Here is a 72,089-nt window from a genome sequence, read left to right as displayed (position 1 = left end):
AATTGACTTTATATTTTGTAAGTTCATTGATAATGACCCAAGTGTTTCTTCCCACGACTAGATTCATCAAACCTAGGCCTCTTTCCCTCTTGTCTAATCTTCCTAGCTTTGGACTCCTAAATTTGTTGTGCATACACCATGAATCTATATATATCCATGTAATTGAAACCAATGCCTTAAGACACTCCTTTACCATCAATCTGGACACTCCCATCACAAATTTATTGATCCTAGCCCTAGGGTTGGCTACAATAGTCGGGGCATACGGTAAGACTTTGAAATGTTTAATATGTGTTCTAGGACCTATGTGATTTGGCAAGAAGCTGCCAAAAGGCAATGTGCACAAACTACTGCAACCTTCAGACCGTGATCCAATTGACAGGGTGTAGATTGACTCCTTTGATGGAAATATATAATATTTGGCAAAATCCTATTTTTCAAGTCTCTGAACTCAACGACGTACCAACAGGATGATTAGTCCCTTGGCCATCATTTGACAAACGGGGTATCGGTTCGGAGTCGTGTGTGAGTGAACTATTTCACTGCACGTTTTAAGCTTGATGAATTTAATTAATTAAGTTGTTAATTAATTAAGGTTTTAATTTTGTTCTAATAAAGTTAATTAACAACCTATATATAGACCCTACGATAAATACACTAACCTAAGTCCTCATAATTAATAAACCCAAACTCTCTTCCTTCTCTCTTTTTTCTCTCTCTCAAGTTGAAGAACACCAGAGAAGACAAGGTCTAGGTGTGTTATAGGTCTTCAATTATCAAGGTTTATCCATCTATATTTATCAAACAATACGGTATGTGATTCCATTCACCTTTGGAACTTCTTTCCCCAAAAAGTTCCATCAAATTGATTTCAAAAGCATGAAATTCAAGTAGGTCTTTTCCAATCTCGAAATTGATATTTTAAATCGATTTGTTTATAATTTATTTGGATTGTATTGAGTATACTATGATGAATTATTACTTTATTACAGTACTTATTTATGGATTTGTATAGTTTGTAGAAGATTACCTATTCCCCTTAACACTAGGTTATGATCTTAATATGAATGGTGTAATGTTGGTTCAGTTGAATTCGTAATTAGTTGAATTATGACAACATGATGTAATTGTATCAATTATGAATAGATTAGGATGAATTATATTCCTATCATGCTAGTTCTTTAGTAATAGATCTAGATTATGACTTTGACCTAAGTCCCTTATCTTAAGCTATGAACTAGTGATGGATGGTGATATAGTGATTCAAATTGACATTTTTGTCATGATAAATATTGATTAGTAATGATATCAAACCCTTATTTGGATGAGTTAAGGGTCAATGGAAATAACATGATGATGGATTATGAAGGAGGCTTGGTAAGTCTTGTGATGTCAATTCTTTACTTCAATTGTGGTTGAAGTATATCTTGCATTATAATTATGTTGTATTGAAATGTATTTATTATGGATTGTGAGTTGTTGGCTAAGATGTAAATGTTATAAAGATGTTTATAACTTATTAATATACCTTATCATGATGTGATTGTGTAAATGTGCTTAGCTTAGCACCTAGTGAACTTAACAATGGGAGGTGTTGACTTTCCATAGAGAAAGATTCAACCTATAGTTCCACATGAGGTTTTGACTCCCCAATAAGGGATATTCATCGTATGGATTCCCATGTGATAAAGTTCAAATTTCCAAGTGGCATGAAGAGGGTTCATACCTATCTCGTAGTTCTTGAACTATGATTCCCCCATAAGAAGACTAGCTAATGGATCTACCTAGAAAGCTACGTTTGTGTTTGGCTTTGCATTGGCCAGTAGACCATCATCCGTCGGTGCAAGGTTTTACAACACCGGTAATTTTCTTGATTTGGTTATGTTGTAATAAACTCATATTCATGCTTGTGGCTATTATAACTTGATTATAGAGTTTCCTTGATTATGTTTTCAATTACGTGATATGTATGTTGACTAGAGAAAGTATTGTTGGTTATGTGATGTACATGCTTTTGACACGATGAATATGTCTTGTTGCTTGGAATGATATTCTTGAATGTGCACAAGGCTTTCTAAATTTAAATTAGCATGTTTTAACGAAATGTCCCTTTTTAGCATGATTTTATGATATGTGTGCATATGGTCTCATACTTAGTATAAGCGATCTAATAACCTCATTTTCTACCATTTCCCCAACATTTTAGGTTCCGGTCGTTGAGGGCTTTGAGACAACTTTGAAGGAAAACTTTGAATTCTCATTCATTCAAGTTGGGTAGGTCCTCACTTTTCGAGGGCAATGCCACTATCAAGCTTATTATGTTGTTCTAGTTTTAAGACTTCCATGTTCTTTCCTTTCATTTGAGTACTAAACATTCTATGGATATATGTGGCTCTATTACATTGATGTATGGTCTAGGCCCAAATTGTTATACTCTTCTTAGATGGTTTTGAGATGAGACATCGATTTGAGATTATGTTATATCTTATATATCTATGTGCCATAAAACTAGAATACTATGCAATCTTTTTATACGAAGGATCTATGTATACTCAATATGAATATTATCTATATGTAGAGGTCTATGTAAATCTCAATGCAAAATTAATGAAAAAGTGTTTAAAATTTCAGTATTTTGACCTATGCATGTAATGATGTAAACTAAGAGGCAAGTCTTAGTCCTCAAAGAGGACGACGACGCCGGTTACATCTAGTGAGTGGTTCCCTGATGTGACAAACAAGGTTTCAGAACATGAGTTTGAATATCTCCGAGTCGATGTCTCTCTCAACCACGTCTATGTATATTCTTACTCATAATTTTGAGGCGCGCCACACTTATGGATAAGAACCCAAGTGATGCTTAGGAAACTCTCACTTTCTTGGAAGTCCAATATCATGCCTCTAGAGAATTGACTATATGTGATTTTAGCATCTCATCCTTTTTTGTGATTATAGGCAATAAATACTTGAAGGAACGCGACACTAAGACTTGAAGAAGATATTGCTAATTTGGGAGTTCCTCCCCATGGTGATCAAATCCCTCCTTTCGAAGAGGATAATAATGATGACCAAGCCCCGGTCAATACTCCTCTTTTGGCGGATGGTGACATAAGGTCTGCCCTTCTCCACATTACCCAAGGTGTTACTACTAAAGCCATGACGGACCAACCTAATCAAGAGGTTGTACCCCGAGCAAACCAACATGTTGGTACCACGGCCTCCCATTTGAGGGACTTCACTAGGACGAATCCCTCTACTTTATAGGGGTCCAAGGATGTTGAAGACCCCCCAAGAGTTCATTGATGAAATCTACAAGATACTCTATGCTATGGTGCTGGCTACTAGTGAGAAGGATGAGTTAGCCACTTATCAACTCAAGGATGTGGCCCAAACTTGGTACGTCCAATGGAGAGACAATAGGCCTTTAAGGGGTGGACAGGTGACATGGGAGATTTTCAAGAAGGTTGTTCTTGATATATTCTTTCCTAGGGAGAAGCGCAAAGCCAAAGTAGTGAAGCTTATCAACCCTCGTCAAGGAGGTATGAGTCTACTTGAATACTCCTTGAAATTCACTTAATTGTCAAAGTATGCTCCTTCTTTGGTTTCCGATCCTAGAGATTAAATGAAGCGCTTTGTGACGGGAGTGTCAGATGACTTGCAAGAAGAATATCATTCGGCTATAGTACATGAAAATATGAAAATTTCTCATGTCATAGGTCATGCTCAACAAGTATAGGAGGCAAGGGGTAAAAGGAAGAGTAGAGATGCCAAGAGGGCAAGGTATTTTGATTTTTGTTCTTCAAAGCGTAGGCTTGATATCCAAGAAAAGCCTTGGTTAAAGAAGAGGTCTTCTAATCAATTTCCTAGAAAATTTCCCAAGGCTCATGATGATAGGGTAGCTAACCCTAAGCCTAAAAAGGGAACGGATACCAGTTCACCATACAAGAAGCTTATTTTAGCTAAGTGTTGAAAAGGTCATCGTGGTGAATTCTTAGTTTGAACGGGCAATTGTTTTGGTTCTGGTAAAAGCTGGCATAAAGTTAGAGATTTCCCAAATTTTTTAAGGGGCAAGACAAGGGTAGTGGTCAAGCTAAAGAAAGTGGTTATAATGATGTTCCGAAGAAGAATCGCTTTTATGCTCTCTGCTCTATGGGTGAGCAAGAGACATCCCCCGACGTGGTGATTGGTATTTTAAAAGTCTTTTATATTTATGTATATGCTTTACTTGATCCCAGTGCTACCTTGTAATTTTTTACCCCCTAGTAGCTAAAAGTTTGACATTTTTCCCGATATCTTGAATGAACCTTTTATGGTGTCTACCCCGGAGTGAGCCGATTGTTGCCAAAAGTGTGTATAGAAATTGTCCTATAATGATGCCCAATAGAGTCACTCTTGTTGAACTAGTAGAACATGATATGTTTGATTTCGATGTCATATTGGGTATGGATTGGTTGCATGCTTTCTTTGCCTCTATAGAGTGTAGAACAAGAGTGGTGAAGTTTAATTTTCCAAACGAGCCCGTTTTGTAGTGGAAGGGGAGAAATTCTATTCCTAGAGTTCGTTTCATTTCTTGTTAGAAAGCTTGTAGGATGATCTCTAACGGGATTTTATACCATATACTAAGAGTCCAAGATTTATACTCTGAAATTTATCCCAATGAGTCATTCTCCGTAGTGAGGGAATTGCCAGAGGTCTTTCCTAATGATATTCCCGGAATTCCTCCCGAATAGGAAATTAATTTAAGTATCGCCTTGTTACCAGATACAAATCGCATTTCAATTTCTCCTTATTGCGTGGCTCCTGCTGAATTAGAAGTGTTGAAGGCTCAACTTAAAGATTTACTATACAAAAGCTTCATTATACCTAGTATTTCTCCGTGGGGTGCTCCACTTTTGTTTGTGAAGAAGAAGGAAGGGTCACTTAAAATGTGCATTGATTATCACAAACTAAATAAAAGTCACTATCAAGAACACGTATCCTCCCTTCGGATTAACGACTTGTTTAATCAACTTCCAGGGGCATGCTACTTTTCTAATATTCACTTGAGATCGGGATATCACCAACTTAGTGTGAGAGGTGAGAATATACCAAAAGTTACATTTGGTACTAGATATTGTTAGTATGAGTTCTTAGTTATGTCCTTTGGTCTCACTAATGGCTCCGCGGTATTTACGGATCTTATGAGTAGGGTGTTTCAAAGTTACCTAGATTCATTTGTTATTGTCATCAATGATGACATCTTAGTGTATTTGAAAAGTTAGGGTGAAGATATGGACCATTTTAGGGTGGTGTTACAAGCGCTTAAGAAACACCAATTATTTGCCAAGTATAGCAAATGTGATTTGGTTGAGGTCGGTGGTGTTTCATGGTCATATAATCTCTAGTGAGGGGGCTGAGGCTGATCAAAGGAAAATCGAGGTGGTGAAAAATTAGCCTAGAAAATTTACTCCAACCGACATTAGGAGTTTCTTGGGTCTAGAGTGTTATTATCGGAGGTTTGTGGATTGTTTTTTATCCATTATATCTCCCTTGACTACTTTCACCCAAAAGAGTATGAAATTTGAGTGGTTAGAGGCATGTGAAAGAAGCTTCCAAATCTTGAAAGATAAGCTTACTTCCGCTTTGGTGTTGACTTTAACAGAGGGTACCAAGGGTTTCGTTGAGTATTGTGATGCATCCTGAGTGGTTGTAGGGTTTGTTCTTATGCAACATAGGAAGGTAATAGACTATTCCTCTAGACAACTTAAGGTGCATGAGAGGAAGTATCCAACTCATGATCTTGATTTATCGACCGTGGTATTTTCCTTGAAAATATGGAGATATTACTTGTATGGTGTTTATTTTTATGTGTATATCAACTATAAGAGTCTCCAATATGTGTTAAGTCAAAAGGAGTTGAATCTCCAACAAAGAAAGTGGTTGGAATTATTGAAATATATGACATGAGTGTTCTCAATCACCTTGGCAAGGCCAATGTGGTTGCGGATGCTCTAAGTCGTATGACCATGGGTAGTGTGTCTAATGTAGAGGAAGCTAAGAAAGATCTACAGAAAGATGGTCATAGGTTTTCTAGATTGGGTGTTAGGTTGGAAGATTCTCCAAATGGTGGTTATATAGTCTATCGTAACTCCGAGTCATCATTGGTGGTTGAGGTGAAGTCCAAACAACACCTTGATCAACCATTGAGGGAATTGAAGGAATCAGTTCTTTGCAAGCTTAATGAGTCATTCTCCTTAGGGGTGGGGGATGGTGTATTGAGGTATCAAGGAAGGTTGTGTGTTCCCAATGTAGATGGTTTGAGGAATTGGATTCTTGAGGAATCTCATGGGTCCCGTTGCTCCATTCATCTGGCTTTGAGAAAGATGTACCATGACATTAGGGAAGTGTTTTGGTGGGAAGGTTTGAAGAAGGACATAGCGAAATTAGCAAAGTGTCTAAATTTCCAACAAGTGAAAGCCGAACACAAAAAACCGAGTAGTTTACTTCCAGAAATCCATGTTCCTACTTGGAAGTGGGGAGACAACAAAATGGATTTTGTGGTAAGTTTTCCTCGGACACAAAAACATCATGACTCTATATAGGTGGCTATGGATAGGTTGACAAAATATGCTCAATTTATTCCCGTCAAGTCTACATACTCGGTGGAGGATTATTCAAGGATCTTGATAGATGAGATTTTGTGTCGCTATGGTATTCAATTATTCATCATATAGGATAGGGGTGCACAATTCATGTCTAGGTTTTGGAGGTCATTCTAAGAAAGGTTGGGTACCAAGGTAAGGTTAAGCACCACTTTTCATCCCCAAATAGATGATCGAGCGGAGAGTACAATTAAGACCCTTGAGGATATGCTTACAACTTGTATAATTGATTTCAAGGGAAATTGGGATAAACATTTGGCTTTGGTGGAGTTTGCTCACAATAGTAACTACCATTAATCTATATCTACGACTCCTTATGAAACTATGCATGGTAGGAGATGTAGATATCCAATTGGATTGTTTGAAGTGGATGAGTCTTCACTTTTGGGTCCCGTTTTTATTTATAAGACTTTGGAGAAGGTTAGTATCATAAGGGATCGCTTGACACGACCTATAGCCTGCAAAGTCTAATGGCAATCATAGAAGAAGGGATTTAGAGTTTGAAGAAGGTGATAAGGTGTATTTAAAGATTTTGCCTATGAAAGGGGTGGTTAGATTTGGCAAGAAAGGTTAGTTGAGTCCTCGTTATGTGGGTCCTTATGAAATCTTGCAAAAGATTGGCAAGGTGGCATATGAGTCAAATTTGCCTAGTGAATTGGCTTTGATTCATCCGGTGTTCCATGTTTCTATACTTAAGAAGTGTATCAGTGATCTAGAGTCTATTCTTCCTACTAAGGGTCTTGGTGTGAAGGACAACCTCTCTTATGAGCAGGTCCTAGTAGCAATCCTTGATCCACAAGTGAAGAGGTTGAGGAACAAATAGGTGGCTTCCATAAAACTGTTATGGAGAAACCACCTATATGAGGGGGCACCATGGAGGCCGAGGCCGACATAAAGTCCTGTTATGCTCATCTCTTTCCGAATGAAGGCTTGTTTTTCTTAATTATAATAAAAATAATCATTACATTGGAAATTGCTATGATTTTTAGTGATGTTTTGAAAAATGTGCATTTTTTGGGGGTCAATACATTGAAATTTCATTGAATTATGCATATTGACTTGAAAATAAGAATTTCTTCATTTTTGAGTTATGTTGTGCATTTTTATATGGTGAATCATTAAAAAATTATATGGAGCATGTAAGTAAGTTGAACTTTGGAATAAATTACTCATATATGGTTTGTTGAGCTCATGTTGTTATTGTGAGAAGGAAATTCCTCATGATGTGATTTTTGAGCCTTATGTGTAGTAATCGAAGTTTTTGAATAGCTATGTCTAAATTTCATGATTGATGTTGTAAATCATGTTTTCATGTATTGTTTATTGGTTGGGCTTGTAATTTTGAGTATATTTCTTCCTTTCAAAAGATTTTAGTTTCATTGAGGGACGAACGTTCCTAGGGAAGGATAATGTAACACTTTGAAATGTCTAAGACTTGTTCTAGATCATAAGATAGGTGTAAAAAGGTTTTGCTTTAATGTATTTTTTAATTCATATAAGTCATTTAGGATGTTTACAAATCAAAACGTCAGGGAATGTTCATGACGTCTGCAAACTAGTTCAATGAGGTACTAGTGTACCTTAGCCTATTCGAATAAGTTTTAGGGGTCGAAAAATAATAAAAATTGGTGGAAGGGTGTCTAAGATGTGTTAGAGTTAGTTCATAGTCAAAACATCCGGGTATGACCCCCTAAGGATCAACTGAGGGCCTTTGAGGAGGACCCTTGTGATTTGTCAAGAAGCTGCCAAAAGGTAGTGTGCACAAATGAGTGCAATCAATAGTCCTTGTTCCAATCGATGGGGCATTGATTTTATACCTCGATGGAAGCTCAGAATATTTAGACAAATCCTATTTTGACAAGTCTCTGAACTCAACAACGGACCAACAGGACGGTTAGTCCCTTGGCCGTCGTTTGACAAACAGGGCATTGATCAGGGAGTCGTCAGTGAGTGAACTGTTTCACTACATGTTTAAGCTTGGTGAATTTCTTTAATTAAATAGTTAGTTAATTAATTAGGGGTTAATGGTGGTGTAATTAAGTTAGTGAAAAACCTACGTAAAGACCCCAAATTAATTTGATTAACCTTAGTCCTCATAATTCAGAAACCCAAAGTCTCTTCCTTCTCTGTTTTTTTTCTCTCACAAGTTGAAGAAAACCATAGAAGACAAGGTATAGATGGGTTCTAGGTCTTCAATAACCAAGGTTTATCTATCAATCATCATCAAACAATAATTTATGGGATTCCTTTCACCTTAGGGACTTCTTTCCCCAAAGAGTTCCATCAAAAAAATTTCAAAAGTATGAAATTGAAGTGGGTCTTTTCCAATCTCAAAATTGATCTTTTTAATTGATTTTCATGGGTTATATGGATTTAATTGAGTAAATTATGATGAATTATTACTATTATACACTACTTATTGATGGATTGGTCTATGTTTTAGAACATGACCTATTCCGCTTAACTCTAGGTTGTGATCTTAATATGAATAGTGTAATATTTGTTCGATCGAATTGGTTATTTGTCTAATTACTACTAGACGATGTTATTGTATCAATTATGAATATATTATGATGAATTATAGTCCTATCATGCTATTTATTGAGTAATTGATCTAGATTATGATTTTGACCTAAGTCTCTTATCTTAAGCTATAAACTAGTGATGGATGGTAATGTAGTGATTCAATTGTCTTTTTTGTCATGTTGGTTATTGATGTGTAATGATATTAAACCTTTATTGTGATTACTTAAGGGTAAATGGAAATAACTTGATGATGGATTATGAAGGAGGCTTGGTAAGTCTTGTGATGTCAACTCTTTATTTCAATTGTGGTTAAATGTGATTAAGTGATGATGTTTCATTGAAGTATACCTTTCATTATGATTGATAGGGTTGGTATGATGTTGAATTGAGATGATTGAATATGGTTTGTGAGTTGTTGTCTAAGATGTAAATGTTATAAAGATTTTTATAACTTATTAATGTGTTTTATCATGATGTGATTGTGTAAATGTTCTAACCTCACTTATATGAATTGTAATAAAAAGACTTTACTCATGCAATTGTTGTTAAGCTATGATTATGATTATACAAGGTATAGACCCGATGATTTACATTAGGCAATGATTATTAATAAAGACATTAAAGACATTTCAGAAAGGAACTTAGTGTAGCACCGAGTGAACTTGACAATAAGAGGTGTTGACATTCCATATAGGAAGATTCACCCTATAGTTCCACATGAAGTGTTGACTCCCAAATGAGGGATACTCATCCTATGGATTCCCATGAGATGAAGCTCCAATTTCTAAGTAGCATGTAGAGGGTTCATACCTATCTCTTAGTTCTTGAACATTGTTGCCCTCTTAGTAAGACTAGCTAGTGGATCCACCTAGAAAGCAGCGTTCATCTATGGTTTTACATTGGCTGGTACACCCCATCCATCGGTGTAATGTTGTATAAAACTAGATTCCACACTTAGCTCTTGTTGTCTATGTCGGTTAAGGCAAGTATTCCCAGAAATAAAATTATGTAATGAAGTACAAACCAACTAGGTTAACTTAAGAGGTTTGTCTTAGCTTAGGTAGACGTGTGAGACTCTACTTATGCCTTGCACTAGTTTGACTTGAAGGGTGATTTAGAAGGATATTATTATATATTAATATTCATAAAATTGTACATGTTATGTATATGATGATCTTGGACATTGAAGTTACTACATGATGATTGGTTTCACTTATGAACATGTGTTGGTCTCTATTGTAAAAGTATGATGATAAGTACCCTTAATGATATACTATGTGAAGTTAGACATTGATTATGAGTCTTGTTGAGTTTACTTGATTCACTAAGGTTATGGGACTTTGCTTTGTCATTGCACTTGTTGACTTTTTGAGGGCTCATGGATAATTGTCTTATTTTTGTTATTTTGTAATGAACTCGCATTCTTGCTTCTTGCTATTATAACTTGATGACAGAGTTGCTTTGACTATGTGTTTAATTATGTGATATGCATGTTGACTAGACTTAGTTTTGTTGGTCTTGTAATGTACATGCTCTTGACTTAATGAATATGTTTTGTTGATTGGTATGGTCTTCTTGAATGCGCATAAGTCTTTCTAAATGTAAATTAGCATGTTTTAAAGAAATGTACCTTTTTAGCATGATTCTATGATATGTGTGCCTATTGTCTTATACTTAGTACAAGTGGTGCACTAACCCCATTTTCTTCCTTTTCCCCAATATTTTAGGTTTCGGTCGTTGAAGGGCTTCGAGACGACTTCAAAGGAAGACATGCAATTCTTATTCATCAATTTGGGTAGGTCCTCAACTCCACATTAGTCATATCCCCTTAAACAAATAGAGACGGAGAAGCTTGAGGCATCAGGGGCATTTGAGGTACTTGGGGTCCTTGAGGTTCTGGAGGGGGAACCGTCTCATCCATATTCTCTAGGCCACCTATAGGAACTCAATCAACCCAGGGAGGGATCATCTCATTAGCTACATGTTCCTCCTTCCTCCTAGTGGTTTCTTTCCTCGTATTCATGTCCTATAAACACAAAGATAAGAGGTTGAGAAAAGGCATGTCATAGAACTCAAATCTAAGGCACAACGTTAGAATAATGAAGAAAGTGAAACTTCTATCATCTTATAGCCTCTTATCCATGGATGTGTAGCGACTCACACCAATAAACAATACTCTACTACACGTGGCTTTTGAGGACTTTAGATCCTAAATTATTTTGCATAGATTTATGCTCTGATATCAAGTTTGTAATGCTCGAATGTACCCTTAGAAGAAGAGAGCACCCATAGGTCAGAATAATTTAGTACTTGACCTTTCGGAGGTCTTGTACAAGCCTTAGCTATGATTAATTACATAAGACATCAAAGAAGTGAAAAATTGAAACATTTTAAGAATAAATTAATAAAGAAAACATCTTTCATAAAAGCTAAGGATTGATCTCATCTTCACAAGCCAACTTAAGACACAACACAAATATCTTAGGGACACCACCCTTTACATTTAATGAAAATACATAATAAGTCTTAACGATAGAAACTAAGAAATAGAACAATGTCCTTAAATATAAGAGGACATACTTAGTATTGACAGGATAAATTCCCAAGATTTGCCTTCTAAACTTCTTCCTTGCCTCCAACCTATACCTATAAAGTATAGAAAAGTATCTATAATGTATGGCATATGCAAAAACATGCGAAAAGAGACATATTAGTAAAATAGGCTTTCATGTCAAATAAGTAAAACCTTCATGAATATAAAATTAATATACTTTAAGAATCATCATTTAACACATAACAAAAATAGTTCCATAATTTTAGCACAAGGAGTCACTTAACAGTGAACTCGAAAAACCTTACAGTGAAACAGTGACATCTTACAGTGAACAATTCATCCCAAGAAATTTGAACTGGTTTCCTTTGAAGTTTTCCTAACCAAGTTATTCTAAAACTCTCTAAGGTAAGACAAGAAGGGACCTCCCATACACACCCTTCAAGACACACCAAAGAGATCCTTAAGACTACCAACTAAAGGCTTACCTCGTCCGAGAAACAAGTCCACACTCTTGGTTAGATATTTGAAAGGCATTCATCCATTAAGGACTTCATGTAAGTACCCTTCTCCAATAGACTTTTATGTTACACTAATTTCAATGTGAGAGTAGGATCCCATACTACTACTCCCACTTAGTGCTCCTTGAGGATTCCCTTGGAGTAAGAAATCTACATTAGTCATTCATAACTTCATTACACAAAACTTAACTTTATCTTCCTTCATTAATATTAGACCTTAACTCATCTAACTTCATTTACAACACATGAAAGAACACACAAACACTCCCCTTTTAGAAGGTCTACTTAGTGCAATGGATAGATAGCGTTACATATAACCAGCTCCCCTAAGTAGTACATTCCTTTTGGAGACTTAGTTCGTTCATTCTTTTGTGGGGGAATAGATTTAACCGACATAGACCATGAGAGCTAGACATGGAATCCCGATCTTAGGTTTATCGGATGAGGGTTCCCTGCTTGCAAAGGGTAGGGTCTTTCTTTTGCCTTTTACATGACTTTCCCAATAGTTATGTCTGGAGTATAATTAAGTGATAGTGATATTTCTACTAAGTAACTCACTCTCTACTCGCGAGGAGTACTCATCTCAAGAGGTTCATTGGGTAAAACATCTCTACGCAGAATGTGCACCCACCCCTTTTTCAAATCATGTTGGTGCTAAGGATAACTCCCCCAAAGAGTCTTAAACATTCATTACTAAAGGTAAAGGATGAATTTTTGACACTCTATCTCAACTCACAATGGGTATCCATCGTCCAACCTACATTAGAAATCTCTTAGAAGGTAGTGAGGTTGCTGCTAAAGACTTCATCTCAACTCACAATGAGTGTTCACCCAAAAAATCCCTTTTTCATTCACATTATTTAACTTCATTTATTCATTCATTCAACGAGTGAGTATGTGTATATGTGAGAACACCTTTCACATAATCATCACATTCATTAACAATGAATTCTAGACATGCTTACACCTTCATTCATCATTTCTTACACACTAGCATGCTCAACATATACATATACTTCATTTAGGCATTATATAAGCAAGACATACTATTCAAGCTTCATAATACATATCAACATGAATCTCATCCTTATCACTTCATTTCAAACATTATACCTTCAAATCCATACTCACAATACATAACAAATATAACCAAATACAACAAGTAAACGCCGCCACCAAGAAGGTGGACCATACAACTCAAGATCATTTCCTAATAAGAGTTATACAACATAACCAACTCACCATTTAACCATGATTTCACAAACTATAGAAAATTCTTCAATATTTCATCATAATATGGCCCTTAGTGCAGTATGTAAACCATAATAACAACATAAGAAAACAAAAATTCATACCCTACAAAAACATGTTCATTTAACCCATTTCTTAAGCTAAGCGTTGGAAATATGCATAAATGTGAGTTCATTACGGTTTTGCAATCAAAGTATTCAATTAATACTAGAAACAACATATTTGAATCGTTAAAGCACTTTTACATTAAAACCAATGCATAATATCAAAACTAGGAGAAGAAAGAATTTAAAAAAACCTTTTTGAAATCTTTTAGAAATGACTCCTTAAATGGAAGAGAATTCCATAATGACTACCATACCTCAAAGAGAAGGAAAACCACTAATTTCTTGTGAAGAAACGTTCCCAACCAGACCTCTTAGCTCTTCCTAGAGTCTTAGCTCAAATGGTGACTTGGGAATGTTTTTCTTTAGAGAAAGAGAGTTTGAATATTTGAAATAAGGGGTCTTGTCTAGGTATAGGACTTAAAACTCACTTAATATACCCTAGAAGAACTAAAAATATCGTCCTAGGGTCATAACATACTTGGGGTGAGTTTACAAAACACCCCAAGCCAACACACTGAAAACATGACAACTTTTTTTAGGACCCATGGATGGACCCAAGCAATAGGGCATCGAATGAACGACGCTACGTGCTACATGGGAGTGGCTTAGGTCTGCAAATTCTGCGGGAGTGTTGATCTCCAACGCCAAGTCTTGACCTACATCCTTAGACAACGGGTCGTCATCATGGCTATGGCCAGTAGGCTGCTAGGCGTCGATTGAGTAGTGATTTGGCAGCTAGGGTGTTAAGTCTTGGGTCCTCTTCTAGGACCCCTCGTGGGTCCTAGGTAGAGTGTTACCTGGACATTAAACCCCTATATATAGTCATCTATGTCTTAGTAATATCCCACATAAATTTTGATTCAAACGAAGATGTAAAATTCACTAAAACACATGAGGACACACTTGCACTTTCTAAGGCACACCTTCCGAACGTCATTGATGTTCTTGGACGTTTGACCTCCAAACGTCACCAAACTTCACACAATGCGTAAGAATATCATTGTAAACAGTTTTAACAAAAAATGAAATCATGAAATACTCACGAAGCTCTAGTTAACCTTAATTTGTTTTAGGATATTACATCTTGAATGTATCAACAAAGATGTTCTTGATGATCCTGAATACCCATGTCTTCATCATCAAAAGATGCAGGCCAGATGACTCAGTATGTGGAATGTACGAGCATGTGAGGTGAATTCTAAAGCATAACATAAGTTTGAAACCTGTATAAAAAGTAAAAATACTTACCTCTTTTTTAACTCACTTAAGTCAACTCAATATAAGAATAAGTTTCTCAACTCAAGGATTTGATACTGGACATCAAAGATATAATATTCGGCTCAATTAAGCACAAACCAACATAAGATACTCAACTTAAGTTACTCAACTCAAAATACTCAGTTCCTGTTACCTAACTGACTCATTTGAATAAAAAGCAATTTAAAACAGGTGTAATATAAAGAAAATCTTCTTAAAACACGATGTCAACTTTTTGTATATAGCATGGAAACAACATAACTCTGAAATGTATATGAAAATACAATTAACATATATATATAAGAATATAATAATTTCTATTGGAGTTTCTCTAACCGACAACAATCTTAAGAGCTATAGTGATGATACAGCTCTACTCGGCCCACGTTGCTCGGAAATCCTAACCTTTCAAGGGTATAGGACCTTAACTGCCTAATGGATCTACTAGTAAACTGTGAAAAGGATTCATATAAAAAGTAATGACCCTTTTATACCCATGATGGCTACATGGTTTTCATGAAGACTTGAGTTAATCTAAAACTCATATCCCCACATCGATGCTCAATACTACTCCCAAAAATATATTGGCTCTCATGTTTTTAATACTTACTCATTTTGTGGTTTGAGATTATTTCTCAAAACATAGCTTTAACATCTCTCTTGGAAATCATAGTTTCCCTGCTTGCTTCATTTTTCAAAGTTATTACTTCTGTCTCAAAACTAGCCCGAAGGCTCTTTACTTGTTTAAATGTGAAAACATTTGTAACTCTAAGGGATTACTTAGTCCCCTTACAAATTTTAAGAATGAACTCAACTTTTTACACTTACTTAACTTGTAACTTGAGCCTGAAAACAAAGTTAAAAAGATTTGTTAAAAGCTATTTGAAACCTTTAAGAAATTTACATTAACTTTCTCTCAATTTGTAGAATTGACTCTTAACTTTCCTCTAATTGAAGTATGGAGTCAAGGATCATGATCTCATATTTATGGATGATATCATTATTTTCAATTTGGAGGATTCGTGGAGAATTATAAGAATCAACTACTCAACTCGAGAACTCAAAGGTACCTCTCATCTCAAGATTGTTCGACACATAAGGTTCATACCAAATTAAGGGCATGAAAAATTTAACTCAAGGACTACATAGCTACACGGAACTCATGCATATTACCCTTCACATTCGGTTGTTTACTTCAGCAAAAGTTAGTTCAATGAAGGATGGATCTCAAAGAATTCAAAATTTAACTTTATGTCTTTCTTGAACTCTACTATTAACTGTCTCTTGAATGTGAATCATGAATTGAAAAGTTATGGTTCATGATATGAATGATCTAGGTGATCACATAGACTCATTAACACGTTCTCCTCACTCTCATGCCCACTAACTTGAGTCTTGAAACAAGTTTCTAGAAGCTGTAGGAGACTCATCCAAAGGACTCTCTCAAAAGGTTCAAAAGGCGAGCCACACAAGTCCCAAAACCAGAAATTTTGCCGAACGTCCTTGCTCTTTTTTTCCCCTAACATGCCAAAAATAAAACGGTTTATTCCCCAATCACTTGTATTAGATGACTTAAATTAATTACACTATAATATACTGAAACTAACACTCGAATAACTCAATTTTATCTAAATAATTAATCAAAATCCCAACACAACAATATTTAGAATGAACCTTTAGAAGACCTATCAAGAACACATTAAGAACTCTAATCTTTAAATTTTCAGCATGAAATATCACTGAAAAACTACAAGATTGGCATGTGGGTGAACTTAAAAACTCTATGTAAGCTTACATACCTCTTAGGTATTAGACCCATGGAGAAAATCCGCCACCAAACTCAAGAACGTTGATGAATACCTTCATCCATTCCTCTTTTCTCCTCTTTTCTCTTCTTTCCTCTTCTCTCCTCTACTTGAACTCTCAAGTAAAACCCTAAGAGTATATTGAGATTACAAAACTGACACTAAAAGGATTAGACCCCTAAAATATTACTAAACATGATTTAAATCTTATTGGGTACGGAAAGGACTAAAATACACCTCACTGTTATCGGCTAACTTTCCTAAGTTGGACAATCTAACTTCAAAAGGTCATATCTTACACATACGAACTCGAAATATATCAAACTTGACAGCTTTGGAAAGATCATTCAAATATATTTCATTTGATGTCTTGTATAACACATAACTCATCTGGTGCTAGGAGTTATGGTCGTTTGAAGGTTAATCAAAACTCATACTTAGCTTAACTTGCTAAAGTTTAGATTTTGCTATTTGCAATTTAATTCTTTTTGGAACTGAAGGTGCTAAACCTTGTCAACTGACCTTAATACTTACGAAATTTTCAATTCATTGGTAAAATATAACTCACAACGATGAACAGTTTGAGTCTTAGTTGAAAATATTTTTCTACAGTGTTACCATATCTCCCTCTTGGGATCATTTGTCCTCAATTTTCGATTGATCTAGATATGTAATTGGGTTACTCTTACTAATATACTATTCTAATATTACCCTTTAAATATATTCAAGCTTAACCCAAATCCTTAAGTTTTTTTTCGGCGCAATACAGGGGCCAAGGGTTCGATTCCTCCCAGCCCCATTTTTTTTCCTTTATTTTTGTACGAATTCGCCGGCCCCAGCCCCAGGTTCGAGCCCCGCCTGGCAACTTTTTTTAATTTATTTATTTACTTAAGGCTTACTTTGGTGAGGTCTCGGGTTCGATCCTTGCGGACCTCACCTATTTTTATTTATGTTTTTTTTTGTTCAAAATTTTTAAAATTCATCTACAATTTATTTCCAGGTTCTGGAATATTACTCCACAATTTTATACATCATTTTTGCGGGTTAATTTAACATTTGTTTCTTATACATTCGTTAAGGTTCTTAAAACAAGTTTAGAGGGATTATTTGATCATTTATTTTACCTAGAATTTAAAGCCTTTCAACCATGTGAATATACGAATTTAAGAGCCTCTAATTGCACACAAAACACGAATAACCTCTATGCTATTAGCATGGTAAAGAAAAACTCAAAATCATAATCACAATCTTGCTTAAATACATACGTATTTACATACATATTCCCAAAAAGACACATAACATAAACACATTGTCATGAAGACATACTCGAAACGAGATCATCACAACAAACAAGTATCCCTAAATTCTACCAACAAGAATACCCAACCTAAGATCATAGGGAGCTAGTAATAGGGGCATGCAACGGGGAACAACCTTAGTTTCGAGATGAATAGTTTGAATCGTAAGGGCCTCTTGGGAAAGGAGCCAAGGGAGAAGAAACCCATACCTTTATTGATGTTCAAACGAAGAATTAGCTACCCAAAACTCTCTCAAAAAATCATTCCAAGTTACTTCAACGTCCACACCACTCAACGAACAACTTCTCTTCGCCTTAATGTTTTTGGTTGCTTTGTTTTTCTTAAAATTTTATGTGAGTTCTTCAAGCATGAAGAACTGTTGATATTTGGCAGAACAACATGAGAAAGATGGTGAACGTGAGAGAGACAGAACTATTAGGATTATGAGATTAATTCAAGAATTAGTCAAATAGAAATTAAAATAAATAAATACAAATCTGTTTTATTTATTTATTTAAAACGTGAAAGGACCATTATGCCCTTAAATACCTATTTATTCTTATTTATATAAAAAAAAAATTGGATCGTTACATTATCCCCCCCTTAGGAACATTCGTCCCCGAATGACACTACAATTACACATCATAATGCCAATCAGATCATAACTTAATTGCTATGTACAATCAGCCAATAGCAACAAAATAAGAAGAGATAAGGAACTATAGTCTTACGAGTAGGAAGTCTAACCTCATACTAGTGCATACACACCACACACAGTCAAATACATGAAGGACTAATTAAGGCTACTCACCCGTGACTTCACCAGAAGTGTCTTCCTCTGCACCCCAAGACTTGAGTGCGAAGAATCGCTGCCTCCTTGGAGCCTCTTCACTTGGACCATTAGACTGAACTCTCTCCTTCCCTTGTTCTTAACTTCTCCTAATCGGACATTCATTCACCATGTGACCTGGTTTGCCACAACTCTAACAAGCGTTAGTGCCCATCATACACTCTCTTCCATGTAGTTTGCCACACAACCTACAAGGTGGTCTCTCTTGAGGTGTATCTACATTATTGTTTCTCTTAACTCTGTACTCAGAATTCCTATCATGGCGACCCTTGGATGAACTTGAATCCCTTTGGTGGGAGAGTCACTTCTTAAACCTTGGCTTATCCCTGATTTCAGTACTACTCTTCCTTGAAAATTTCTCCTCAGCTTGCCTCGACTTGTTCCCTACCTTAGTTTGTATCCTCTTTCTGCTTTCCTCTACTTGCTGGACATGGACCATAAGTCTGGAAAGGTCCATGCTGTCATGCAACATAGTTGCCCTACACTCCTCTTCGAGATCCTCAGCAATTCCTGTCAAGAATCTACTCATCTCGTCTCTACTGTTAGACACAAGAGAAGTGGCATACCTTGACAGTTTCACAAACTTCAGAGAATACTCCCTGACCGTCATAGATCCTTGTTTAAGGTTGATGAACTCCTCAACCTTGGCCTCCTTCATCTCCCTAGGGAAGAACCTTTCCAAATGCTGTCTTGAACAGCTCCCATGCAACTGGCACCCCACCTAGGACACGGCTATCTCGCCACATTTTGCACCAAGTCTGTGCAACATCCTTGAGCTGGTAGGAAGTCAGCTCAGCCATCTCAATATCAGTGGCCCCCATGGACACCAGGATCCTATGCAACTCGTCTATAAATTCCTGAGGATCTTCTCAAGTCTTAGCCCCTGTGAAAATTGGAGGATTCATCCTCGTGAAATCTCGCAGTCTGTCAGCCATGCTGCGAACCGGTAGGTTTTATCTCCGAACATCCTGCTGGTTGACTTGAGCAGTCATAGCTTGGGCCTGCATCGTGATGGCATGTGCCATCTGGGCTAGAGATTCCCTCACCTCTGCATCAGTCAACCTAGCTGGGTTAACTGGCATGGCCACTCCTTCAGCTGGATCCTAGGGTGGATTTTGATTACCCCTAGCTGCTGCTGCTCCCATCCTCAGACCCTTAGTTCTCCAAGTGTTCATTCTCAGTAAAAACAACAATGATTTATGTTAGACACGTTCATAACACCAAGAATTCAAACATTAGGAAAAGCACGATATGATCAGAAAAAGGGAAAATTTTCCTACGCATCATGCAGTCTCTATCCCAGGATAGCGGTGCACTTCACTACCATGACTTAGAAACTACTCAATGTGGTTGATGTGAACTTATTATTCTAGGAATTTAACCTAGAGCTCTGATACCAACTTTGTCACGACCGAAATCTAGACCCCAGACGAGACCGGCGTTGTTGACCTCTCAGAGGTCGCAAACAAGCCTACTTACGTCATTCTTACTTTACATATATTAATTTTAGCGGAAAATTTGAAATTTTTTTGATTCTTTTAATCATACTTGCAAAACATTCTTTATATTTCGTAATCGTTCATCATCAACCATCTAACAATTAAGAGATAAGCAACTGAAAGAAATAATTCATTAAGTATTAATTGTATATCGGCCAAAATAACACCAATACAACGTCTGAACCAAAATAGGAAAGAAGCACCAGTGGGACATGCTCCACTAGCTCAACTCTAAAACTACGCTAGAATGTAAAACAGTAGCATCCTCGAAAGCATGAGAACCTACCAAACTCCGGATGAATGCTGACGTCCGGATAGCATCAACAACAAACCTGTAGCTCTACCGTTCACCTGTGTCAGCACCTAGAAGTAGATGTTTGTATGGGATTAGTACACACTTGTACTGAGTATGGGTATATGCAAGCACACACCATGGACATGAATGAGGAAGAATATCTCTTTCCTAACAACATGATGTTTGGAAGTCAAGTCAGTGGACTTGCTAAATTGAGATTGGGAAAGTTATGCCATGAGAGTGACATGCATAATTATAAATATCGTATGGCACAGAACACATAACATCTTCATATAGCACATAACATATAACACAGAGTTTCTTTCATATTATCCATTCATAAACCATGAGACCTTATTATCATAGACTTAACCTTAAGACTTTCCAAAATGAGGGCTCAACATATGGGACCTCAACTAGGGAGCCTTCATTAGCAAACACAGAGTCTGCTTCATTCCTTCATACGCATTTCATTTCAATTCATTCATAGGCCAGTGCGAACACAAGCTATACCTAGGATGTAGTTTGAGACTTTCATCGGGTTTGTTGTGCAATGATCAGGAATAACACAATGTCATTACCTGAATCTAGCTCACCTTTTGATTATCCTATCCTAACACCTTCGGTATCATTCGTTTCTTTATGTGATTCATTTGAGGCTGGCCTCATTCATTCATTGGGAACTTTAACTTTAACCGACATAGATCATGTGCGCATCATAAAATCCAGTGTCTCCCCCACACCGAAAAGAGGTGGAATCCCCAGCCAAAGCGATTCAATAACATGCTAGCGTATATGGGAATTTAACCCCGCCGGATCCCTATAGTGGTAATATAGGTTCAAAGACTAGGAGATGTATGAAGACCCATACCCGGCAAGCCGGACAGTCTCATCTCATGAGCGTTACGCGAACCTCTGCCCTTCCCGAAAGAAGGCATCACCGCTCATAGCTAGCCTATCGGTGCTCGGTATAAAGTTCCAATACCTTCAACTCATACATCATGGAAGTTGGCTTCTAATATGAGGACATCATATCTCAATAGATGATTTCTCATCTCATCATTAGTACTAAGTGTTTTAAACTCAATATTTTCATTAGAGTGTTCATAGAGACTGGTCTCTTCATTATCTCACACTCTCATTGGTGAGTCCGTATTGGTAACATTTACTTAGGCTCATTTGAGATTGCTCTCATCATATACATTAGCCTCACATCATAATTGTCACCACATTCTTTATTATTAACACCTTTGTTTTTAATAGTTTTTCACCTCTTATTCGTGAGTGTTCATTTCTTCATTTCATCTCATCATATGCCAATGCACTTGGCCATTTAGTGTATCTTACATTCGTACTTAACCCTAATATGATTCTTTATTTCATTACGTACATCTTAGGTTAACTTAATTTTTGAACGTATGTTAGACTTATTTGTCCATACATACAAGCCATGGGGCTTCATTCATAGTTCGTTAAGTGATTCTTACTTTCCTAAGATTATGTATTACAAGACTTATGTATCTTGTATATATGCATAAATCTTGATTTTTGATCAAAGTAGATGACATTATTCTTGAATATTTTACTCACGTATTACTTATGTATCAATACGGAGGTTTAGGCACGGGAACCCAATTCTTTAATCACTTGGATATCATTTACAATTTTTTTTATTTTATTTCTAATATTCGTAACATTAGAACGCTTAATTAAATCTCAACATTTTCATGAAATAATTAAAAAAAATTTAAAAAAATTTGAATTCTAAATTAAATCTCCATATTTACATGAAAGAATTAATTTTCTATTTTAATTAGAATTCTAATTCAAATCTCTTTCTTTCTTTTTTTAATTAAATTCGCCTCATTAGCGAGGTTGTGGGTTCGAACCCCCATAACCCCCCTATTTTTCCTCTCTTTTTAGCTGAAGAGGAGGCTGTGAGGTGGTGGGTTATCATTAATTTAATTAAATGGGGCGAGCAACTGTGAGGTTGGTGGATCGAATCCCCACAGCCTCATTCCTTTTCTTAATTAAATTCGCCCCTCCTTCAGCCTTGAGATCGTGGGATCGATTCCCACGCCTCGCGTTTTTTTCCCCCATTTTTCCTTCCTTCGCGCGTAGATGGAGGTCGTGGGTTCGAATCCCTCGCCTCCCACTTATTTTCTTAATTAATTTTCTCCTCCTCCTTCCCCCGGGTAGCGTGTTCGACCCCCCAGCCCCTTCTTTTCCTCTTCTCTTTTTTTCGCGCAATACAGGGGTCAAGGGTTCGATTCCCCCCAGCCCCATTTTTTTCTTTTTTTCGGCGAATTCGCCGGCCCCAGCCTTAGGTTCGAGCCCCGCCTATTTTTTTTAATCTACTTAAGTCTTACTTTTGTGAGGTCTCGGGTTCGATCCCTGCAGACCTCACCTATTTTTATTTATATTTTTTTTTTGTTCAAAATTTCCAGAATTCATCTACAACTTATTTCCAGGTTCTGGAACATTACTCCACAATTTTATACATCATTTTTGCGGGTTAATTTAACATTTGTTTCTTGTACATTCGTTAAGGTTCTTAAAACAAGTTTAGAGGGATTACTTGATCATTTGTTTTAACTAGAATTTAAAGCCTTTCAACCATGTGAATATACGAATTTAAGAGCCTCTAATTTCACTCAAAACACGAATAACCTCTATGCTATTAGCATGCTAAAGAAAAACTCAAAATTATGATCACAATCTTGCACAAATACATACGTATTTACATACATATTCCCAAAAGACACATAACATAAACACATAGTAATGAACACATACTCTAAACGAGATCATCACCACAAACAAGTATCCCTAAATTCTACCAACAAGAATACCCAACCTAAGATCATAGGGAGCTAGTGACAGGGGCATGCAACGGGGAACAACCTTAGTTTCGAGATGAATAGTTTGAATCGTAAGGGGACTCTTGGGAAAGAAGCCAAGAGAGAAGAAAACCCATACCTTTATTGATGTTCAAACGGAGAATTCGCTACCCAAAACTCTCTCCAAAAATCAGTCCAAGTTACTTCAACGTCCACACCACTCAACGAACAACTTCTCTTCGCCTTAATGTTTTTGGTTGCTTTGTTTTTCTTAAAATTTCATGTGAGTTCTTCAAGCATGAAGAACTGTTTATATTTGGTAGAACAACGCGAGAAAGATGCAGAACGTGAGAGAGACAGTTAAGAAGCACGAGAGAGAGAGAACTATTAGGATTAGGAGATAAATTCAAGAATTAGTCAAATAGAATTTAAAATAAATAAATACAAATTTGTTTTTATTTATTTATTTATTTTAAACATGAAAGGACCATTATGCCCTTAAATACCTATTTATTCTTATTTATATAATTTTTTTTGGATCGTTACATTAAGCTTAGACTAGAATTAATTCTCTCTTCTGCTCTCTTTAAAACGTCAATATCTTATCTCTATTTTTCTCCTAAGTTGTTTATATTAGGATCAGCAAATAAATGCCCAATCTATCCTAATTTTTCTTCCCCGTCCATGGCGAAATTTATTCTTTTTCTTCTATCTCCCCCCCCCCACACACAGAGAAAGAGATGAGGCCTATTTAAACGCTGAAATTAGGGCAGAAAAGCTTGAGGAAAAAGGATGAAAAAATTCAAAACTCAAACGGATTCAAAGGACCAGAATAAAAAATTCAAAACTCAAAATTCTTTTCCAATTAAAGAGACACAACCTTCTTAGAAATTTTAATCCATTCCGGAAGAGGAAAGGAAGAACAGACGGCTAGGATGAATTCTATCGGCCTTGTTGTGATGTGGACTCATCTCCAGACGCGAGGACAATTCCTCGTGCTCCCTTTTAATGTTGTGATAGCAGACGGAAAACGAACATTCAAAGGAAGGCAACAAGAATTGTAATGCTTATGTACTGGGTTTCTGTTAGACCCATAAACTATTTGATCTAACTATGTGCAGACATGTCAAGGACTTGGGCATTGGTCTCGAGAAGAATGGGGGGAAAACAGTGCAACACAGGTTCAAGGTGCTTGGGTGTTGGCAAAGCAACTTGAACATGCAAGGCTTACGTGCGGGCTGGAGTCATCGGCAAGGAAGCGTGTTGGATTGACAAGGCAAAGCTGTGAAGACTTGACGATGGCAAAAACAAAGGCATTTCACTTGAATTGCTGAAATAAAACTAAGTGCTAGATGGCAGCTAAAATATTGTAAGTGTTGGAAGCTGGCAAAAATATTCTAAGTGTTGGAATGTATCCTGAAATATTCTAAGTGTTAGAATATTAATATTTTTTTGATAAGGATGTAATTTGAATTAGATTCTATCTGTAAGAAATATAGCTGGTTGAAACTTTAGTTTGAATCCTATGATGACAAGTTTTAGACAGGTGTCATTTGTAACTGCCACATGTAACTGCCATGTGCTGAAATTTTATAAAGGTGGAAATTTTGTTTAAGGCTATGGAGAGTGATTCTGGCCTTGGATAAATTCGTGAAGCCTTCCCTTTGTATTAATTATAAGATTAATAAAGGTTGGGACAAGTTCCTGATATTCTTTTCGTTTTTTAACTTTGCTGCTTAAGTATTTCTATACTAAGTCAAATTTGTGTGAGTAAGATAGGCTGAGTGTTGAAGCGTTTGCAAGAATGCGTAGGGTGGCATTCGGTAAAAATAAATTGACCCTTTTTAAATTGGTATCAGAGCACGTTTGAGCGATGGTGAAAAACGAAGAACTGTGGGAACTAGCACGAAAAATCAAAGCATTCGTTTGGATTACAGATGATACTCTAGGAGATCCTTTATTTGTGGATTTTTTGACACAACTCATTGATTTGAGACTCAATGCTGAGAAAGTTCAGGGGGAAATTGGTGCATATCGACAGAATGTCGATAAAGACATCACTAAAATCTTGAATTTTTGTAACACAACTACACGACAACTTGAGGGACTGCAGAAGGAAAATGAAAATCTTTGTGCAGAGATCGTTGTATTGTGTCGGGCTGTGGCAACGTTGAGTTCAAATTGTGTTGAATCATCTAAGGTTAAACTTGCAGAACCTAAAGCCTTTAGTGGTGCAAGAAGTGCTAAAGAACTGGAAAATTTCGTTTGGGACATAGAACAATATTTTACTGCTGCAAGGGTGCCTTATGCTGAGAAGTTAAACATTACCACAATGTACTTGACTGGTGATGCTAAACTTTGGTGGAAAACTTGAAATGCAGATGATGTAAGTGTTGGTCGTCCTGGAATTGATACGTGGATAAGTTAATGAAAGAAATACGCAATCAATTCCTTCCTAGCAACGTCTCTTGGATTGCAAGAGATATGTTGAAAAGGCTAAGGCAGACATGTTCGGTGAGGGAATACATTAGAGAATTCACCTTTGTGATGTTAGACATTCAAAACATGTCTGATGAGGATAAGTTACACAACTTCATTTCTGGTATGCAAGGTTGGGCTCAAAACAAACTTTTAAGGCAGAATGTTAAAGATCTGCCTGGGGCAATTGCTGCTGTAGATTCGTTGGTTGATTTCCGGAAAACTCATCCTTTGACGAATGTTACCCCTACTTTAAAATCATACAAAAAGAATGATAAGAAAGGGGAATGGAAGAAGGATAGTTGTAAGGACAGTACAAACTACAAAGGAACGGAACAAATAAAGGACAGTAAAGACAGACCAAAGAACAAAGATGGTAATTCTAACGGCTGTTGGACTTGTGGTGGTCCTCATTTGGCCAAGTCTTGGTCTGAACGATGTGATGAATCATTTCAGAATTTGAAGGAAGCTATTGCATCTGAAGTAATACTCAAATTGCCTTATTTTGAGTTACTATTTGAAGTGCACACTGATACGTCAGACAAGCAACTGGTGGCGTATTAGTGCAGAAAGGCCATCCTGTGGCCTTTGAAATTAGGAAATTGAATGATGCAGAACAGAGATACTGAACACATGAAAAAGAGATGGTTGTTATGGTACACTGTCTGCAGGCTTGGAGAGTTTATTTCCTAGGTACTCAATTTGTAGTAAGAACGGATAATGTAGTAAATACATTTTTCAAGACACAGAAAAAAGTTGAGTCCTAATCAAGCACGGTTGCAAGAATTTCTGGCAGAATACAATTTCATGTGAGAACATAAGCATGGAAAACGCCAATAGATTGCTGATGCGCTGAGTCAAAAAGAAGTATTTGTTGAAGTATATTCAATTTCGAAACTTGAAACTGATTTTCTATGATAGAATCTGGATGTGTGCTGCAAAACTATTCATTGTATGTTAATTGGATGGTCAAAGTGGAAGATGGCACAATGAGACGGTATATAATCGACGACGATCTTCTCTATTTTCAAGGGGGGAGGATCATTGTATCAAATAAGGGTGGATTGCGCAAAGACATAATTAAAGAGGCGCATGATTCTTCTTGGGCTGGACATCCAGGTGTTCAAATGATGTTAGCTTTACTGTCTCGTGTTTATTTTTGGCCAAAAATGGAAGACGATATAGAGGCATACGTCAGGACTTGTCATGTTTGACAAGTTGACAAGACTGAACGTAAGAAGGAAGCAGGTTTGATGCAAACTTTGCCTGTTCCTGAAAGGCCATGGCTATCGGTAAGCATGGATTTCATTTTTAGATTCCCTAAGGTAGATGGCAAAGCATCTATCATGGTGCGAGTTGAAAGGTTTTCAAAATATTCTGTTTTTATTGCTGCACCAGAACTATGTTCATCTGAAGTTGCCGCTGATTTGTTCTACAAATATATGGTTATGTATTTTGGTGTTCCAGCTTACATAGTGAGTGATAGAGATACAAGGTTCACTGGTAGGTTTCAGAAAGCTTTGTTCAATATGATGGGAACTGAGTTAAAATTTTCTACTGCGAATCACCCAAAAACAGATGGGCAGACGGAAAGAACTAATCAGTTGATAAAAGAATAATTGAGGCACTATGTGACAGTAAGTCAACGGTATTGGGTGGCATTGTGAGACACTGCGCATTTCATCTATAATCTTCACAAGTCCTCTGCAACAGAAATGAGCCCTTTTGAAATTGTTTTAGGCAAACAGCCTATGACGCCACTAGATGCTACTGAATCTAAAAACCAGGGATGGTGTCCGGCAGCATACAGGGTTGCAAGGGACAAACTTGAAATTTTATCTGAAGCACAGGATAGCTTGTGCAAGGCTCAGCGGCGCATGAAGAAGTATGCTGATCAACTTCGTCGCTCAGTTGAGTTCAATGTGGGTGAAAAAGTGTTACTGACACTTACTCCACAAATCTGGAAACAGATTGTAAGTAAGAATAGACATCGGGGTGTGATTTCTAAATATGATCGTCCATTCGAATTGGTAAAACAAGTGGATGAAGTTGCTTATAGATTAAATATGCCAGAAATGTTGAAAATCCATCCCACTTCCCATGTTAGTTTCTTGAAACCTTACTTCGCAGATGCAGATGATTCGGACAAAAACAGGTAAGAGGTTTCCTCGATCAGTACCTACACAGTATGATGCACAAATTGAAAAGATCCTTGATCACATTATTTGGGCACAAGTAAGAAGAATACTAAGACAGAATTCTTGGTTCATTAGAAAGGCAAGAGTGCAGTTGATGTAGTTTGGGAGAAGGCGAAAGAGTTATGGCAGTTTGATACTCAAATCGAGGACTATCTTAAAATAGTCTTGATGAGGACATCGAGTTCAAGTGGTGCGGGTGGTCTGTTAGACCCGTAAACTACTTGATCTAACTATGTGCAGACATGTCAAGGACTTGGGCATTGGTCGTGACATGAATGGGGGCAAAAACAGTGCAACACAGGTTCAAGGTGCTTGGGTGTTGGCAAAGCAACTTGAACATGCAAGACTTATGTGCGGGCTGCAGTCATCGGCAAGGAAGCGTGTTGGCTTGACAAGGCAAAGGTGTGAAGACTTGACGATGGAAAAAAATGGCATTTCACATGAATCGCTGAAATAAAACTTAGTGTTTGACGGCAGCTAAAATATTCTAAGTATTGGAAGCTGGCTGAAATACTCTAAGGACCCGTTTGGTAGGCGGTATTAGGTAGAATAATCCATGGATTAAAAATTAATCCAACTAATACATTGTTTTGTTAGTTCATTTAATTTAATCCATGGATTGCTTATCCATCATATGTGGTGTTATGTTATCCCTTGAAAATGGAGGGATAACTAATCCAAGGTTTCTTAAACCTTGGATAAGATTCCTAAATGACTAAAATAACCCTTTATTCTCTTTTTTTATAATTTCTTTTGTAATTTAATTTCCTTTTTATTCATATTAGATTGGTTATAAATGTTCATTTTTAATTCTCTAAATTTGTTTGGTGTAATTTAGTGATTTTACTAATTTTTTTTCTCCATTTTTTCTTGTTTTTTTTTATATTCAAGATAATTTTTCAGTTACCCACTTGAACTATTGTTTTAAAAATAAAAATAAAAATAAAAATAAGCTTTAGGTATTAACAATTTATGTAGTCTTAAATTTATGTTATTTTTAAGATATATACTTAACCCACAAAAAATTAGAAATACATTGTGTCATCACTGATCTTCTTAGTGGTACATCACCTCAAAATTAATAAATTTTATATATATATATGTATTTGATTTAAAAAATTAAATGGAATAAATAATTCTTTAAAAAAATTAACCCGTTCTGTAGTTATCTACCTTGACTTAGTTACATGAAATAAACACTCATAATAACATTAGAGTATAAAAGGAAAGAATTTGTTTGTAGAATTATAAATTAAGCACAAAATTAAGTGGAAAGTAGTGAACAAAACACTTGACAAAAAATAATCCCTGCACTATTAATACCTATATTACTAATTCCTGCATTACTAATACATGCATTACTAATCCCTGCACTATCAATGCTTGTACCAACGACCCCTAAGATTTTGAATGCAGCCAGAAATATTCTAAGTGTTAGAACATTAATATTTCATGTGGATAAGGATGTAATTTGAATTAGATTCTGTCTGTTAGAAATAAAGTTGTTGGAAACTTTAGTTTGAATCCTTTGATGTCAAGTGTCGGACAGGTGTCATTTATAACTGCCGCATGTAACTGCCATGTGCAGAAATTTTATAAAGGTGGAAATTTCGTTTAAGGCTTTGGAGAGTGATTCTTGCCTTAGATAAATTCTTGTAGCCTTCCCTTTGTATTAATTATAAGATTAATAAATGTTGGGACGAGTTCCTGTACATTCTGTTCGCTGTTTAACTTTGCTGGTTAAGTATTTCTACACTTAGTCAAATATGTGTGAGTAAGATAGGCTAAGTGTTGCAAGCGCTTGCAGGACTTCCTTGGGTGGCGTTCAGTAAAAATAAATTGACCCTCTTTCAGTTTCTGTATGTTGATGTCGTTTGCCACTGCCATTTGGAATCACTCTTTGGATTTTTGATGCTAGAGACATTTGGTTCTCAATGTTGAAGTAGTAAAATGGGCGGGGTCAGGGTAATTGAATCAGGTTGAAGGAAAGAGAAATTTGGGTTGCTGAAATTCAAATGGGGCCCAAATCTTGTTCTATGATGGGTTTAGGGGAAATGCGTTAGGATGTATTGGAATTTAGGAAATAGTCAAATTAAATTTACATTAGAAAATTTGTCTAAAATTTGAATAAGATGAATTAATATAAATTAATTAATGAGTTTCCTACTCTTAACAAGATAAAATAATTAACTTAATCATGAACTAATGACTCAAAAACAAGTAAACTAATAATTTAGATAAAATTAATTTAATAAAGTATTAAGTAAAACTCCAATCTTTTTGACGTGATTTTAAAATATTTAAAATATATATATATTGTTCAAATATCATAAAATAACTAAAATAAACTTGAAAATATTTGATTTTTAAATATAGAATTAATTGATCTCAATTTTTTGTATTAAAGAAGCTTGAAGATTAATTTATATCGGGTGTTCCAAAATTGGTTGTGAACAACTATCAAAAGACATGTATTTTTAGACTAAAAACCAAACTTAAATAAAAATTAACTCCTAAATACTAGGTTTTTAAATTAATAGAACTATTGCAACTGGAGTGTTTTTCTAATTTTAAATCAAAGATTTAATATATACACAAAATATTACAAGGTCTTCCATCTTGAACCTCACCAGTGTAGCTCTTATGCTTCTGCATTATTATCTTGAAGCAACATCAAGAATTCTTGAAGAGTGTTTGTACCAGCTCTGGGATGTTTTTGAGTAAACTCAAGGAAAGTAGGACATGTGAAGTCAGGATATAGTCGAGGGTTGTTGTAGCCCACCAATTGATTTGGTGGACGCACCACCTTATCTCTTCTAGTACAAAGAAATAAAGCAAGTGTTTTTCTAGGAGTCTTTTTGTTAGCAACTTCTCTATGCAAGGAACTTTTGTATCTTCCATTTGATGAGGCGTGTTCTAGTTTGTAAATTAGCTTACCATAAATTTTTTGCCTATGTTAAACACAAAAGTATTAAAATTTTGACCAAAGGAGTACAATTCATTTTCCACAATAATCTAAAGTCCACTAAAAGAATATTGATGGAGAATGGTACATGATGTTGGATCATAGTGAGGACCTATTTCTAAGCTCAGATCTGGTTTTTGGCACTAGACATAATTGAGTCTAGTTACGAATTCATTATCTTCGAAAAACACTTTCAAGTGGCTCTTCGGTACACCTAGGCTCATCCCTTATGGTTCCATTATCCTAAGTGAATGTGTGCTCATGTAATTTCAATAACATTGATAAACGTTCATCTGTAATTAAAGGGGAAAAAGGTTATTTCATTTACATAATAAAAATAAAGAAAATAGATACTCCTTTTGTTTCAATTTTTTTGTTTAATTTTGATTTCACATAACATTTATGAAATTAAAGAAAAAAATTTGTATTAAATAGTCGTCGTCAACATATATATATATATATATATATGTGTGTGTGTGTGTCTGTGTGTGTGTGTGTGTGTGTGTATGTGTGGGATGAGCTTTCTTTAGTAGATTATCGTAAAGAGAGTGTCTCTTTCCAAGGAATTGTTTAAGAAAACCTTCGAGTGAAGCTTCTAGCATAACCAAAATGTTGACAAATTTTGTTTTGAGCTTTTTTCTTCATAGAAAGGCATGTCAAAGAACATGTCCATATAATGATGGGCATTACAAATGAGATAAGCATCAACTGCTGCCAATCTATGTTTGAAAAAAAACCAGAATTACGGATTCTAATGAATGTTGCATAAACACGAAGTAACAAAAAATTACTGAATCGGTAAGGAAGAAAAAAAAATAATTTTATAAAATTTAAATGTAAAACACGTACCTGAATCTGAAAATACATTAACAGGAAAAAGATCAAGTCCACTGAACTCACAATGTCTCCTTAAGGAAATTAATCCCTTTTAGTATCCAAGCTTTGATTTGGAACATCACCTCCCAGGGTAAAATGATCTCAATCATCAGAGTATAGATACCAAAAACTGTGGTGTCAGCGAACCACTCAACAACAGTAAAATACACGAAGTAATTATTTTGCAGAAGAAGAATAAGAAATCAGAAAAATTCGTAAAGGAAAATTCTGAAGAGTGAATGGTATTTATAAACAAGAGGAGCAGGTTCTAAAAGGTTGCAACCCTTTAAGAATCCACACAACCATTAATGAAAGTTTGCATACTTTCAAATTGTACTGGTTGTTTATGAAAGTCTCAACCTGTTTGAACAATCATTTCCAAAACGGCAGTCGCATGCGGATTCGAGTAGGTTAGGGTTAATCAACTAAATATTTGAAACTTTTCCGTTAATTTCAACTAACTAAATAGAAACATGTATTATGAACTAATTTAATAATTTTAATAAACTTTGTCCAAAAAATAACCTCTCAATCAATCATTTTTCAAAGATGAAGCCTAGGCGAGCTGAGCAAGCGACGACGATGACGGTGCAAGGGAGGTCCCTCTTCAAAACCTTTTAACAATTTATAGGAGTGTTTTTATATTTAAACTCTCCTATTTTTTTACACCACCAATGAGGGACAAATGCCTTTTTCTTTAAAGCATAAGAGGACTTTTCAATTTTCCAACTCTTTATGCTCTCAACTTTTAAAGTTCTTCTATTTCCCTATATTTCCCATCAACTCTTGCTACATATCCACCAATCCCCAATATTGATAGGGAATTTTTAGAACATAGGAATGAACTGACAAGTATGTACTTTACAGCAAGGATTAATTGCATCTTGATAAGTAGGTTTCCCCTTAGACTTTCCGTAGTGAAGATATGTCGGATATACTCTGTCAATCTATAGATGCAATATCTTTGAACATTCGAGCTTTGGTGTATACCTAGACAACCATATGTCATACAATTAAACCTTAAATGTTTATGGTTCTTACAGTTGTGTTTGTTTCAACCATGAGCACCTCCTGACTTAATGAATGTGTAGACTATAGGCTTTCGACATAAAATTCTCTTTGAAGCGGCTTCTATTTAACATTCACGATTTCTAACCGTGTCATCTTGTAGACACACTATTTGGTTAAATTTACCAAACATATCTAATCATTAAAAAATTTAAGTTTTATTACCTCATTAACAATCCTTAAAGTCTTAACTTTGTTCCTAAACATTGTCTTAATCATGAGAGTTGATTGAGTTAATTGACAATGTCAAACCATCAGCCACAACTTTGTTTTTCTCCTTGAATCCATCTCTTGGGATCTCTAGTGTGCTAGATAGAGTTACCGACATGCTGACTTTTCCTAAGCCGTAAATCCATTCCCTTAGAGGATCTTTCAACTGCCTCTCTCACTAGGCCTTTCGTTAGTAGATCTGACACATTATCGCTTGACTATGCATAGTCAATTTTGATAATTCCACTAGAGAGCAGTTGTCTTACAGTGTCATGTCATCGTCGTATATGACGAGACTTTCCATAGTACATGACGCTCCCTTCCCTACCTATTCCTTCTTTACTATCACAATGTATGCAAATAGGTCCAACAGGTTTGGGCAGGAATGGAATATCCTCTAAGAAATATTGATCTTCTTCACCAGCCTTATCCAAAGCAATGAATTCAGGATATTTATCATAATGCAAAGCATAGTGTTGTGTATATTTCATATATCCCAACACATGTTTCATTGTCATCCAATGAGTTTGATTCGGATTTCTAGTGAACTGACTTAGTTTGCTAGTAGCACATGCTATATATGGTCGTATACAATTCATAATATACATCAAACTTCGCAATACTCTGGCATATTCCAATTGAGAGTCACTTTAAAATTCATTCTTTTGAACTGTAAAGCTTAAACCAATTGAAGATCTTACAATTATGAAATTCAAGTACTTGAACTCATCTAATACCCTTTAAATATAATGAGATTGAGATATTGTTTGTCCATAAGGAGTTTTGATAATCCTGACCCTTAAGATCAAATAATCAACTCGTAAGTCCTTCATATCGAACTTTTTGGAAAAGATATGCTTAGTAAAATTTATATTGTCAATGTTCTTAATCATTATTAACATGTCATCAACATAAAACAAACAATGACTTCATGATAAATAACGTTTATAATATAAACACATTTATCACGTTTGTTAATCTTGAATCCATTTGCCAACATTGTTTGGTCAAATATAGCATGCCATTGTTCGGGTACTTGTTTGAGTCCATAAAGTGACTTCACAAATCTGCACACTTTCTTTTCTTTACCTGGAACTATAAACCCTTAAGGTTATTACATGTAAATTTGCTCCTCCAACTCTCCATTTAAAAAGGTTGTTTTTACATCCATTTGGTGGATTTTAAGATCATGCACTGCTGCTAGTGCTACTAAAATCCTAAGTGATGTTATCCGTGTTACTGGAGAATATGTGTCAATGTAGTACATACCTTTGTTTTGTTTGTACCTTTTGACTACTAGTCTAGCCTTAAATTTGTCAATAGTCCCATAAGGTTTCATTCTCATTTTAAATATCCACTTTGATCCTAAAGGTTTATCTCTTGGAGAAAGATCAGCAAATTCCCAAGTGCTGTACTTAACATTGATTCCATCTCACTATTCAATGCTTCTTTCCAATAAGTTCACTCAGATGAAGACATATCTTATTTATATGTTTGAGGCTCATTTTCAAGCAATAGTGCCACAAAATTTTGTTCGAAAGAAGCATGTTTGTGTGGGCCAGTACTACACCTAATATCCTCTCTAGTTAGTGTACTTTATGTTGATTCTTCTACTGGTCTTTTAATTCTTTCACTTGTCAACTCACATTAAGTTTTCTACAGATAAATGATTTCAAAAAACTCTGTGGTATTTGACTTAGTTATCCTATTAACGTGAATCTCAAGATTATCAAATAAGTGAACCAAAAATTTGCAGGTCTTACTTCTCAAAGCATGTCAAATAAATACACAATCTACTGTTTTGGTTATAATTTTTACCCTCTTAGGTATACGGACCTCTATCTAGGCTAAACACCCGCACTTTGAAATATTTCAAGTTGGGTTTCCTTAATTTCCACAACTCATATGGAATTAAATGTTTTTTTCGATGGTGTACCCTATTTAGTATCTTATTAGCCGTAAGGATGGCTTCCCCCCAAAGGTTTCGTGGTGAACGAGAATTAATAATCAAGGAATTCATCATTTCTTTAATGTTCAATTCTTCCGTTCCGCCAAACTATTTTATTGTGGTGTATAAGGTGAAACAGTTAGATGAATAATACAATTTTCCAATATAATCTCCGCAAAAGGAGATTCATATAATCCACCCCTATCACTCCGAATCATTTTATTTTTAGATTCAATCGCTTCTCCACTTCATTTTTGTATTGCTTAAATGCATCAATTGCTTCATCCTTACTATTAAACAAATAGACATAAAAAATCGAATGCAATCGTTAATAAAAGTTACAAAAATACTTTTTTCCACCACGAGATTGTGCCGACTTCATATTGCATATATCTGTGTGAATTAAGACTAAAGTTTTGAAATTTCTTATAACAGACTTATAAGGATGTTTAACAAACTTACTTTCCACAAAAATATCACATTTAAATTTATCGCATTTAAAATTAGGCAATACTTCTAGAGTAACCAATTTTCGCAAGGCTTTGTAATTTACATGTCCCAAATGGACATGCCATAAATCACTTTACTCCAATAAGTAAACAGAAGCAGAATTTTATTAATACTGTCAACAACCAATAGATTCAATTTGAAAAGATTCGCATTGAGGTAGACCTTTCCTATGAACATTTCATTCTTACTTATTAAAACTTTATCACTAACAAGGATAGACCTTAACCTGTTCTTACTGAGTAGTGCAACAAAAACATAGAAGGGACATGTAGAACACTATTCAAACTCAACACCTTGTCTGATGTCATTTTCAACATTACTTTCCAAGATCCTGCATCCATTGTTGTTGTTGTGTTTCCCATGAACAAATCTTCATCGTACTCACTTCGAGTGGAACCTGAGTCGAAAAACAACTCCTTCAAATTTCCAACTAAATTACACTCAAAGAACATTGCAAACAAGACATCTGCATCTTCCATCATTTCCACGATGTTTGCTTGACTTTTGCCTTTGTCTTTGTCTTTGTCCTTTCTTTGAGCACAAAAATCAGAAGACTTATAACCATCCTTGCCACAATTGTAACAGTTGCCTTTGAATTTCTTCTTGTCTTTGGTAGGAGCTTCTTCAAGAATATTAAGTCCAATGATTTGTGAGGTCTTACGAGACTTCTTTTCGGCAATTTTGTTATCTTCCTCAATCTTGAGTCGAATCACAAGATCTTTAAGATTTATTTCTTTATGCTTGTGCTTTAGATAATTCTTGAAATCATTCCACGAAGGAGGAAACTTCTCGATCATTGCAGCCACCTGAAAAACATCATTTACTACAATATCTTCAAAAATCATATCATGGAGAATAAGTTGAAGTTCATGCACTTGTGATCCAACTGCTTTACTATCTACCATTTTATAGTCAAAAAATTTTGCGATCAGAAACTTTTTCAAGCATGAATTTTCTGTTTTTTATGTTTTCTAAAGTGCACCCAAAAACTCTTTCGAGGTTATTATTGCACCATACTCATCATATAAGTCATCCTCTAATGCATTTAAAATGTAGTCTTACATAGGGAGTCCTTCAATTTCCATGCGTCAATAATCATAATTTTTTCTGTCTGTTATATCAGTTGCATGCACTAGAGTTTCTTCACTTGTAATTTTCTACAGACCAAGAGTGGTAAGACAGAAAAATACTCATTGCTGCCATCTTTTGAAATTCACACTAGTGAATTAAACTTGTTTCTCTGCTTTTGGTAGAACAATTTGGGTTGGTGCAACAACAACCACTGTAACACCACTGTTTGACATTTCTTATTAACAAAAGTCAATGCAATCTTAGTCAGCGATATATTATAATCGAAGACTTTAAGAAGTATAAAATCACGAAGATTTTTTTTCTCCTGTAGAAACACAGATTAATAATAATAAATTATTTCCTTAAGATCGTTGCCAATTTGTATTATAAAAAAACAAAATATTACTGATTCAAATAAATTTTGCAGAAACACGAAGTAATCGAAATTATTGTATCAGTAAGCAAGAAGAACATAAATTTAATTCACAAAATCTAAAATCTGTAAAACACGTACCAGAATCTACAAAAAATTCAAAGGGAAAATGTTCATGTCCACTAAACTCACATTGTCCCTTTAAGGAAATTATTCCGCTATATTATTCGAATTTTGATTTGGAAGATGATCTCCAAGGGTAAAATAAACTCAATCATCAAAATATCGATACAAAAAACTCTGGTGTCAGCGAACAACTCAACAACACTAAAATACACGAAGTAATTGTTGTGGAGAAGAAGAAGAAGATATCAGAAAAGTTTGTAACGAAAATTTTTAAGAGTGAATGGTATTTATAGGCAAGAGGAATAGGTTCTAAAAGGTTGCAACCCTTTCAAAATCCACACGCCCATTAATGAAAGTTTGCAATATTTCAAATGGTACTAACTATTCAAGAAAGTTGCAACCTTTCAGAAAAGTAATTTCAAAAACAGTGGGAAATTTAAATAATACAGTGAAGTTTTTGAATCAAAAAGGTCACGCGCGGATCCAAGTTGGGTCTCGTTAAACAACTCAAAAGGTGAAATGTTTAGGTTAATTTCAACTAAATAACTGAAAACGTCTGTTATCAACTAAGTAATTGAAATTTTTTTGGCCATTTAATTTAATTAATTAATTAAATAAATAATTAAATAATTAAGGGAAAATGCATAAGTACCCCCTCAACCTATATCCGAAATCCTAGACACACACTTATACGATACTAAGGTACTATTACCGCTTGAACTGATTTTATAAGTAATTTTCTACCCCATTTTTGCGTACGTGGCACTAACTTGAAAAAAAATTCAACCAACATTGAGCCCACAATATAGTGTCATGTAGGCTGAAAAGGGGCAGAAAATAATTAATAAAATAAGTTCAAGGGGGTAATACGACCTTACTATAGTATAAATGTGTCTTCCAGATTTCGGGCATAGGTTGAGGGGATACTTGTGCATTATCCCAATAATTAAAACAAACTTTTCCCAAAAATAATGTCTCAATCAATTATTTTCCAAAGCCGAAGTCGAGTCGAGCGAGCAATGACGACAACTACACGAGAGGGGTCAATCTTTCCAACCCTTTTAACAATTAATAAGAGTGTTTCTATATTTAAAGTCTCCTATTTTTCTTTGCACCACCAATGAGGAACAAATGCCTTTTCATTCAAGCATAAGAGGACTTTTCAAGTTCCCAACTTTTCAAGTTCCTCTTTTCCCTTTATTTCCCATCAATTATTGCTACATACCCAACATCATCTTCGTGGTTCATTACAAGAAAGAAACCATGACTACTGCACACTTCACAAACAAGCCTAGATGCTTATTGGGCGGCGGAATGGTAACCCGAACAGAAACCCCTTATATAAATAAAGTGTACATTAAGTTCTTGTGGTACAACACTACGATTATCGTTGTCTACCCATATACAGTTTATGGGAATATTTGACTCATATTTCATATGGATCCAAGATAAACGCGTTATTCTCACCAAGCATATGAAATGACTTGTTTCGGTCATTATGGAAAAGCTAATGGGAAAGGAATTTGGTCCAGAAAGCTTTTGAGTAGTGACTTGGAAATTTCTAGCCTATTCCATTATTGAATAAAAGACTGGTGAGTTCTAGGAAACTCTCTTAATAGACTAGGGGCTTGATTATGAATTTTATCACATGCGTTGATACACAAGACTTTAAGCATCATGTACAAATTTACGAAATTAAATCTAGGCGAGTAAAATTCTTGAAATTTATCTTATCATTGAAGGGTAGTGTGTGAAGGTCTAGGTTTGAAGGTTTTTCATGAAATGGGAGCTTGAACTCAAATTCGAATGTTATTCCTCAGTGCATGCCGCCAGAGAGAGGTAACTTCCCATAGAGCGGGGGCCATTATGGCGGGAAAGTCGCTAGTTAAGTCTTTGAAAAACTCAAAAAAAAAAATTTACTGGAAAACAACGTTTTTGAGAGCTATGAGGTGAATCACAGCAGTTTTTGACAATTTTCCACAAGTTCTTGTTTTAAAGGTAAGATAATCACTCCCCTAATCTCTAATTCGATTTTAGAACTTAAATTCTTAAGTAATTGTCATTGATTAAAGGTTTTGGTTAACACCCCCAAAACAAGTAGGCTAAACTAGCGTTTGACGTGATGGTTAGAGTACTAGTATTAACTCCCCGTACTTATAAATGAAGGATAACGAGTTAGAAGCCAAGGTACGATCTTTCAAGGACCATCCAAGAGTCCTTGAGGAGGACCCTAAGTATTTCCCCAAAAGCAATCATGCATGATACGTATGACCCATACCCCGTGGGTTAGGTGTCGTGGTTCAGGGTCCCAAAAACAATGTTACAGACCACAACCCATGCTTGACCAGCATTCCCCATGGGTCCACTCATGGGCCATTGGCGTGGCATATTGTTTGTTTCAAACATTGAAGTAGGGGTTTTGTGGAATTTTCATAAATTAATTAGTTATTAAGTGATGTGTTTTACCCTAGTTTATACAAACTATATAAATACTTTAGAATCTTAATTAATTCATCCTATATAATTATTTTGAAACCCCCAAAGAAACCAAAAAAAAAAGAGGAAGAAGAACGCAAAAGAGAAGGACTAGAAGAAGGAGAAAAATGAGAAGGAGAAGGAGAAAGAGAAAGAGAAGAAGGAAAAGGATGAGGAGGAGTAGGAGAAGGAGAAGGAGATGGAGAAAGATAAGAAGGAGGAAAAGGAGAAGAAGAAGGCAAAGGTGAAGGACAAGGAGCACGATAAAGGGGGAGGAGGAGGAGAAGGAGAAGGTCAAGCTAGGACAAGAGACCAATTAAAGAAGATGAATTAGAAAAAGAAGGAGGGGGAGGAGAATAAGGATGAGGAGTAGTAGGAGGAGGAGGAGGAGGAGGAGGTTAAGGAAGAGAAAGGAGGAGGAGGAGAAAGAGAATAAGATAAGAACTATATTAAGTTGTAATCTAATTGATCCTTGATTGTTAAACCTAGATTGAAAAGATAGAGATTTCATTGGATTTTATGATTATAGCTTGATGTTGGTTATGGCCTTGGGTAAGGGCCTTGAGATTTTGAATTAGACGATTTAGCATTGAATTGAAGTGTGAATAAGGGAATGAAGGTATTTTGCCCGGATTTCTTTAATTTGACATTAGTTAAACTTCTATTCTATTGTGTAAGCATACTAAATATTGAAGGGAAATCAGGTTCAAGTGGGAAAAATTCGTCTATTGTTTAATCAGAAGACAATGAAAAATGGAAATCGTTCTCCCAAAGAAAAACTCTGCAGTCACAAGAACTCAAAACTTCGTTCCATCAAACCAGCGTGCCATTATATGGGGCAAATTGAAGAGCCATCAAAATGATAGAGGTAAAAGCCTCTACGATAGTTCAACCATTTTTGGTATTCCATCTTTTTATTTAACATGAAGTTTTTCATAATATTTAAGATGCTCTCCACCTATTTTTTGCTCCTCAGACACTCGAGGGATATAGAACTATAATAGTGATAGTTTGAGTAGCTACTACTAGGAAATCCTTCAGCATACATGAACTTCCTAAGAAGATGATTTTACACCTGAAGCGGTTTGGTTATGGAATCTATAGAAGTACCAAATTGCATAAACCTTTGCATTTTCCTCTATATCTGGTGATAAGCCCTGGACTAGGAAAATGCCCAGGTTTATGCAATTTTTGTACTTCCTTAGCTTCCATAGCCAAACCTCTACAGGCGTAAAATCATCATATTAAAGTGTATGTATGCTGATGGATTTCCTAGCAGTAGACCCTGAAACCATTCGCACGTTACTTCTATATCCTTTGTGTGTCTCTTGTTTAAGGATCACTTCGAATTTATTGCCTCTCACTTTTAAAAGGATCTTCAACATCCCCAAAATTGGCACTCAAGTTTGAAGGAACGAATTCCTAAGATCATGATAGAGACGTTAATATTGGCTAGGCCTGTTGGGACGAGCTGGCCTAACCCGATATTTAATTGGGTTAAGATAAGATTTTTGTATCCCATTTAGGAGAAGGGCTTTTTAGCCCATTCTTAATAAGCCTTCTAATTTGTGGGGATTGAGAAATATCGATAGGGACGGCCCGTAGGCCAATGAAAATTAATTAAAATATATAATATAATATTAAACTTTAAAATTAAAGAGATCTCAATCTCAAAACAATTAGGTTAATATTTCTATTTAGATATTTATACTTTTACATGAAAAAACATAATAAATATTATAAAGATAATTCTATTTGTGTATTTGATTAAAAAGTGGTGATATTAACATAATGTAATATTGTTTTGTCGATATTTATGATAATATTTTTAAATTATAATTTATAATTTAATTTAATAATTATAAAAAAAATATAATTTTTGAAAAGTGGGCTGGCCCGCCAAGCCTGTATCCAACGTACTTGTGGGTTGGGTCGTCCATTTTGTGTCCCACACCATAAATGGGTTATCTCGGCCTAACCCGTAAAATGTTAAAGCCTATATTTGTTTGCCTGATGGGGTGGGCTAGCCTATATTGACAACTCTAGTTCTTGTGACTACATACTTATTCTTTGGGCCAACATTTTCCCATTCTTCATCATCTTCCGATGAAACAATAGACCAAATTTTTTGTAATTGAACCTTATTTCCCTTCAAGCTTTAGTATGCTTAAATTTTGCTAAAAGTTTATATGTTGTCTGAACCAGATTCTAAAAATGGGAATACTTTCAAAGATATGTTTGACCATATATTTAGGAAAATATATCCTAAAAAGTTCTCAAATATCCGAACAATTTGTTGAAAAGGTCTTATAAGTGCTTGATTTAATGGACGAAAAGTTTTATATGTTTTGAAGAAAATTTTAGAAAAGGAAATATTTTTAAAGATATGTCTGATCATAGATTTCAAATCAGAGTTTCAGAAAAAACTTTGAAAAACTAAAAAATGGTCCAAATACTAGAATGACTAAATAATGCTTAAAATTGGGGTATAATTATGTTATAAAATGTACATAGACATATCTGCATATAATATAGCATTCAGAGCTTTTAAAGGAGATCCCATCTCTAATTTGAAATATATGGTCAAATATAACTTCAAAAATATTATCAAAATTTGATTCAAAATATATAAAGCTATAATTCATAAAATTGGGATATAACTTTGTTCTAGAATGTACATATCTACACACAATATAACATAATTATAGGCAGAGATATTTAAAGAATTTTCCAATTAATTTTCCTTAGATAGATTTCCTTATATAGCTACAAATAACTTATATTCTTAAAATAATACTATAGAAAAACTAATTAAATTATTGTAGGTGATACTAAAAAATATTATTAATCTGTAGTTGTATAATTTGATAGATAAATTAAAATTTATTAATTTATAAAGTTTCTTGAGATTCAGCAAATGTTAATTTCTTTTACATCAAAATTATTATATCCTAATTATGCAAGTATTATATTTATTAAAGTTACATGAAATAATATTTTATTATGAATAAAGTACAATGAATACATCAAAACATTGTGTCTTATTAAATTGTGTATCCTATTTATTGAATTCAATGTGTTATGCCTAATGGGTGAATTCGATTAAGGACTTCAGGTTTGTGTGGACAACGAATTGTACTCCATTCATCAAAGTTTAAATGTTTTTGTGGTTAACATAGGTGACACAATTATGGTAAGATATTTACAAATTAGTACATACAAAACATATAAAGATAATCAATTAAACAAAAAATACGTTGTCTTGGTGAAAAACATTATAAGATCTTTACACATGACGTGCAATTGTATACATTATGAGTTCTTAGAAATATATATGGAGTATACCATATTTGGTGTTTGTCTTTCTGCATACCCTATCGTATCGTAGATAGAAAATTTTCTTGCGTAAAACAGTAATTAACAACAAGAGTCCTAGAAAACCACTTCCTTTCTTTGTTTGTCCAGACAAAGATAATGTGGTGAGTCCACCAATTGAATTAGTGTAAAACAAAAACCCAAGACTATATCCTAACTTCATATGGCCTGCTCTCCTTTAGTTTACTCAACAACATCACAGAGCTGATAAACACTCTTCAAGATTTCTTGATGTGTATTCAAGGCAATAATGTAAAAGCTTAAGAGTTATACATATAAGGTTCAAGATTAAAGACCTTGGAATATTTTTTATGTATGTTGAATCTTTGATTAATAACTATAAATATTCTTTTTGCATTAATTCAATTAACTTCAATACCTACTATTTAGGAGGTGATATCTACTTCAATTTGTTTTTTTGTATGCAAATACATATATTTTGTTAATAAATAGTATAAAGTTCTATAGTGCATTACATAATTTATCCTTCAGCTTTTCTTCCATTGTTATTTTCTTGTATTTCTTTTCTTTCAAATGCTTATAAGGTGGGATGTAGAACTGATTTTTTGAATGGACCTTTGAGCGAAGAGATGGATTTAAGAAAAAAAATTCATGGATAACTCGTGCTGTTGTTAATAATGAAAATTACCGATTATAAGTTGTGTGAATATTAAAATACTTTCAGGCCCTTTATCTTTAGGAAGGAAGCAGTGAAAGAGGATAATGAAATGAATTTTTTACAAACTAATCTCACCAAAGAGCAATTCAAAAATCTTAAGGAAAAGAAAATCATGAAGTCCACGATCAAAAAGGGGATTTATTTTGTTGTTGTGTCAACAAGTATTTTAAAGAGAATGATATCTCTTCCATCACCAAAAAAATTTGGAATCACCAAAAGAAAAAATATATTGCAAGTGAAGAAATTGAAGTTTCAAAGAATTAAAGACTACAAGAAAATAAAATAATGCTTGGATAGATTGTTTGGTAATGATAGCAAGGTAAAATTTCTAGACACTAGATTATAAAAAGTAAGAGATAAATATACACACAAGAAGCAAAAGGTTGATTCATATAATATTTTGACTTTAGCAAAAAATCAAGTAATTTGTTCTGTGGAAATGATATTAAAGACTCCTTTAATTAAGAAGTAATGGAGTGAATGTCAGAAACCTAAGAAACAACCTCCCCCAAATATTATAGAAAAGACATCTGATAACGGCCATATCAAATAAAAGAAGGCAAAGTTTTCCAATTCCATGGGAAAAGCCTTTAGTAGAAGTAGAAATAGTGAATGGACTAATGGAAAGGGTAAAGGTAAGAAGATAGAGCGAGTCGGACAAGATATAGATTACACTGTGTCTCAGCATAATTATGATACTCAAGATTTTTTATCATCCTTTCTACTTCTATATATGTTAGCTATTCATTTCCATTGAGAAGTCTTGTTGTGTTCCACTAACAGGACTTGTACTTGTTCACAATCGACACCTTTGTGCCCGTGACTTCTAGGTTATGGTAGTGTCTCCATTGAATATAGTTCGAAGCAACGAACTTCATTGTTAACCTTTGTCATATTGTTTGTAGGTAACAAATTTTATATTAATTTATGACTAAATATGTATTAGGTAGTGGAGCCTCATTAATTTTAGGTTTTCCTATTTATTTGCTAATTTAGGCTTTCCTATTTATTCTCTACTTTAGGCTTTCCTATTTATTCTCTGTAACCAAAAGTACTCTGATTTATTACTATAAATATACCTCACCACCGTGGAAGTTTACTCACGGGGTGTTACCATGAAATATTGGGTTTTCTCTTTCTCTCTCTAGATCTCTCATCTATTTCTCTTGATAGTTCTTGTGTTCTTCATTCATCTAGCGTATGTGCGTGAATTCGATCCTAACAACTGGTATCAGAGCTAAGGAGATTCAAAATGATCACAGAAGATGGATAGTTCGAAGCTTGGAATCGAGAAGTTTGATGGATCCGATTTCAATTTCCGGAAGATGCAGATCGAAGATTATCTTTACAAGAAAGATCTTCACGAACCGTTGACCGGGGTGAAGCCGGAATCCATGACGGAGGATAAGTGGATACTCAAGGATCGCTAGTCTCTAAGGTTGATCCGGTTGACTCTGTCAACAAACGTGGCGTTCAACATCGTGTAGGAGAAGACTACGTCCAGTCTGTTGAAGGCACTGTCAAACATGTATGAAACAACCATCGGCTATGAACAAGGTATATTGGATGCATATATTGTTCAATTTAAAGATGTCTGAAACTTAATGCGTTTCTGATCATATAAACGAGTTCGATATGATTGTGAGTCAACTCAATTTTGTGGATATTAATTTCGAAGATGAAATTAAGGAGTTGATTTTGATGTCATCTCTGCCCGAGTCTTGGGATACTGTTGTTGTTGCGATTAGCAGTTCCCATGGATCTGAGAAACTGAAGTTTGATGAAATCCGTGATGTTGTTCTTAGCGAAAGTATTCACGAACGAGAAGTCGGAGATTCATCGCGCAGTGCTCTCAGCGTTGATCGAAGGGGGAGAAGTAAGACGAAAGGTCAAAATAAACATGGTCGATCAAAATCAAAGAATCGAGGAAATCACTGAACAGATCAAACGTGACTTGTTGAAACTGTGGAGAAAAAGGGCACTTTCGGACGAATTGTACAAAGACAAAGAAGAAAAAGAATCAAAAATTTGGAGATGACAATGATTCTGTAAATTCAGCAGAGGACATTGGGGATGCTCTATTCCTTAGTGTGAACAGCCTGGCTGAATCATGGATTTTGGATTCCGGTGCATCTTTCCATTCGTCTTCAAGCAAGGATTTGTTCCAAAACATCAAATATGGAAATTTTGGAAAAGTATATCTTGCTCAAAATAAAGCCTTAGAGATTGAAGGAAAGGGGGATGTTTGCATAAAGACCACCTCGGGAAACCAGTTGACATTAGAGGATATCATATATATTCCTACGGTCAAGAAAAATCTGATCTCTGTTGGTCAGTATTATAGCACGGGATATACAACAGAGTTTTGGAAAGGTTCTTGGAAGATCGTGAAAGGTGCTATGGTAGTAGCTCGTGGCACCAAATATGGAACCTTGTACACCACTACAGGGTGTATACACATGGCCGATGTTGCTGAAGGTGCTTCAAGTTCATGTCTGTGGCATAAGAGACTTGGACATATGAGTACTAAAGGAATGAAGATGTTGGTTGCAAAAGAAGCATTAGAGGGTCTCAAGTCTGTTGATATAAGTCATTGCAAGAGCTGTGTTATGGGCAAACAGAAAAGAGTAAGCTTCACAAAGACTCCTAGAGAGCCAAAGAAATTGCGGTTGGAAATGGTCCATAAAGATGTTTGGGGACCATCTCCAGTATCATCACTTGGAGGATCCCGATTCTAAGTTACCTTCATTGATGATTTCAGCAGGAAGGTATGGGTTTACTTCTTGAAGCATAAGTCCGATGTGTTTGCAACTTTCAAGAAGTGGAAAGCTGAAGTTAGAGAATCAAACCGTTTTGAAAGTCAAATGCCTAAGGTCTGACAATGGAGGAGAGTATGACAAATCAAAGTTCAAGGCATTCTGTGCAGTTGAGGGAATCAGATTGATGAGAACAGTTCCTGGTAAGGCAAGGCAGAATCGAATTGCTGAGAGGATGAACAAAATATTGAATGAGCGTGCAGGGAGTAGGAGGATACACTGTGGGCTGCCCAAAACACTTTGGGCGGATGCTGTGAGCACAGCTGCATACTTGATCAACAGGGGACCATCAGTTCCTTTAGGGTTCAAGATTCCAGAAAATGAGTGGATAGAAAAAGAACTCAAGTACTAACACTTGAGGACTTTTGGTTGCACTGCTTATGTTCATGTTGATCCAGAAAAGAGAGACAAGCTTGATGCCAAGGCTGTGAAGTGTTACTTCATAGTCAATTGTTCTGATCTGTTTGGTTACAGGTTTTTGGATGACAAGAACAGAAAGATCCTGAGACATTGTGACGTGACATTTGATGAGTCTGTCCTTTACAAGGGCGGAGAGCAGAAGGTTCTAGAGATTACAAAGCAAGTGGGAGTTGAGGTTGAGTTGGAGAAGAGTAACCTCAGAGATGTTGAAGCAGATACTCAACCAACTCCTACTGAAGAATGTGAAGTGGAGCCAGTTACACCTGAGCAGGCGTTAAGGATATCATCCAGATCAATCAGGGCACCAAATAGGTATTCACCTTCATTACACTATCTATTGTTTACTGATGAGGGGGAACCAGAGACTTTGATGAGGCCCTACAGGTGGAGGATTCGATCAAGTGGGAGCAAACCTTGGATGATGAGATGAGGTCACTTGAGAAGAACGACACATGGGTGTTGACTGAGTTACCTGCAGGGAAGAGAGCTTTGCTGAACAAGTGGGTGTTCAGAATCATGACTTCACCAGATGGAAAAAGAAGGTTCAAGGCTTGTTTAGTGGTTAAAGGATATTCAAAAGGAAAGGTATTGATTATGCTGAAAATTTTTCTCCTGTTGTGAAGTTAACCACTATTCGAATTCTGTTGAGTATTGTTGCATCGGAGAATTTGCATCTATAGCAAATGGACGTAAAAACATTGTTTTTACATGGAGATCTGGACAAAGAGATCTATATGCAGCAACCGGAAGAATTTGTGGTTCTAGGCAAGGAACACATGGTGTGCAAGCTCACCAGGAGCTTGTATGGACTAAAGCAAGCACCAAGGCAGTGACTCCTTTATGACCAAGAGTGGATTCTTCAAAGCTGAAAAGGATCCTTGTTGTTACTTCAAGAAATAAAATGATTCATATGTCTTTCTACTATTGTATGTGGATGATATGTTCATTGCAGGATCTAGTATGAGGGAGATTAACAATCTGAAGACAAGGTTGTCTGCAGCGTTTGAGATGAGAGATTTGGGTCCAGCGAAGCAGATTTTGGGGATGAAGATTTCTCGGGATAGATTTGCTGGCACTTTAAATCTATCTCAGGAGTTGTACATTGAGAAGGTGCTGAGCAGACTCAGGGTTAATGATGCTAAACCCATGACTACTTCATTGACAAATTACTTTAAATTGTCAAAAGAGCAGTCACCCATGACTACCGAGGAGCGTGATCACATGACACTTGTTCCATATGGTTCAGCAGTTGGTAGTTTGATGTATGCTATGGCCTGCACTAGACCTGATATAGCACATGCAGTGGGAGTTGTTAGCAGGTACATGGCGAACCCTAGGAAAGAGCATTGGGAAGCATTGAAGTGGCTTTTGAGATATCTTAGAGGTACATCCAGTACTTCACTTTGTTTTGGAAAAGGCAAGGTGACTCTACAGGGTTTTGTTGTTGCTGATCTAGGTGGGGATGTTGACTCGAGCAAGAGTATATCTGGGTACATTTACACCATAGGTGGAACAGTAGTGAGTTGGATGTCCATGCTTCAGAAGTGTGTTTCTCTTTCATCTACTGAAGCTGAGTATGTGGCAATAGCTGAAGCGGGGAAAGAGATGATATGGATGGAAGATTATTTTGAGGAATTGGGCAAGAATCATAGCGAGAAGATTCTTTACTCAGATAGCTAGAGTGCCATACAGTTGCTGAAAAATCCAGTCTATCATTCGAAGACAACGCACATCAGAAGGCGATACCATTTCACTCGCAGGGCAGTAGAGGATGGTGATATGTGCTTGGAGAAGATAGAGGGTGCAAAGAACCCAGCAGACATGTTGACGAAATGTGTTGATGTTGGGAAACTGAGGTTATGTAAAACCTCGGTTGGTCTTCTGTAGTTTTTGCTACAGATGTTGCGGTGCGGTAAAGATGTTGATGATGAAGAGATTTTTTTTGAGAATGTATTTTTTGGATGACTGAGTCAGTCTCCAAGTGGGAGAATTGTTAGGTAGTGGAGTCTGATTAATTTTGGGTTTTCCTATTTATTCTCTATTTTAGGCTTTCCTATTTATTCTCTATTTTAGGTTTTCCTATTTATTCTCTGTAACCAAATATACTCTGATTTATTAATATAAATATACCTCACCGCCGTGGAAGTTTACTCACGGGGTGTTACCACGAAATATTGGGTTTTCTCTCTCTCTCTAGATCTCTAATCTCTTTTTTTGAAAGTTCTTGTGTTCTTCATTCATCTAGAGTGTGTGCGTGAATTTGATCCTAACAATAGGATCGGAATGAATTTTGATGTTTAGCTATAAAATTTATCAACCACTAATTCCCATTTTTAGTCAGTGCTTATTTGAACAGGATGCTTTAGAAGATATTGCAGTGGAAAGGTTGCCAAATAGACACACTCCTTATTGTAGAATCTTGATGAGCATTTGCACTATTTTGAGACACCACGTAATCTAGATCTTGTCTAACTCGTTCTTCTTTTTCCCATTATTCCTTTTGTTAGCTTTACTTCAGCTGATGTCTTCGACAACATATATAGTCATTCCAAAAAATTAAAAATACATTTTTATGAAACATACCAAAAAGAAAAGTTCGAGAAAAAATTAAAAAAATATGAGCACTAAGATAGTCAGTTATCCTTAAAAGTTTTTAAAAATATCCACCCAATATCCTTTGTAAATACTCCTTAACTATGTGATATGAAATTTCTTTAGCAAGAATATTGTAAAGAGACTGTCTCTTTCCGAGGATGTTTTGAAGAAAAGCTCTGAGTGAAGTTTCAGGCATAATCAAAATGGTCACCAATTTTGTTTTTAGCTTTTTCTTTTCAAAGAAAGGCATGTCAAAGAATATGTCCATATAAAGATGGGAATTAAAGATGAGATTAGCATCAACTTTGTGGTTCACTACAAGAAAGAAACAATGACAGATGCACACTTAACGACAAGCCTAGATTCTTCTTGGGCGGTGGAAGGGTCACCAAAAAAGAAACCCCTTAAGTAAATAAGGGGAACATTAAATTCTTGTGCTACAAAACTAGGGTTAACGTCGTCTAGCCATATACAATTTATAGGAATGTTAGACTTATTTTCATATGGGAATCATCAAAGATAAACGGGTTTGCCTCACAAAGTATATGTAATGACTTGTCTCGTCATTATGGAAAAGCGAATGGGAAAGGAATTTATGCCAGACAGCTTTTGAGTAGTGACTTGGAAATTTCTAGCCTTTGCTAGACTTGGATTAAAGACTGGTGAGGTCTAGGAAACTTTGTTAATAGACTGGGGGTTTGAATATGAATTTGATCATGAGTGGATTCATGACTTTAAGGAGCATGTACGACTTTATGAAATCAAATCTCAGCAAGTAAAATTTCCGAAATTGATCTTATAATGGAAAGGTAGTGTTTGAACATCTAGTTTTAAGGTGTGTCATGAAATAGGAGCTCGGAACTCAAAGTCCAATCGTCTTCCTCTGTGCAAGATGCCAGAGCGAGGTAACATCCCACAGAACGTGGGCCGCTATGGCGGGAATGTCTTAGTGAAGTCTTGGAAAAACCACAAAATACATATTTACTGGAAAAATACGTTCTTGAGATATAAGAGGTGAACCAGAGTAGTTCTTGACTATTTTCCGCAATTTCTAGTGCTATATGTAAGATAATCTCTCCCCTAATCTATAATTCGATTTTTAGAACTTGGAATCTTGAGTAATTATCATTGGTTAAGTGTTTTGGTTTAACAACTAGAGTTTTAAGTGAGAGTTAAGTAGTCACTCCCCGTACTTTAAATGAAGGGTTTCGAGTTAGCATGTAAAGGTACGATCCCCCGAGGATCAACCAAGAGTCCTTAAGGAGGACCCTAAATTTTTCCTCATATTCAATGATGCATGAAAGGAACAACCCACACCCATGGGTGAGATGTCGTGGTTCAGGGTCCTAAAAATAATGTTACAGACCACCACCCATGCTTGACCATCATTCCTTGTGGGTCCACTCAAGGTCCATGGGTGTGTTCTCATGGTTGAGACATAATGTTGGTTTCAAACGTTTAAGTAGGGGCTTTGTGGAATTTTCATAAATAAATTAGTTATTAAGTGACATGTTTTACCCTAGTTTAGACTAACTATACAAATACTTTACTCTTAATTAAGTCATCTTAAGTCATTATTATGAAACCCCTAAAAGAAACCCAATTCAAGATGATGATGAAGAAGAAGAAGAATAAGGAGAAGGAGAACAAGAAGAAGAAGGGGAAGGGGAACGACAAGGAGAAGGAAAACAAGGAGGAGGAGGAGGAGAAGGATAAGAGAAGAAGAAGGCGAAGGTAAAAGAGAAGGAGTAGGATAGGAGGAGGAGGACGAGGAGAAGAAGGAGAAGGTCAAGCTAGGGCAAGAAGCCGATCAATGAAATAGAAAAAGAAGAAGGAGGAGGATGAGGAGTAGAAGTAGTAGTAGTATGAGGGGGTTAAGGAGGAAGGCGGAGGAAGAAGGAGGAGGAGGAGAAGAAGAATGAGAACCTTTTTATGATGTTTCTTCAAAATCTATGGTCAAATATAGCTTTGAAAATATTTCTTTTTAAAAATATAATTCAAACAACATATGACATTCTATCCAAATTTTAAGCATACTAAAGCTTGAAGGGCAATAAGGTTCAAGTGGGAAAAATTGGTCTACTGTTTAAGGGGAAGATGATGAAGAAGGGAAATTGTTTACCCAAAGAACAAGTCTTCAGTCACACGAACTCAAGACTTCGTTCTATCAAACTAGAGTGCCATTATTGGGGGGCAATTGAAGAGCCTTCTAAAACTGAGAGGAAATAAAGGCTCTAGAACAGTTCCATCATTTTTGGTATTTTATATTAATATTTAACATGAAGTTGTTCATATATTCAAGATGCTCTCCACCTATTTTCTACTCCTCAAACAGTCGAGGGATATAGAAATATAGTAGGAATGGTTGGAGTGGCTACTACTAGGAAATCCATCAGCATACAGACACTTCCTAAGATGAGGATTTTACACCTGAAGCGGTATGGTTATGGAAGCTATGGAAGTACCAAATTGCATAAACCTTTGCATTTTTCTCTCGATCTAGTGATAAGCCCTGGACTCGGAAAATGCATAGGTTTTGCAATTTGGTACTTCCATAGCTTCCATAACCAAACCTATACATGTGTAAAATTATCACGGTAAGTGTCTGTATGCAGATGGATTTCCTAGCAGTAGACCCTCAAACAATTTCTACGGTACTTCAATATCCCTTTGTGTCTCAGGGTTAGAAAACAGGCTGAGAGCATATTTAATGTTATGAAAAACTTCGTGTGAATAATCAAGATTGAATACAAAAAATTATTTAACGATCAGAGAGACTTTACTCCCTCTAACTTTTACAAGGCTCTTTAATGGTCCCCCAAAAAAGGCATTTAAATTTGAAGGAACGAAGTCCTGAGTTCTTGTGACTACAGACCTGTTTATTGGGCCAAAATTCTCCCATGCTTCATCATCTTCAGATGAAACAATAGACAAATTTTTTTCACTTGAACCTGATTGTCCTTCAAGCTTTAGCATGCTTAAAATTTTGATAGAAGATTATATGTTGTTTGAACCAGATTCTAAATATGGGAATATTTTAAAAGATATATTTTACCATATATAAAATAATTCATGAAATGTTCTCAAATATCCTAAGAATTTGTTGAGAAGGGCATAATAGTGCTTGATTTCATGGCCAACGAGTTTTATCTATTTTGAAGAAAATTTTAGAAAAGGAAATGTTTTCAAAGATATGTTTGACTAAAGATTTCAAATCAGAGTTTGAAATATCTCTTTAAAAATCTTTGAAATGTTAAAAATTGGTCTAAATGCTAATAATTGCTGAATAATGTTAAAAATTGGGGTATAATTTTTTTTAATAAAATGTACATAGACATATCTGCACATAACATCGCATAATCATAGGTAGAGATATTTCAAAGCTTTTAAAGGAGAAAATTTCCATCTCTGATTTGAAATCTATGGTCAAAAATATCTTTAAAAGTATTTCCTTTTTTAAAAGTTTCTTCAAAACATATAAAACTATAATTTTTAAAATTAGGATATAACTTTGTTGTAGAATGTAAATAGACATACCTATACGTAGTAGATAATTTAAGGCCCGTGATACGTACCCAATATAATTTCACATATTGTTGAAAAATTACATAAATCTACAACTAATTGATTATAATACTCTTTCTTATGCATCCCTATTTCCTCTCAAATATATCTATTTTTTCTCAAATACATACAAAATCCCTCTCAAATAAATCCCTCCCCCAAAGTAATATGTCATTTGTAATATGTTGGAAATCAAGGAACGTATTCAAGAGTAAGGAAAAATTCGAGATTTTTGTAATAGAAGAAAGTTCTTGGATGTGATGTACTTAGCCACAAAAGACATGAGATTTTTTTACTTTATACTATTTTTTATTTAGTAATATATCAATTTATAATCATTTTCAAATGGTCATACGATATAAATATGTCCTTTACAACCTAAATTATAAAGTAGAAACTCTAAAAAGTTCTTCGCATCAAGGAAATAGAGAAATGCATTAGACTATAAGTTAAAACATTTCGTAGACGAGAAATATATAAAATGTTGATATGTTTGAAAAAGTTCATCGCTCTTTATATGTATTCACAAGTGGTATTTTTTTCCCACAATGTTATTATCTTTGTTTTGTAATATTTACACCATAAACTTTGAATATGATAAAATACTAATCACTGAACAATCAATTCGTAAAGATCTATTTAATGTCTTTCACGTATCTATTGCTTCAACTTATGTATACTGTTGTGTTTGTAATAAACTTTGTCAATGAATTTTGTGATATATTTTATTATTGTCTTCGCTAAATAGAAATACTTAAAGAATAATTCCTAACTTCATTACAATAAAGACAATCAAGAGAGCAACTTTATATCTAGATACATAACAATTGTCGTAGTGTTATATTTTATATATTGAAAGTATTTATTAAAAAAGTAATTTTTAACTCCACAAGAATAAAAACGTTCATGAAAGAAACTTTCTTTTTATATACAATATTAATTACTATAATGTTATATTTTAAATTACATTAATTAATTTTTTTATACTACCTTCTTAATATCATACCGTAATGAAAACTTTAAATCTTACTCCCACAAAATAACAAATATACTTTTTTCAGGTTGTTTTTCCTAATTTAATTAATTTGTTTGTTATTTGTCTTCCTCTATATTTCTCAACGAAGTCATTTTCTATTTACATTTTCTTTTGTTGTTCTTCTTTATTTTAACTACTCATTTTTCTGCAGTTTCAATTTTAACATTCATTATAATTTGAATGTAAACGTTTTCCTTGTCAAATTTTCTCTGTTAAATATTTTACTATATTTGATATTAAGAAAATATAGAAATGAAAACTTTCTATTTTTAATCTTTCGATGAGTACACTATATAATTATTGATTTCTTGATAGTAAAAACAGTTCATTCTTTTAATCACGAAATTTTATATTTTCTTTAAATTAATTAGAAAATACTGATTCGTTATTTAAAAGACTATTTTAATAATCAAGATACGAATGTAGTGATTACATTAGGTAACATAATATTAAAAATATCTTTACTCAATAACCTTTTAATGTATTTCTAGTAACAAAATATTAACTATTCAAACACATTTTATTTTAATTAGAAAAAAAGTGTTCTTCCGAAAATATGTCAAAACAAGTTTAATATTTGTCATTGTTTGTTAGAAATTAATGAGTAGAAACTCTTCATTTTAATAAAATTACAATAATATCATTGTGGGCCCATAACAAATGTTAAGACATGTATGGATTCTTCTAGATTTTCATTAAGACTATTAACAACAAAATTATTACTTTGCCTTTAAATGATGTTAAAATTACTAAAATGCAGTTGGTTGACAAACTTTATTTCTATATACACTAATAATTATTGTAACGTTATTTTTGAATTACATTAATTAATTTATTTTCAGGTTTTTTTTTCGAATTTATTTATTTATTAGTTTTTTTCTTCCTCTATATCACTCAACAAACTTTTTTTCTATTGACACTTTCTTTTGTTGTTCTTTATTTTATTACTGCTCATTTTTCTGTAGTTAGAATTTCAATATTCATTAGAATATAGGCCCAACATATGTTATTTTGTTTCTTTCAATTTATGTGACACAAATGAAATTTGAAAAAGCGAACTAATATTTTTAAATGTGTTTTAAAAATATATATATATGTTTAATTGTTAATTTATATACCTTTAATGTCATTTTCGAATAATATATGCCACTCTATATGTTTCATTTTATGTGATACAAGTGATTTTAGGAAAATAAATGAAATTTCTTATATGGTTCTTACATATATTTTTGGTTTTGATTTTACAGTGGTTCATAACACTTTTTAGATCGTACATTATTTTCAAATAATCTATGCACCTTTTTTTTTTGTTTCGATAAAAATTAGGGAGTCAACGAAATTACATTATTTTTTTAACTATGTTTTTCTAAAAATATTTTAAATTGTTACATTTTGTTTTTAAGCTTCTTTTTTGTGATTATTAAATATATAAAAAACTTAAAATTAAACTGAAGAATTAAAAATTTCAAATCATTATATTTCATTTTTAATATATGACTCCCTCCTTTTCAATTTATATCAACTTATTTTTTAAATTTCATTTGAAAAGAAAATAACTTCTGAATTTTAAATTTTTTATATGTAACGACATATTTAGTCGTTTTTGAGCAGTAGAGTTTATTCTGGTAATAACTGTCTGGGTCGACGGACCGTCATGGGCACGACGGATGGTCGAGGGGGTCTATTTCCAAAACACTTAGACTCTTTAAATTTGGGTACTGAGATCAACTCTATGAACTTTGCGACGGAAGAGCAGCACGGACCGTCGTAGGCACGACGGACCGTCACAGACTCTTTAATGAATTTGAGTTTCTGAACTCTGTGACTGAAGCAGCAGGACGGACCGTCGCAGGCACGACGGACCGTCACAGACTGCGTAACCCTGACTGGGTCGGATTTCTGCTAAAGTTTTTGAGGGGCGTTTTGGACTATTCCTGCTTATGATTATAAAATTAGTGGTTTAATGTTAATAATTCAATTACTTGGGGGTTAAATGAGACAACCTTGGAATACATAGTGGGTTACTTTTGTCATCTTTTATGCTTAATTATATGGTAATTAGGGTAAAAGAAAAGAGTTTGAATAAGGAAAAATAGAAAGAACGGAGAGAAGAGGGGAGAACGAACGAACGAGAGAAGGGAGAAACGAAGAAGAAAGCAAAGAATTTGGGAAGTAGATTGCTTGATCACGATTCTTCGGTGGAGGTAGGTTATGGTTATGCTATTTCATAGTAAACTCTTAATAGCGAATGATATGTGTTGGGCAGTATTGTAAAGTCTTCTATATGCTTAATTGTGTGCTTTCATGATGTGATTATATAATTGTGATAAAATAAGCATGATGAGGTTGTTGAATCTTAAATCTTAAAACCACTTTGTTAATGATGATGCCTTGGTATAAAAAAAGGTTTGATGAACTAAAAGAATGAGGTTAATGGATCGGGTGTTACGTTCCGGCACCAGGATAGTAATAGTGAATCGGGTGTCACGTTCCGACACAAGGATAGTATTAATGGATCGGGTGTCACGTTCCGACACCAGGATAGTATTAATGGATCGGGTGTCACATTCCGACACCACGATAGTAATAGTGTATCGGGTGTCACGTTCCGACACCAGGATAGTATTAATGGGTCAGGTGTCACGTTCCGACACCAGGATAGTATTAATGGATCGGGTGTCACGTTCCGGCACTAGGATAGTATTAATGGATCGGGTGTCACGTTCCGACACCAGGATAGTAGTAGTGGATCAGATGTCACGTTCCGACACCAGGATAGTATTAATGGATCGGGTGTCACGTTCCGACACCAGGATAGTAGTAGTGGATCGGGTGTCACGTTCCGGCACAAGAATAGTAAAGAGAATGAATCTTGAATTATGCTAATATACTCAGATATAATGAACCTGTTTCCCAAATGAGTATGGTGTGGCGGCTTGAGTCCTCATAGATGTGCTTGGGTTGTGCCCAATGGTTATGGTACTTGTTGTTGTCACATGTTAAGTGTTATGGTTGATTTTAATTTATTATTTGATAAATATTGCTCTCTATTCTGAGTTGGCCGATGATACCTACTCAGTACTTGTGTTTTGTACTGACCCCTACTTGTATGTTTTCTCTTTGTTATTTGTGGAGTGCAGCAAACGTACCGTCGTCTTCAACTCAACCGCAACTCTAGCAAGTCTTCATCACGTCAGATTTCAGGGTGAGCTATTATTCCTAGCTCGGACTGGATTCTTTCCTTCGCGTCTTGATGTCTTGAAGTTCGGACATGGACCATCTCTTTAAATTATTTTAGCTTCTTAGATACTCTTAGATTTAGTAATTTGAAGATTGATGTTCTTGTGGTGATGACTTCCAGATTTTGGGGATAGTAATTGATAAATTTTAGAAGTTATTAATTGATTTCGTTAATGAGTTTTAAGTCTTCCGCATTATATTCTGTTTATTATGGTTGAAATGTTGGGGTTTAGGTTGGTTGGTTCGCTCACATAGGAGGGTAAGTGTGGGTGCCACTCCCGGCTCATTTTGGGTCGTGACATTATATAGCATATTTAAGATCACAAAAATTTTGAAATAAGTCAATACACAAAATATAAATATACATATAATTATTAGTTTTAATTTTGATTGATTTCACCTAATATTATACTTGATATATAATTATAAAGAGCTAAGTGTAATCAGTGTGTATTTACTTTTATATAACAAATAGATATCTGAATAACTCATAAAAAATGAAGAAATAAAAAAACGAGGTACTAATGTTAATAAGAATAATTAAAGATGTTTCTAGAACTATTTAATTATCTTGTTATCATTTTTTGTAGATTTTTGTTTGCATGAAGTTATATTTTTACCTTTGATTTCACTTCATATATAGAAAGATATTTCTAGATTATTTATTCTTGATAAATTTTTATTAGAATGAAATTCCATTTTTATTTTTTGGTCGTCTTTAATACAAATATATCATCCTATGCATTTTTATTTGTAAAGTTACTTTTTAACATATTTTTCTTTAATTTCAATCTAATATATATCTTTAATTTTATCACACTTATTTATTTTCAAATATTTTAAAAGAACAAAAATAAAGATTGAAATAATTAATTCATGATAAATTTTGATATAAAAAGTGAACATTTTATATTAGTATAATGACTTGAAAAAATATTAAGAATTAAAGTAAAGTAATAGTAAAATAGAGTAATAATAAAATAGATATCACAATAACTCACAAAAGAAAAGAAAGTGAAGTACTAACAAAATAAGTCAATGGTAATAATAATAACTCAAGATGTTTGTAGAACTATTTAATTTTTTTGTTATTACTCTTGGTAGATTTTTCTTAGTGTGAAATTATATTTTTGTCCTTGATCATTATTCACTTCATATATAAAAAGATGTTTCTAGAATTATTTATTATTTTTCTTAATAGATTTTTGTTAGTGTGAAATTATATATTTTCCCTTGGTCGCCCTCAACTTGCCTCTTCTATATAATAGAAAAATATAACATAATCATAGGTAGATATATTTAAAGAATTTTTCCAATTGATTTTCCTTAGATAGATTTCCTTATATAGCTACAAATTGTTGGGTTTAGCAAGTGTGAATGGAAAAAGAAAAGAGAGAATATGTAAAGTAAGGGAAATATTTTGGAGGAAAAATGAAAAGTCATGTGCAAAGTGCAAATGAAAAGTCATTTCTCCCATATCGACAAAAGAAAGTGAAATTGTTGTCCTTATATAAGGAAACACTTCCATTACTTCTTAAAGAGCTAAGAAGAAGATGTCCCCTCGCGTCGTCGTCGCTCGCTCGGCTTCGGCTTTGGCTTTGGATTTGGATTTGGATTTGGATTTGGATTTGACAAATGACGTGATTGATTGATAAAGTCGTTACTTTCCGAAAAGCCGTTATTTTCCTAATAGACACATTTTTCCTAAAAGTTGTTTTTTAAAAAAAAGACACAACTTTCTAGATAAAACGGGTCTGAACAGATTTCTCTGAACAGACACGTTTTTTGCTCAAAATGGCAATAAAAGGAAGTCAATTTTCATTTTTTGAAGCACTGAAATTTTTTCCTGCTCTGCATAAATTTTTTCTCTCAAACAAATCAAAGTGTGGATCGACTGAGTCTGTGTGAATTGTTGCTGTTATGAAATTCGCTGAAGTTAAAGAAATTTGAGGTACCGCTATTTCTTTAACAGGATTAGTCCGTTTTATCTTTGGAGAAATTAATCCATAACCTCGGGTATAGTGAAAGGATTAAATTTCTTTAGGACACACAGTAGTTTCTGTGAACTCGGATTACTTCTTGTATTCTATTTACTTTCTGTTTCATCTTTTTTTTTCCTGCCATTTTAGGCTAATGTTATAATACTAGTTGAATAACAATCGTAAGAAATTTAAACAATCTCTGTATTTGAGGTTTTTGGAGATTAAAACCTTTATGGTTTTCTACTCTGCTTTAAATCTTAAAATTCATCCGATTACCGATTAAACGAACATAAAAACTTTATCGTTAAATCAGAAACAACCTGTGTAAAGAATTGTTCTTTACTTTTAGTATTTCAAATACATAAATTATCTTCAATTTGTGATAGAAAAAAGAAAAATGACTAATTCAAGTCAAGTAAGTGCTGCAACAGTAAGTGCTTCAACAACATCGGTTGCACATAATCGTTCAAATGCTGCCTTAGCGCCGCCTCAGAAACCTGCAAAGTTTTCTGGAGTCGACTTTAAGAGATGGAAGCAGAAGATGTTCTTCTATCTCACTACGTTAAGTCTGCAGAAGTTCATTAATGAGAATGTTCTTGTTATTTTAGATGAAACTCTGCCCGATGAGCGATTCTTGGTAATAGAAGCATGGACACACCCAAATTTTTGTGTAAAAATTATATTTTGAGTGGCCTGCAAGATGATCTGTACAATGTGTCCAGCAATGTCAAAACCTCAAATGAACTCTGGGATACTTTAGAAAAGAAGTACAAAACAGAAGATGCCGGAATGAAGAAAATCATTGTGGCAAAATTTCTGGACTATAAGATGATAGACAGTAAGACTGTCGTCACCCAAGTTTAACAACTGCAGGTCATAATCCATGATCTCATTGCTAAAGGTATAAATTTATTAATGCCTATGTTAGAAATTTTATGTTTTTTCATAATACTGACATAATCTTTAATGTAGGATTGATTGTGAATGATGCCTTTCAAGTGGTTGCAATTATTGAAAAGTTATCTCCATTGTGGAAAGACTTCAAAAACTACTTGAAACATAAACGAAAGGAGATGAGTGTTGAAGATCTCATAGTAAGGTTGAGAATCGAAGCGGATAATAAGGCTTCAGAAAAGAGGTCACGTGGTAATTCAGCAATATCTGGAGTAAATTTTGTTGAAGTAGATCTCACAAACTTAAAGAAAAGAAAGAAAGCATATTGTCCAAAAAGCAATCCTCCTAAGAAATTCAATGGAAACTGCTTCAACTGTGGTAAACATGGTCATATGGCTACTGAATGCCGGGGTCCTAAGAAAGACAAGAAAAAGAAGGATCAAGCAAACTTGGCTGAATCCAAAGGAGAAATGAACGATCTATGTGTAATTCTTTCAGAATGTAACTTGGTTGGAAATCCAAGAGAATGGTGGATAGATTCTGGTGCCTCATTCCACGTTTCTGCTAACAAAAAGTTATTTTCATCATATACTCCAGCACCTACAGATGAGATGTTGTTTATGGCAAACTCCGCAATTGCAAAGGTGGAAGGAACTGACAAAGTCCTATTAAAGATGACATCAGGAAAGGTGGTGACTTTGAATAGAGTCTCATATGTTCCACAATTGAGAAAAAATTCAGTTTCAATTCCAGTTCTTACCAAGAATGGATTCAAATGTGTATTTGTTTCTGATAAAGTAGTAGTAAGCAAGAATGATATGTATGTAGGAAAAGGCTACCTTAGTGATGGCCTTTCAAACTCAATGTAATGACAGTTGATATGAATAAAGATTTTGCTTCTTCTTACTTGCTTGAGTCTAAATGTCTATGGCATGAACAGTTGGGACACGTTAATAACAAAACCTTGCCGAAACTGATTCACTTAAATATTTTGCTAAAATTTGAGTGCAATAAAAAAAATGTCAAATTTGCGTTGAATCTAAGTATGCTAAGCATCCTTATAAATCTTTTGAAAGGAATTCAAATCCATTAGAATTGATTTACACTGATATTTGTGACATGAAGTCAACACCGTCACGTGGTGGGAAAAAGTATTTCATAACGTTTATTGACGATTGCACTAGATATTGTTATGTCTATTTCCTAAATGGTAAGGATGAAGCAATAGATGCATTTAGGCATTATAAAACTGAAGTTGAAAATCAGTTAGATAAAAAGATAAAAATGATCAGTAGTGATAGAGGTGGAGAATATGAATCACCATTTCAAGAAATATGTTAAGAAAATGGAATAATCCATCAAAACTACTGCTCCCTACACTCCTCAGTCTAATGAAATTGAAGGAAGGAAAAACCGAACATTAAAAGAAATGATGAATGCATTACTTATAAGTTCAGGTTTACCACAGAACTTGTACGGGGAAGCTCTCCTTACAGCAAATCAAATAATTAACAAAGTGACTCACTCAAAGACAAATGTAATTCCATATGAGAAATGGAAAGGTAGAAAACCCAACTTAAAATATTTCAAAGTGTGGGGGTGTCTAGACAAAGTCCACGTTCCTATACCTAAGAGGGTAAAAATAAGGCCTAAGACTGTGGATTGTGTATTCATTGGATATGCCACAAATAGCAAGGCATGTCGATTTTTTGTTCATAAGTCCGAACATCTTGATATTCATGATAAAAATGTAATGGAATCAGATAGTGCTGAATTTTTTGAAAATATCTATCCGTATAAAACTAGACTTGAGTCATCTAGAGGGGGTGTAAACAACCTAGAGAAGAAACAAAAGAGAATGAACCTAATGAAGAAAGTCCAAGACGCAGTAAATTTCAAAGGACATCTACTTCATTTGGATATGATTTTTTAACATTTCTTCTTGTAAGTGAGCCTCAAACATTCAAGGAAGCAATGTTGTCTAGCGACTCAACCTCTTGGAAGGAGGCTATTAATAGTGAAATTGAATCAATCTTAAGCAATCATACTTGGGAGTTCGTTGATCTTCCTCCTTGGAATAAACCCTTGGATTAAAAATGGATCTTTAAATGAAAGATGAAAGATGACTAAACTATTGAAAAAATATTAAGCAAGACTTGTTGTCAAAGGTTTTAGACAAAAAAAAGGTCTTGATTATTTTGACACATACTCGCTAGTGACTAGGATTACATCAATTCGGATGTTAATGGCACTAGCTGCAGTATACTGTCTTGAAATTCATCAAATTGATGTGAAAACAGTCTTCTTAGATGGAGAGCTGGAAAAAGAAATTTAGGTAGAGCAACCTGAGGGTTTTGTAGTTCCTGGTGAAGAAAAGAACGTGTGCAAACTTATTAAGTCACTTTATGGACTAAAACAAGCACCAAAACAATGACATGCAAAGTTTGATCAACCCATATTGTCAAATGGATTTAAGATCAATGAGTATGATAAATGTGTTAACATTAAAGATACTCCAAATAAGGAAGTCATCGTATTCCTATACGTGGATGATAAACTTATAATGAGCAAAGACATTGCTAATATAAAAGCTACAAAGCGTATTCTCGCTAGTAATTTTGATATGAATGATTTAGGAGTTGCTGATGTGATATTAGGAATTAAAATTCTTAAAACTTATAACGGTCTAGCATTGTCTAAAACTCATTATATTCAAAAGATACTTGAAAAAATCAAAATTTTGAATTTTAAATGGGCAAAGACTCAAATTGATGTAAACCTTCATCTTGCAAAGAATAAAAGTGGAAGTCAGTCTCAATTGGACTAGTATTGGAAAGCTTAATGTATGTCATGAATTGTACACGACCACACATAGTTTGAGCTATTAGTAAACTGAGTCGATACACAAGTAATCCTAATCAAAGTAATTGGTTGGCGATGAAGAGAGTTTTGTGATACTTAGATTAAACTCAAAACTATGCTTTACATTACAACAAATATCCAGCCGTTCTTGAAGGATATAATGATGTAAGTTTGATTACTGGGTAAACTGAAACAAAATTCACAAGTGGATACGTTTTTACTATTGGTGGAGGACCAATATCATGGAAATCATCCAAATAAACATTTATAGCGCGCTCTACAATGGAGTCTAAATTCATTGCTTTAGACAAGGCAAAAGAAGAAGCTGAATGGATTCAGAATTTCTTAGAAGATATTCCATTTTGGCCAAACCAATTGCCCCTGTATGCATACACTGTGATAGTCAAGCTGCAATAGGAAGGGCTGGAAGAATTATGTATAACGACAAGTCTCGTCATATAAGACGAAGACATAACTCTATGAGACAACTACTCTCTAGTGGAATTATCACAATTGACTATGTCAAAAGATAAAGTGCCGGATCCACTTACAAAAGGCCTAACTAAAGAGGGAGTTGACAAATCATTGACGGGAATGCGACTATGGCCGAGAACAAGTCATCGGGGCGGTAACTCTACCTAGAACAATGGAGATCCCAAGATCTTGGTTCAAGGAGATAAAACAAAGTCATTCATGATGGTTCAACATTGTCAAAAAAATTATTTTTTTATGGTCCATTCTCATGATGAGACAATGTTTAGTAACCAGGATAAAGACATAAGGACTTTTTAATGGTTTCTAAGTTTGATACAGGGAATAACAAATGGTGTATCGATGGGATAACACATTTAGAAATCGCCTATGTAAGTGTGAAGTGTAAGCCGTCTTCAACGAGAATCCGGTTAGGCCAGTTCTTTAAGCACTTACTATCCAAGATGTGTTCATGGCTGAAACGAACAAAACAAGAGAACTAAGAACAGTTCAAGGGTTGATTGTGTGACATATGTTTTCTAGGTATACACCAAAGCTTGCCGGTTCAAAGATATCAAATTTAGCGATTGACCGAGTATATCCAATATATGTTCACTACGAAATGTTTAAAGGAAAACCTACTTATCCAGATGAGATTAACCTTTACCTACAAGACACTCAAGTTTTTTCATTCATATGTTTTAATAATATCCTTCCCCATTCATGTGGGGGATTGTTTGGTTTAGCAAGTGTGAATGGCAAAACAAAAGAGTGAATATGAAAAAGTGACGGAATTATTTTGGAGGGAAAATGAAATGTCATTTGCAAAGTGCAAATGAAAAGTCATTTTTCCCATATCGGAAAAATAAAGGGAAATTTTTGTCCTTATATAAGAAAACATTTCCATTAATTCTTAAATAGCTAAGAAGAATATTCCCCCTCGCGCCGTCGTCGTCGCTCGCTCGGCTTTGGATTTTGCTTTGGATTTGGATTTGGCAAATGATATGATTGATTGATAAATTTTTTGGACAAAAATTTATTTAATCAGTTTTTGTTTAAAAAAAAATCAAACAAATCCTGTTAATATTATCTCCTATAAATTTGCAGGTAACGGTAACATTCCGAAAAGTTGTTACTCTTTTCGAAAAGTCGTTACTTTCCGAAAAGCCGTTATTTTCATAACAGACACATTTTTCTGAAAATTTGTTATTTTTTCCAAAAGACACAAATTTCTGGATAAAACGGGTCTGAACATATTTCTTTGAACGGACACGTTTCTTGCTGAGAATGGCTATAAAGGAAGTCAATTTTCATTTTTTCAAACATTGAATTTTTTTTCTGCTCTTTCATAAATTTTTTCTCTTAAATAAATCAAAGTGTCAATCGACTCAGTCTGTGTGACTTTTTGTTGTTCTAAAATTCGTTGAAGTTAAAGATATTTGAGGTACCGCTATTTCTTTAACAGGATTAGTCAATTTTATCTTTGGAGAAATTAATCCATAACCTCGGGTACAGTGAAAGGATTAAATTTCTTAAGGACACACAGTAGTTTCTGTGGACTCGGATTACTTCTAATATTCTATTTACTTTCTGTTTCATCTTATTTTGTTTTTGTCATTTTAGGCTAACCTTATAATACAGGTTCAATAACACAAATAACTTTTATTCTTTAAATAATACTATAGCAAAACTAACTTAATTAATATAGGTGATACTAAAAAATACTATTAATTTGTAGATGTATAAGTTCATAGATAAATTAAAATTAATTAACTTATAGAGTCTCTTCAGATTCAACAAATGTAATTTTTTTTACGTCAAAGTTATTGTATCCTAATAGTTTAAGTATTATATTTATTGAATTTAAATGAGATAATATGTTATTATACATAAAGTACAATGAATACATTAAAACATTGTATCTTATTAAAATATGTACCCTATTTATTGAATTCAATATTTTATGCCTTATGACTGAATTCAAGTAAGGACTTCTGATTTTTGTTGATGACAAATTGTACTCCATTTATTCAAAATTTAATGCTTTTGTGATTAATATAGGCGACACATTTATGATATAAAAAATTACAAATTAGTACCATATAATATGCTAATGTATTGTGTATTATATAAAAATAATAAACACAATCAATTAAACAGATAATACATTGTCGCGGTGTAAAACATTATAATATCTTTCAACGTGACGTGAAATTGTATACATCATGAGTTCTTAGACTTACAAATTGAATATAACATATTTGATATTTGTCATTCTGCAGACCCTATCGTATTGACATAGAAAAGTTGCTTGCATAAAGCAGTGATTAATAACAAGAGTCCTAGAAAACCACTTTTTTTCTTTCTTTGTCCAGACAAAGATAAGGTGGTGAGTCACCAACTGAATTGGTGTAAAACAAAAATCCTAGACTATATCCAGACTTCACATGACCTGCTCTCCATTAATTTACTCAACAACATCACAGAGCTGATACGAACACTCTTCAAGCTTTTTCAACATGGCTTCAATGCAATAATGTAGAAGATAAAGAGTTATACATATAAAGTTCAAGATTAAAGATTTTGGAATCTTTTGTACTCATGTTTAATCTTTGATTAAGAACTATAAATTTTCTTTTTGCAATAATTCAATTAGGTTTGAAACTATTTAGGAGGTGATATCTACTTCAGTTTGGTTTTTAGTATGCAAATACATGTCTTTTGTTAGAAAATATAATAAAGTTCTATAGTGCAATATATAATTTAGCATTCAAATTTTCTTCCATTGTTATTTTCTTGCATTTCTTTTCTTTGAAAAACTTTTAAGGTGGCATTTAGAACTATTTTTCTGAGTTGACCTTTGAGTGACGAGATGGATTTCAAAAAATAGTTTTTCATGAATAACTGGTAATGTTTTTAGTAATAAAAATTACGAATTATGAGTTGTGAGAACGTTAATTTACATTGAGGCCCTTGATATTTAGGAAGGAAGCACTGAAAGATGATTATGAAATTAATTCGTTACAAAATAATTTGACCAAAGCGCAAATCAAAAGTTATAAGGAAAACAAAATCATGAATTCCACGAGAAAGCGGTTGTTTGTTGTTGTCTCAACAACTATTTTACAGAAAATTATATTTCTTCCATCACCAAAAGAAATTTTGGATTACCTTAAGAAAAAGTATGTTGGAGGTGGAGAAATTGATGTTGCAAAAAATTAATGACTCCAAGAAAATGAAAGAATGCTTGGATAGATTGTTTGGTAATGATAGCAAGGTAAGATTTCTAGACACAATATCATGAAAAGTAAGAGATAAATATAAACACAAGCAGCCAGAGATTGATTCATTCAATATTTTGACGTTAGCAAAAAATCAAGTAAGTCATTCGGTGGATGTGACAATAAAGACTCCATTAATTAAGAAGAAATGGAGTGAATTTCAAAAACCTATGAGACAACATCCCCCAAATATTATAGAAGAGACATGTGATAACGACCGTATTAAAGAAAGAAGGCCAATTTTCCCATTCCATGGGAAAAGACTTTAATAGAAGTTGATCTAGTGAAGGGAGTAATAGAAAGGGTAGAGATAAGAAGAGAGAGCGAGTCTTACAAGATATATATTACATTGTGTCTCATCATAGTGCAAATACTGACGATTTTTTATCAGCCTTTCTCCTTCTATATATGTTAGATAGTGTTTTGCCATGGAGACGACTTGTTGTGTTCCACGAATAGAACTTGTATTTGTTCACTGTTGACACCTTTGTACTTGTGACTTCTTGGTTCTGGTATTGGCTCCATAGTATATAGTTTGAAGCAACAAACTTTGTCGTTAACCTTTGTTAAATTGTTCGCAGGTAACAAAATTTTTTAATAATTTGTGACTAAATAAGATTAGAAATGAATTTTGTTGTTTAGTTATAAAATTTATCAACCGCTAATTCCCATTTTTAGTCAGTTCTTATGTGAACAAGAAATTTAAGAAGAGACTAAAGTGACTGTAACCAAAGGTTGCCAAATATACAGTTTCCTTGTTGAAGAATCTTGATGAGTTTGCACTATGTTGAGACACAATGTAATCTATATCTTGTCTAACTCGTTCTCCCTTTTACCATTAATCCCTTCGCTAGCTTTTCTTAAGTTGAAGTCCTTTTTCATTAGTACTACAAGATTATATGTAATTTATCTTGTTAATGAAAACAATATAGTTCCAACTTCTTGTGATAGTGTGTTTTATATGTTGAATAGAACCAAGTAGAGATATTTGTTTATACTAACTCAATAAAAACATATTATCTAAAGTATCAAATGTATTTACATTCTAAATCTTGATATAACTATTATGATATATATGTATATATATATATATATATACATATATATATATATATGTATATATATACATATATATATATATATATNTTTGATTTATTAACATGTGAGTTCTGATATATGTAAATATGCCTGGTAGATTGGATGATAATATCATATATTGGTGAAATAATAACTTTGTCAATGAAATTCATATCTCGTTATAGATATTAATTGATATGTCTTTTTGAGAAGCATATAAGTTTCATTGTGTCAAACCTTACTAGTTTATTTATGAATCCGACACATGAAATAAGTGAAGTACTATTTTAAAGGAAATAATTACTGAGTGAAAAATCTTCACTATTTTAATTTATTGATTAGTATCTGTTATCTTCATATGGAGAATTACATAAATGTTTAATGGGGAATTTTGAAATATAAATAGAGGACTGCAAGTACGAATTTATAGTGGAATGATTTTTAATTTCGTATTTTAAGGATAATTCAAATTAATTATTTGGAATAATTTTTATAATATGAAGCCTCAATAATTAATTTTGTGGTCTGCCCATGTTTAATTAGAACCCAAAATCCTATTTTTAAGGAGAAAAGAGGAGACTAGAGTGAGTTTTTGTTTTAAAAAGAAATCCATCGTGTATTTTTCTTGTTGAAGAAAATAGAGTATATTTTTTGTCCTTTTTTAATTGGAAGAAATCTCTATAATTAGGGTTCACTTAACTTAGAAAAAGATTGAATGTTCTATTCATACTTGCCCACCCATGTATTGAGGGAGTTCACATGTGAATTTGACATCATTGTAGAAGGCTACATAACATTGTCTATCTTTTGGATTCACTTAATGATCTGTCTAACTTTGGAATTCGCTTGAAGGAAGATGTGTCTAAGTTGTGAATTCATTTGAATAAGCTTTATGAGGTAATTCTTGCAACAAATTTCAACAAGTTTATGTGTTCTACCATAACTGTATACGATCTAGCATAAATTATTTGGTTATCTATATTATTCGTTAGGCTGTAAGATTCTGATATGCTTCTACTATGCATATAATTTTCTAAAAATTGGAATAAAGAGATAAATTTGGATCTAAATATATAGCCTAATCTAGTTATACATATTTGTTATTGTGTATATGAGTATGTTTTTTTTTCCGTATTAACACATACAACGGCATATAAGGAAGACAATGCATGTGTTTGCGGCAGGTGTGTTCACAATGATTGTAATATTTTTTGGCAAAGATAATATGTAATATTTAACAAATAATTGATATAGTTTACCTACATGTGTTTGTTCCTTTCGATTAGCTAAAAATAAGTTTTTTTTTTTGTAAAAAAGAAATTATTTGTTTTGACAATAAAAGTGGGTTGTTGAAAAATAGTTTTTAACAGAGAATTCCTTAATATTTTGGAGTGGAAGTTCTTCTACTATTTTTTTCACTTCGCCAAAACATCAAAAGAAAAGGAGAAAAATATATAATTCATGAAGTAACTGTAACAACCCATGGTGCCATCATTCTATTAGGATATTTTTCCTTTTTTCTAAATTTTTTTCGCATGATAATTATATATGCTTTAATTTCAAACTTATGCATGTATAATTTAAGAATTAATGATTCATAAGTAATTCGTAAGAAATTATTATTTATTTGAAATGGCGAAAGACTCTCTCCCTCTCTCTCTCTCTCTCTCTCTCTGTCTATCTATCTATCTATCTATCTATCTATCTATCTATCTATCTATCTATCTATCTATATATATATATATGTATATATATATATATATATATCTCTCTCTCTATATATATATATATAATGAATAATGATTTTAAGTTTGTCTAATTATTAGAGTCATTACAACATACTCAATATAACATTTATAAATTGTCCTAAATAAATATATACAAGTAATGGTTTATTTACTCAAGTGGAGATTAAACTTTAGATACTAGTAACACGTAATTCGTTAGAATAGAAATTCAAGTTTTTCACTGATATGAGTGGTAAAAATGTAATATCTTCAATTTCTGGTGCATTAATCGAGAGGAGATTTTTCCATAAAAATGTGTGTATGTTTTAATCAAAGGAAATACATATAACATTATGCTCATGAGATAATTATTAAAGGAGAATAAAATTTTAATAAAGTTGTTTTAATATTTAACAATGCTTATAAGAACAATTATTTTTAAATTTAGTCATTGTGTACGTGGTCATGATATTTTTGATCTTTGATTGAGTTGAAATTTGATTGTTCCTTTTAAAATCATTTTGATGAGTTTTAAGTGGTTTGTTAGATTAAAATTTAATTTGACTATAATAAGATAATTCATTGTATCAATTATGTTTATGTTGAATTTTGAATATGACTGTACATGTAACAACCCTAAAAATGGATGCTAAGTAATGCTTAATGTATCTAGAATGCCTACGATTAGACCGGGTTCACACTAAATTGATGCGCGCAGAACTAGAACTCTGAACCTTTGCGACATCCAAGACGACTAACTTGGGGAGTTAGTTGATCTAGGTAAGGTTGGGTCCAACCAGGTAGGGCTCTCGACTATGAATATTCACTCGGATAAGTCTTTATCGGACTTAAGCTTGGAGGGTCTAGGGTTTAAATGGTGTTTTTCCAATCTAAGGGTAGTATCTTTATTATTAAATTAATAAGGTGGAGGGGTATTTTGGGGAGAGAGGAACAAAATTTCCCTTTTAGAAAAATCTTGCTCCACTAGGTTCGAACCTAGGTGGGAGCAATGATTTAAATTGGTAAATTAATTTAATTAACTAATATTTATTAGATGATTTAAGAAAAAAGAAAAATCATATTGTTTAAAGGTTTGAAAGATTCCTAGTTGACTAAGTCTAAAACACTCCACGTAATACTAAACTACCTTTCACGTTTTAAGTCTCTCTCTCACGTCAATATCTCTCTTTTATTTTCACGTTCTCTCTGCCAAATAACAAGAACTGATTAGCAACCAAAAGTTATGTACACTTGATGAACTTTCACGTTAAAACATATACAAAACATAACCAAAAACATTACGAAAAAGGGAGGGGTTTTTCCGTTGAGTTGGTGTTGAGGATTTTGGTCTAGGACATGATTTTGGATAGGGTCTTTGGGCAGAAGTTGAAGGTTTAAACATCAAAATAAGGTATGGATTTTCTTACTCTTGGTCCCTTTCCGAAAAAGCCCTAAGTACTCAGATGAATCTATTCCGAAAACTAGGGTTGTTCCCCGTTGCATGTCACTATCGCTAGCTCCCATCGATTTGTAGGTTGGGTATGTTTGCTGGTAGAAATTAGGGACGTAATGTATTTTTGTGATGATTACGTTTATTTATGTATGTTCGGAGTTATATGAATATTAGGTATGCTTTCCGAAACTATGTGTTTATGTGTGTGCAATGTGTAGCCGTGACATATACTCTTGGTTGAAGTTCGAAAATGACATGTTATGGTTGTACTCTTACGTGCACAAACGTGTATAAATCGTGATGTTCATATGAAGTATAATGTGGCTTATTTGAATTGAAACTACTAACTAAATAAATCCATGAAAATGAACCTAAAGATGGACAAAATGATCCATGAATTACACTAATAACAAACATGTAAACGTTGATGAAAATGAGCAGAAAAAGTACCTAATTTTCAGCATCTTGTTGATGAGTTTTGACCAAGATAAATGGTGTATAATGCTATGTAAAATGATTTAAAATAAGTGAGGTCACTGAGAATCGAACCCGTGACCTCACCATGTTAAAAATCTTAGAAAGAAAGTGATAGAAAAAGAATGTGGGATGTGGGATTTGAACCCGTGTGCCTTGACCAAAACATGAAAAAAGATAATGAAAAATAAAACTGAGAGGTGTGGGGTTCGAACCCAAAACTTCTCGGTCACACATGAGGAAGAATTAAAAGAAAAATAAAAGTTGAGGCATGTGGTAATCGAACCCACGACCTCTCTGCTTAATAAAGGAAATTAAGAAGAAAAATAAGTGGGGATGTGGGGGTTCGATCCCACACCCTTTCGGTCAAAAGAAAATGGTTTAACGAAAATGAGAATAAAAGA

At 34.2% G+C, this 72,089-nt stretch overlaps 1 pseudogene; it reads right to left on the bottom strand.

The window, feature by feature from the left end:
• Positions 1–30,758: 30,758 nt before the first annotated feature.
• On the bottom strand, positions 30,759–52,600 carry LOC107001265 (annotated as a pseudogene).
• Positions 52,601–72,089: the final 19,489 nt, after the last annotated feature.

Source organism: Solanum pennellii, chromosome 10 (genome assembly GCF_001406875.1).
Source record: "Solanum pennellii chromosome 10, SPENNV200".
Taxonomy (NCBI): domain Eukaryota; kingdom Viridiplantae; phylum Streptophyta; class Magnoliopsida; order Solanales; family Solanaceae; genus Solanum; species Solanum pennellii.
The sequence above is the reverse complement of the archived record's forward strand: the minus strand, read 5'-3'. Positions and strand labels throughout refer to the sequence as shown.